This window comes from Nicotiana tabacum, chromosome 19 (genome assembly GCF_000715075.1).
Source record: "Nicotiana tabacum cultivar K326 chromosome 19, ASM71507v2, whole genome shotgun sequence".
NCBI lineage: Eukaryota > Viridiplantae > Streptophyta > Magnoliopsida > Solanales > Solanaceae > Nicotiana > Nicotiana tabacum.
Window position 1 is genome coordinate 46,995,327 of NC_134098.1, and position 72,089 is coordinate 47,067,415.

Below are 72,089 nucleotides of genomic sequence, written 5' to 3' on the forward strand. Positions count from 1 at the left end.
CAATCAAAATAAATAAATAAAATTAATTCGAAATAAATTACTAATTAAAAAAACATACGAGCTGTAGGAACTGGGCATGTTGTTGGGCCAACAGGAGGTTTCGCCAAAAATGAAGCATCAAAATGTTGTCTTGCCTGTTTATTCCACAAAAAGGGAAGAAAACAATGAGTCAATTTAGAGGTTTTAATATAAGACAATTAAGAAAAAACAATCATTATAGGAGTCACAATTCAAATATTAATCCTAACGACACCTTGGTCACTCTTGATCAATTGAACATTTATATTCTTCTATTAACAATGTGAAGAAAAATAGATAAATTGTTAACTTACCAAAGAGACCTGAATGAGCCACATTGAAGCAATGAACAAGAGAAGCAAAGTAAATTGAGATGCCATACTTGAATTACTATACGAGATTTAAGTAGTTGTTTCTTCTTTTCTTGATGCAAGAGTGGTTCCAAGACACCTTCTTTTATACATGCATGGATAGAATCTTTCTTATTTCTAATTATATGCCATATGGTAAGTAGTTTTGATGAATCAAAATTCAATTTATTATATGGTAAGCACAAATTAATCATATTTAATATCAAGATTTTTTAAGGGAAGAAATTAATTATCAATAAATTCACATAGAGCCACATTTCAAAAGAGATAGCACATTATTGTTCTTATTATAAAATTTAGAATTGCAGAACAAATATTACAATCAAAGTATTAACACGTAAAATTTACTTTCTCCTCCAAATCTGAGATAGAATCAAATTTGCTTCGTATAATTAAATATTGATATTCTCCCAAAATATCTTAAGATTTTGTGATTGCTTGAAAATTCTAGAAATGCATACGACATATAATTTATCCATTAAGGTTATTAACCTCTCTTTATATAAAAATACTAAATGGTCAGTGCCTACGAATAGAACGGAAAAGCAGAGCCAAGATTTTCTATAAGAAGATTCAAAAGAGTCACATTTGACATTTGGACTTGTGACGTAGATCAGTTTCTGAACCTCCTTTTGCCACATTACTATATTTTTTTTTCATGTCGAATGGATTTAACAACTTATAAATAATTCAAAAAACTAATTTTTAACCTATTTAAAATGTGTTATTTTTCAGCGGAGGAATTCAATTAAACCCCCTTTCTCCAAGCCAGTTTCACGCTTGTGCACGGGCTTATGTCTGATAACGATATTTGTATCATTGTTACAACTACAAGATTACCGAAAAGGTTTAACACTGAGAATACAGTTTCATACTTGTTCTAAATATTTATTATGAATACTGAATGGAAGTCATATCGAGCTGATTAAGTATTAACAACATATTAACACTTTATATTTGTAATGACCCGACCAGTCATTTTGAGCTTTAATGTTCCATTCGGTGATTTGAGATTTTAAGTAGCTTGATATTATGTAGTATGACTTGCATGTAAGGTTGGTTTCGGTTTTCGAGCGGTTTGGGATTGATTTGGAAGAATGATTCTCGTTTTAGAAGCTTTAAATTGGAAGAGTTGACCAAGGTTTGATTTTTGGGTAAACGAACTCGGAATCTGATTTTGATTATTCCAATAAGTTTTTATGATTATTTTGGACATGTCCACAAAGTTTGATTAAATTGCGATGAGTTTTGGATAAGTTTGGGTTGTATGGTGATTGTTTTTGGTTTCGATAAATTTGAGCATAAATGTTATCATATTGAGCAAACGGCCTTTGATTCGTATTTCGACTAAACCATTACATCCGTATCGTAATTTTGTAACCATAGCAACTGAAATCATCAAGCTTCGGCATCGTATGAGATATTTATTGTCATTTTACTAAGCATAGAGTTGCCAGATTTTTCAAATTAATTATTAAATCGCTACTGAATTCGTATTTAAAAATCTGTACTATTTCCAAATATGCACAAGACACGAGGCAGAACAACTGGGCATTTTTCGTTATTAATGTTGTTGGAGTTTTTCTCATCTTGAAAGTTTGGGATTGGGAGAATTCAAGGATGTTATTCAAGTTTCTTCCATGGGGTAAGTGTTTTCTACTTGGTTTTGATTATATTCCATGATTTCATCTTCGTTTTTAGCATTTGACTGATGATTTCAAAAGAGAAATTGGGGATTTTTGTCTAAATTGTCCTAAAGTGAATTTTTGAGTTTTGAACATCGATTCAGAGTCGGAATTGAGTAAAATTAGTATGGTTGGACTCGTAATTGAATGGGTTTTCGGATTTTGTGAGTTTTGTCAGGTTTCGAGATGCGAGCCCAAATTTAACCTTTTAGTTGACTTTGGATAAATGTGTAAAGATTCGACCTTTATCAATTGGGTTTGCTTCCTATGGCATTATTTCATGATTTTGAGTTTCTTTTGGCTTGTTTCAAATCGTTCGGAGGATGATTTGAGCGGGATGACGCTTCTAGTATACCGATTGGGCTTGTTTGAGGTAAGTATCTTACCTAACTTTGTGTAAGGAAAACTACCCCTTAGGATTTAGGTTGATTGTGGCATTTGTGTTATGTGAAGGTCGTGTACGCAATATGACGAGTGGGTACTCCATCTATATGTAACGACCCGACCTGTCGTTTTACTTTCTAGATCCCCGCTCCCTTAAATAAGACTCTCTGTACGTGCTTTTACTATTTTATGACTTGCGGGGATGGTTGTGGACAAATTGTACATTCCCTATTGGAACAACTTGTTGATTTGAACTGTCACAACCCAAAATCCAACTAGTCGTGATGCCACCTAACCTAACCTATTAGGTAAGCCAATTAACAACTATCCAATTTAATGAGATTGATTAAGAGAAGAAATAATAATACAACTGCTTTATACAAGAATTTCTCAAGGATTGGTAATAAAAATCATGAGCTTCTAAGGTTTAGATTTTTACAAGACTGAACTGAAATAATTACAACATCTGTTTGAAATGTAAATGAACAGAATTTGAATCTAATGCTACCAAGGACAAGTGATAGCCATAACTGGAATGCATGTACATCTTAAGATCTAGCTCCCGCAGTACGCAGCAACATCAGCATCCAATATCTGCATGCAAGGTGCAGAAGTGTAGTATGAGTACAACCGACCCCTGTACTCAATAAGTAACAAACCTAACCTTAAGTTAAAAGTAGTGACGAGCTGGGACAAGGGTCAGAGTCCAACTCCAATAACCAGCAACAGTTCATAGTATAAGAAAAATAACCTAGAGGTATGATACTCAACTCGTTCACAGTTACGGGAAAATGGGCATGTTTTTCAAATAAAATACTAAAATCCAAATCTTTTACCGAAAATACCAAAATATGAGTAAGCTTGTAAAACCGTGATTTTCTTCCCAAAACCTTTAAATAGGAAAATGTTTCATTATCAAATGGCACGAGGAAAGTACATCTTTATGCCTACATGTCAATGTGTATGAGAAGTCATGAATGACGTGATACCGTACAACATAAGAAAAATGCATCTCTATGCATGCATGTCAAGTGTGCATGTCGAATGCAATACAACATAGTTAATAAACAATATGCATACTCTCAGAGTATCAATTCACTCAGTTCACCCAATCACTCAGTCCTCACAGTCACTCAGCCCTCCCAATAACTCAGTCCTCACAGTCATTCAGTCCTCCCAATCACTCGACACACGCACTCGCACTCAGTAGGTACCTACGCTCACTGTGGATGTGCAGACTACGGAAGGGCATGAATCATGGCATGAATAATCCAATCATGGAATGAATAAGCCAATCATGGCATGAATAAAATAAACATGTTGCGGCGTGCAACCCGATCCCATAAATATCCTCACAATCAAGCCCTCGGCCTCACTCAGTATCTCTTCAGTTTCTCCTACTCACAAGAATCATGATAATCAGACCAACCAGTGATGATATGATGTATGAATAAAGGACAACATAGACTTAGATATGATATGCAAATAACTAAGTATAAATTTCAAATTAAGCAATTAATTCAACATGTAACACGACCTCTATGGGTCCCAACAGTTCCAGCATGTGGCCTAAGCATGATTTCTAACATGGATAACATCTCAATTACTCTAGCACGTAAAGATTTCATGGTTATAGATGAGATTAGGTAACTATACAGTATCACAGAAAAATTGAGTCACAATTAGCATGGTGTACGCCCACACGCCCATCACCTAGCATGTGCGTCACCTCAACACAAAACACATATCACGCATATTCAGGGGTTCATACCCTCAACACCAAGTTTAGAAGTGTTACTTACCTCGAACAAGCCAAATCCAATAACGAGTAAGCCGAACAATGCTCCAAAGATACCATCTTGTACGTACCAACCTCCGAACGGCTCGAAACTAGCCAAAAGAAACTCAAATACATCAAATGAAACCCAAGGAAACAATTTCAAATGATAAAGGTCGAATCTTTAATCAAAATCCCAAAGTCAACCAAAAAGTCAAACCCGGGCCCGCACTTTGGAACCCAAACAAATTGACAAAAATCCGACAACTCATTCATTTACAAGTCCAACCATACTAGTTTCACTCAAATTCGACTCCGAATCGATGGTCAAAACTCAAGAATTCGCTTTATGAAACTTTAGTCAAAAACCCCCAACTTTCTCTTTAGAAATCATCAACCAAATGCTAAAAATGAAGATAGATTCATGAAATATAAATAAAACCGAGTAAAGAACACTTACCCCAATCCAAATGGTAAAAATCGCATAAAATTCGTTTCAATGAGAGCTCTATAGCTCCAAATATGCAAAAATGGCCGAAACCTCCGAAATAGAGCACTTTAGAATCACTGGGCGAATTAATGAATCACGATCGCGGAAATAACATCGTGATCGCGAAGAAGGAAAAGAACTACCCTAGAAAATACCGTATGCAATCGCGTCCAATGGTCCGCTAACGCGAAGAACAAACCACACTACCTCCAACAAATCCTTTACGTGATCGTGAATTGAACCATGCGAATGCGAAGCACACAGATTCCCACCCTTCGCGAATGCGTCGCCTCTTACGCAAACGCGTAGAAGAAATTCCATCTCCCAGTTGCCCATTCTTAGCACCATCCGAACGCTGCCTACACCATGCGAACACAGACAGTAACCATCTCTAAGGTAAGCGATCCTTTTCCTCCAATCGCGACCGCGATTAAGAATCTGCCAGCTCCAAGGATTCCTCTACACAATCACATCACATACTTCGCGATCGCAAAGACCAATTGAGGCACCAGAAACCGGCATTGAAAACATGAAGAAAAATAGTCTGAAATCAATCTGAAACATGCTCGAGCCCCTCAGGACCATGTCTGAACATTCCAAAAAGTCCCATAACATAACACGGACCTACTCGAGGCCTCAAATCACACATAACAACATCGAAACAACGAATCACACCTCAATTCAAAATTAAATGAACTTTAAACTTTCAACTCCCAAAACTCGTGCCGAAACATATCAAATCAACCCAGAATGAACTCAAATTTTGCACACAAGTCCCAAATGACATAACGAATCTATTCTAATTTGCAGAACCACAATCCGAATCAGATATCATCAAAGTCAACTTCCGGTCAAATATATGAACTTTCCAAACCTTCAAATTTTTAACTTTTGCCAATTCGCGTTGAAACCTTCTAGAAATATCCAAATGTAAATCCGAGCATATGTCCGAGTCCAAAATCACCATCTGGACCTAACGGAACCATCAAAACACCATTACGGGCTCAAATACATAAAAGTCAGACTTGGTTAACTCTTCCAACTTAAAGCTTCAAACATGACATTCATTCTTCCAAATCAATTTTGAATAACCTGAAAACCTAAACTGACGATTCACACAAGTCATAATACATCATACGGAGCTACTCATGCCCTCAAACTACCGAGTGAGGTACAAATTCTCAAAACAAACGGTCGGGTCATTATATTCTCCTCACTTAAACATATGTTCATCCTCGAACGTGCCAAGAGTTGTTCCAAAGCCGTCAATCACTGTGTAACCTTACCATGCACATACCTAGGGGTGATCCTACATCACCCTAATTCATATAAGCCCAACGACACAACCAAACTGAAGATCCTTAATCCAACCTTAGCCCATAATCTTTGGAATCCAATTTCCAACATCCAGAATTCCCTACAAGATCCGAATCTCGCATCCCTACAATGTATAAGTCTGAAAAGGCTGTATCAAGCCATAACCATAGCCCAAGACACAGTCATATGATATACCACATATCTCAAATATTCAGAGCAATAATTTTTGACCATAATAATTGCTCAAAACAAACCCGATACCGGTAATAAACCTTATATTAAGCAAGTCCTCGTTCTAAAACCTTCTTACACTGCCGATGATGAAAGAAACACGCAGAAACTCATAACCACTTATCATATCCACAAGTCATGGAGGTCTCTCTTCTTCGACAAGAACTATAGCCAATTTCTAAGCCGATCAGCGACACTATCTTTCCAAATATACCACAAACAAATTCGATAGCACCCATCTTAGGTCCAATGACCTTACTTTATCAAGCCCAACTATCCTATTGACATGCCATACCAATACTACCTAGAATCACAACCTGTGCAATCCGTGCCCCGATAAGAAACAACTCAAATTTACTCAAACATGGAAAAAATAACTCAAATGAGGACCGTCCTGCGAGCTCGGCAAGTACTAGCACAACGCAATGCTAAGAATCCATCACACACCATAGGACCATAACACACGAATCTAACATAAAGGATCTTATCCCGACATAACCCAGCTGCAATGCGTGACCCCATCCAAACACTGGTCCATATGAAACACCTCAAGCCACCATGCTCAAAATCAACAACCATAAGCAATTCGACGCCAAGTACACAAGTGCATGACCATAACCATGGAGAAGCGAATAACACAATACCACAGTCCGGAAAGAACATAACCAATGCACAAATCAATCATTCAACATCTTTATACCCATTTCGCTCAAATTTTGCTATAAGGCCCAAATAGAACCGCACTATGTGTGCATATAACTAATGAATCACAACCCCTTGTAGCATAGAGGAGTAACTCATAGAATATATCAGAACACAAATAAGCGTAACTATAACCGAATGGCACATCCCTCAACAATAGTAGTACGGAGTCAACCAATCCGACCCGATGTAGAATACGAATCCTCATTGGGCCTACCAATGGGCCCCAAATCAATTTTGGTCCTCAACAAATAGATAAATAACCCTCCCAAAATTCCATAATGATCTAACTATAACACGTACCACCATCTAGCTAACTTTGTCCGCATTTTCACAGTTCCCAACCCTGAAATAGTCTGGTTCTGAGAACTCCCAGTCTCCCACTCTATAAAACATCTGAATTACCATAGCTGATCCCAACTATATTACTCGAATGACTAACACATCCCTCGTACATAATCATTCCCATGAGAAATACTTCTATAATTATCTCATGCCACATAGCAAGATCTGAATATCAGCAGTCGATCAATCGGACGAGTACTGCAATACCAATAAAGCATCCGTAAGTTAGAACACAATGCACCTTCTGAAATGCGCACCCTTTACAGGAAATATCAAGTAGTAATAGCATTCATCTATACATCTGAACTATCCATGTTGCCTAAGAATTCATGACCTTCCCTTCAAAACTGAATCGTGGCCGTGCACATGCAAATCTCAATCCCACACAACACACCATATCTATCATGCCATCATATAAAAAGTATGAGAATCTCATAATCAACTCTGAGTCACCAGCATAATACATATTCGATCAGCCAAAAACCTTCCATTTGATCCCATCCAGGAGAAAATCACAAAACACAACATGCTCCTCACGCTGGTAGGAAATATCCATCTCAAACCGTGGTAAAAATCATCGAGAACTCTTTGAAACCCATTTGCACATAACCAAGACATTAGAACTAAATATCTCCAACTCAACCAAGCCACGCAGGTCACCAAGCCCAAGATTATTGCCACAACACACCTGTAGAGACTCACCAAATCATAGGTACCCAAGGAATCGATCATACCCATTACCGTGTTGATCCAACCTACTACTAAGTTGTCCTATTTTCTCCAAGTTCCTTCCAAATTACCCTCAAGTTGACACTCCTCCTCCCTATAATACCATGATCCTCAACCAAAATTTACCCCACAAAATCCTTGAATAAAACCACACCGCTCTAAGGCCCATAAGTTGGTGTATTCCCTCTTAAGAACCCTAAAAGTACCACAACAGATACACCCACTCTGAAGAGACCTTTTGTGAATCTAAAGTTGTTTCCTTCGCCTTCCTGATGCTAAAATGTAGAATCCATAATGTTATAGGAATGCTACAAGTCTTGACACCATCCAACTTAAATCTCAGATTCTAGCCATATGCAAATCCGCAAAATTCTCAATTGCTACATATAAATATTAAGTCCATTAGAACCTTCTCGAAAGTCATCCATTCTGCTCAAATCTCAATTGCACCGACCAAACGGGCCGAATGACCTGTGCCCCATTAGCACGACAACACCGAAAAATGTAATCTACACCTTTAAGCAACCGAGCAATTTCCTACTCCATGCGCACTATATCTTTTACGAATAATAACTCAATCATCCCATGATTCCCATATACTCATAAAGTGTAACATAACCCATATCCAAAAATTCTTTACCTCGAGTCATCCTCGATCTCAACCTCCGCAAGTCACATTTGATTCATAAGTATGCCTCAAACCGAAACCAAAACAACACATAACCATGCAATCAAATCGGTGATAACAAACTCCCCCATTTGGTTCAAAGCTATTGTCACGACCCAAAAACCTAATCTGTCGTGATGGTGCCTATTGTGGAACTAGGTAAGCCGATCATTTACAAACAAACCGATATTTTCCTTTCAAAGATAATTTCAATACTATTTAACATAAAACCTTCATTTAAGGAGTTCAAATCAAAGAAAAAAAATAGAAGTGCGGAAAAGAAAAGCCCGACATCGGGGTGTCACTAGTCATGAGCATCTACTACAAACTGTCTAACAATATCAAGGCTAACTCAGCCTGGAAAGTAACTAAATACAACTACAGGAAGATAAGAGGGAGAAGAGCAGGGGTTGCGATCGCCAAACAGCTACCTTGCTATCTCCAAGAAAATCGACAACCAGAACACTCAATAACCGCTACCGTGTCCAACTACACCTGAATCTGCACACAAGGTGTAGGGAATAATGTGAGTACGCCAACTCAGTAACTAATAACAATAAATAAAGACTGAGCAGTAGTGGCGAGCAATAAAGCATATAACGTCCATATCGTGAAATCTCAGTAAAGTACAACATGCTTTAAAAATCAGTGTTTGAATCAAATCATCTCGTTTAAACCCGGTTCCAGTAAAAATCATTTAAAGATATTTTTCCAATAGTTTTTCAAACAAAGGCTCAATGCAAAGGTGAGCAAAAATGATGAAATCATAAACAGCCCCTTGGGCAAAACATCACTCATATACAGCCCCTCGGGCAAATCTCACAGTCACTCGCGCCACTCGGGCATACCTCACAATCACTCTTGCCACTCAGGCATACCTCACAATCACTCATGCCTCCCAGTCACTCAGCACTCGGCACTCGCACTTAGTAGGTACCTGCGCTCACTGGGGTGTGTACAGACTCCGGAGGGGCTCCTTCAGCCCAAGCGCTATAATCTGCACGGACAACTCACGTGCTGCACGGATAACTCACGTGCCATAATAATAAAGTATGCTGCAGGCAGGCAGCCCCGATCCATACTCATCCTCACAAATCAGGCCCTCGGCCTCACTCAGTCATAAACCTCTCAAGCCACTCGGGTATTTCAGTAAAACAGGGCATTCGGCCCAAAATATTTATATGCATCAAAATAGAATCATAAGACTGAGTTATGCGGTAAACAAGTATAAACATGACTGAGTATAGATTTTCAATCGAAAACAATGAGAGGATGGTAAGAAACAGCCCATAAGGGTCCAAACAGCATTGGCACAAGGTCCAGACATGGCATTCAACCCAATTTATAGAAATTCTTTCTAAAACATATAAGTATCATATGGTTTCAACAAAGTATGCAACTTTACAGTTGCTACGGGACGGACCAAGTCAAAAATCCCCAACAGTGCACGTCCACACGCCCGTCACCTAGCATGTGCGTCACTAAAAATAGTAGAATGATACAAAATCTGGGGTTTCATACCCTCATAACTAGATTTACAATCGTTACTTACCTCAAGCCGTGAAATTCTTATTCTGCAGTGTCCTTTCCTCGTGATTTAGTCTCCAAACGCCTCAAATCTGGTCATAAATAATTTGTTTCAGTCAATAAAATTCATTGGAATTAATCCCATAAGAAAATAATAATTTTCCATAAAAATCCGAAAATTAGCTCAAACATTGCCCATGGGGACCATGCCTCGGAACTCGACAAAAGTTACAAAATTCGGAAGCCCATTCAACCACAAGTCAATCCATACCAGTTTTACCGAAATCCGACCCAACTCGACCCTCAAATCATCAATTTAAACCAAGAGGGTTTTCAAATTTTCCCAACTATATTCACCAATTAAATGATAAAAACAATAATGGATTCTGGTAATTTAACCAATATTGAGTTAAGAACACTTACCCCGTTGTTTCCTCTGAAAATCACCTAAAATCGCCTCAAATCCGAGCTCCAAATCGTCAAAAACTGAAGTCCCATTTTCAGAACTTAAACTCACTGCCTAGACTTTCCTTCTTTGCGAACGCGGTCAGTGCCTCGCGTTCGCGAAGCACAAAATAACTCCCGTCCAAATTCCTCTTTCGCGAACGCGACATCACCCTCGCGTTCGCGAAGCACAAAATGCCTGTGCCTCAATGCCTTCTACGTGAACGCGTTCAACCCATCGCGAACGCGATGCTTCATTCCCTCTCACTACGCGAACGCGACACCCCCTACATGAACGCGTAGACCAATTGCCTGGGGTCTTCGGCTGCTTCCTCTTTTCTTCGCGAATGCGTACACCTCTAGCGTTCGCGATGCACACCCAATCCACTCTTCGTGAACGCATGTTTCTCTTCGCGAACGCGAAGAGAAAATATTGCCAGCCTCTCAGTTCCTCTTCGCGAATGCGAGGCTCCACTCGTGAATGCGAGGCTCCACTCGTGAACGCGATGAAGGAAACCAGATGGTGTATCAGAAAGATTTCAGCAGAGTTCCAAGTTTAAAATCCAACCCGTTAACCATCTAAAACTCACCCGAGCCCCTCGGGACCTCAACCAAATATACCAACAAGTCCTAAAAGATCATACGGACGTAGTTAAACCCTCAAATCACCTCAAACAATGCTAAAACCCTGAATTACACCCCAATTCAAGCCTAATGAACTTTGAAATTTCTAATTTCTACAAATGACTCCGGAACCTACAAATCACGTCCGATTGATCTCAAATTTTGCACACAAGTCATAACTGACATAACAGAGGTATTCCCAATTTTCAGAATTAGATTCCAACCCCGATATTAAAAAGTCAACCCCCCGATCAAACTTCTTAAAAATAAAAATTTTGGCATTTCAAGCCTAATTCCTCTACGGACCTTTAAATAATATTCTAGACACGCTCCTAAGCCCAAAAAACCATACGGAGCTATTGAAATTATCATAATTCGAATCCGAGATCGTTTACATATAGGTCCATATCCGGTCCACTTTTCTAACTCAATTTTTCAATTATAAGACTAAGTGTCTCATTTCACTCCGAGTTCCTCCCGGACCTGAACCAACTAACCCGATATAACATAATATAGCTGAATAACTCAAAAAGAAGTATAAATGGGGAAAGCGGGGCTATAACTCTCGAAACGACCGGCCGGGTCGTTACATCCTCCCCCTCTTAAACATCCGTTCGTCCTCGAACAGGTCTAAAAATTGTAACGACCCGGCCAGTCATTTTGAGTATTACAACCCCATTTCCCCATTTACTTCTCAATTTGGGCTTTACAGTTGTTGTGTGACTTGCCGGGGCAATTGGTTCGGGTCCGATGAGGTTTTATAATGAATTGGAACACTTAGTTTCAAGGTTTAAAGTTTAAGTTAAAATAGTGACCGGATGTCGACATATGTGTAAACGACCTCGGAATTTAATTCTGATGATTCCAATAGCTCCGTATGGTAATTTTGGACTTATGAGTGTGTCCGGAAAATTATTTGGAGGTCCGTAGTGGAATTAGGCTTAAAATGTCGAAAGTTAAATTTTTGGAAAGTTTGACCGAGGGGTTGACTTTTTGATATCGAGGTCGGAATCTGATTCTTGAAATTGGAATAGCTTCGTTATGTCATTTATGACTTGTGTACAAAATTTGAAGTAATTCCGGATTGATTTGATGTATTTCAGCACAAGATATAGAATTTGAAAGTTCAAAGTTCATTAGGCTTGAATTCGGGCATGATTCATAGTTTTAGCATTGTTTGATGTGATTCGAGGCTTCGACTAAGTTCGTATGATGTTTTAGGACTTGTTGGTATATTCGGTTGAGGTCCCGAGGGGCTCGGGTGAGTTTCGGGATGGTTTCGGACCATTTCTAGGCCATTCTTAGTTGCTGGTTTTTGGCCACAGAGGTATGCATCGCGATTGCGGACAAACGGTCGCGATCGCAAAGAGCAATTTTGCGGTTTGGGCATTGTGACTCGTGATCGCGGAAGCCTTTTCGCGATCGCATAGAGGAAACTTCTGCTGCACTGACCCGACTTTGGAAGCTTATATCTCGCAATCTATAAGGAATTTGGAGATAATCCAAAAATGAAAGTTGTAGCCGGTGATGTCTAGTTTTCAGAAATGTAAACCATTTGTCATTTGAAGTTTATTACAAAAAGGTATGATAGATATACTATAGGCTATCCTGGAAGCATTTGGACATCTCCGTTGCACAGGGCTGACTTTGGAAGCTTATATCTAGAAATTTGTAAGGAATTGGGATATGAGAAACAAATAAAAGTTATATACCTTAGTGTCTAGTTTTCGGAAAGTTAAACCATTTGCAATTTAGAGTTTTGTACAAAACGTTATGACCATTATACTAGAGGCTGTCTGGAAATGCTGGGAATTTGTTCTTCGTGATCGCGAAAGGCAAAATTTGGGCTGAAATTTTTTGTGCTTCACGATCGCGAAGCATTTTCCGCGATCGTGAAGAGTAAATGCCTGGACATAAGATATATTTTGAGGTTTTGGCCATTTTAATACATTTGGAGCTATGGAGCTCGGATTGAAGCGTATTTTGAGGCGATTTTCACCATATGGATTGGGGTAAGTGATTCTAACTCTATTTTGGTTAAATTACATGAATCTATTATTGTTTTTATCAACAAATTAGTGTTTTGGGTTGAAAATAGTAGAAATATTCATAGACTTTAATTGAGGATTTGAAGGCCGAGTTGTGGTCGGATTTGAGTAATTTTGGTATGGTTGGACTCGTGGTTGAATGGGGGTTTGGATTTTGTGAGTTTTATCGGATTCCGAGACATGGGCCCCACGGGTGATTTTTGGGGCGTAATTTTTGATTTTTGGAAAATATTAGTATTTTGATATGGAATTAATTCCTATAATTTTTGCGAGCTGAATCAAATTAATTGTGACTAGATTCGAGCTGTTTGGAAGTTATACGCGCAGAATGGAATTTCTGGAGCATTGCTTAGCTTGTTCGACATTGGATTTGGCATGTTCGAGGTAAGTAACTCTTCTAATCTTGGAGTTGAGGGTATGAACCATGAATATATGTATTTTGTGAATTGTTGAGAGGTGACGCACATTCTAGGTGACGGACGTGTGGGCGTGCACTATCGAAATTGTGATATAATTATTTCTGTGGAATTCTATAGTTAAATAATCTTGCCATTTTCCATGCGGTTTTATGTGTTAAAGAAATTGAGCTGAAAAGCATATTAAAAATCACGTTGAGGCTATGTGCTAGTATTATTGGGACCCACAGAAGTCATATTGCTGTGAATTATTTGTTTTAAATTGAAAATTCATACTCGGTCATTTTCATTTCATTGCATATCATAACTCAGTTTTATGACTCTATTTTGATGCATATAAATGTTTTGGGCCGAATGTCCTGTTTTACTGAAATGCCCGAGTGGCTTGAGAGGTTTATGACTGAATGAGGCCGAGGGACTGATTTGTAAGGATGAGAGTGGATCGGGGCTGCCCGCCTGCAGCATACTTTATTATTATAGCACGTGAGTTGTCCTTGCAGCACGTGAGTTGTCCGTACAGATTATAGCTCCTAGGCTGAAGGAGCCCCTCCGGAGTCTGTACACACCCCCAGTGAGCGCAGGTACCTACTGAGTACGAGTGCCGAGTGCTGAGTGACTGGGAGTCATGAGTAATTGTGAGGTATGCTCGAGTGGCAAGAGTGATTGTGAGGTATGCCCGAGTGGCACGAGTGACTGTGAGGTTTGCCCGAGGGGCTGTATATGAGTGATGTTCTACCCGAGGGGCTGTTTATGATTTTTATCATTCAGTTGCATCGCATTGGCATGCACACATGACATACAGGCATAGAGATGTATTTCTTTTTCCTCATGCTGTGCTGCATCACATCATTCATGATTTTTACACATTTTTGACAGATGGGCATAGTGATGCATTTGTTTTTACACGGGTTATCCGAAAGGAAAATAAAACATCTTATTTATTTTTGACAAGATTTTGGGAGGAATTTAATGTTTTCAAACTATTCACATTTTTGGCAACTCTAGCAAAAGATTTGAGTTTTCACTGATGGATTTGAAAGGAAGAACTATTATTTTGAAATCATGATTTGGCTGAGCATTTTATCTTTGAGTTACTTCTGGTATTATTTGCTTATTGTTGTTATGGATTGTTGTGGACTATTGGTTTTGGACCCGACCTTGGTGGAAGCTCGTCACTACTTTTAACCTACGGCTAGGTTTGTTACTTACTCAGTACATGGGGTCAGTTGTACTGATACTACACTTCTGCACATTGCGTGTAGATGCTGGCTGTTGTTGTTGCTGTGCTCGATGGTTGCGGGACTTGAAGATGTACATGCGTTCCTGTTGTAGCTGCCTTTTGTTCAGGGTAGCCTTAGATTTATAAAAGCTCTGTTTATATATTATTGAAATAGACTATGTATTTATTTCATTTCCACTTTGTATACTCTATTCTTAGAAACTCATGATTTGTACTACCAGTTCTTGGGGGATGTATAAGATTAAGATGTTTATTCACTTAAATTACTTTAATAATTATTATTGGAATTAGATAATTGAAAGTTGTCTTACCTAGTGGGTTGGGTTACGTGCCATCACGACTAGTTGGATTTTGGGACGGTTCTAGAAACATACCTGGAGTCTCGAATAGGCGTGGATATCTTCTCCGCATCTCCCGCTCGGTCTCCCAAGTGGCCTCCTCCACAGGCTGACCTCTCCACTGCACCTTCACTGAAGCTATATCCTTTAATCTCAACCTTCGAACCTGCCGATCCAAAATAGCCACCAGCTCCACATCATAAGTCATATCACCCTCCAACTGAACCGTGCTAAAATCCAAAACATGGGACGGATCTCCAATATACTTCCGGAGCATGGAAACATGAAACACTGGATGCACACTTGCTAAGCTGGGTGGCAAGGCAAGCTTATAAGACACCTCCCCAATCCTCTGAAGCACCTCCCCTTCATGGGTGATGCCTTTAGCAAAACTTTCTCCCCAACCATAAAAGACACATCACGAACCTTCCTATCCAAATAACCATTTAGAATAATAAGGCACCGAGTGAGATAATGAGTACTATCTTAAGAGGCACAAAGAATAAAGCATGTTAATAATTCTTTTATTTAAACCATTATGTTACCAACAACTCAACATAATATGATATAGTGACTCCACGCAATTAAATTCACATTGGCAATCAATTCACCAAGTTATAACGGAGGCACAGATTGGCATGTTAAAGAAACACAACAAATTACATAGAATACATGACTCATATAAGAAATCATAATCGTTCCAACACCAAGATAACAACGAATAATTAAACACAATTAAAATGCGGATGAATGATTGAAGGAAGAACAATGAGTGTTCATGTAACGACCCGACTGGTCGTTTTGAGAATTTGCACTTTGCTCAGTAGATTGAGGGCGTGAGTAGCTTCGTATGATGTATTATGACTTGTTTGAATTGTCGATTTTGGTTTTCAGGTTATTCGAAAGTGATTTGGAAGAATGAATGTCATGTTTAAAGCTTTAAGTTAGAAGAGATGACCAAGTCTGACTTTTGTGTATTTGACCCCGAAACGGAGTTTTGATGGTTCTGTTAGGTCCATATGGTGATTTTGGACTTGGGCATATGCCAGGATTTGCATTTGGATATTTCTAGAAGGTTTCAGCGCGAATTGGCAAAAGTTAAAAATTTGAAGGTTTGGAAGTTCATAAGTTTTACTGGGAGTTGACTTAGATGATATCGAATTCGGATTGTGGTTCCAGAAATTGGAATAGCTTTTTTATGTCATTTGGGACATGTGTGCAATATTTGAGTTCATTCTGGGTTGATTTGATATATTTCGGTGCGAGTTTTGGGAGTTGAAAGTTCACAGTTCATTTAAGTTCGAATTGAGGTGCGATTCATTATTTCGATGTTGTTATGTGTGATTTGAGGCCTCGAGTAGGTCCGTGTTATGTTATGGGACTTGTTGGAATATTTGGATGTGGTCCCGAGGGGTTCGGGCATGCTTCAGATTGATTTCGAACCATGTTTATTGATGTATTCAATGCTCGTATGTTCTGGTTTCTGGTGCCTTAATTGGTCTTCGCGATCGCGAAATATGTGATGCGATCGCATGGAGGAAAATTTGGAGCTGACATATTCTTAATTGCGGTCACAATTGAAGGAAAGCGATCGCGCACCTTAGAGCAGGTTACTGTCCGCGTTCGTATGGTGTAGGCAGCGTTCTCATAGAGTTAAGAATGGGCAGCTAGGAACTGGAATTTCTCCTACGTGTTCGCGTAAGAGGTGACACGTTCGCGAAGGGTGGGAGTCTATGTGCTTCGCGTTCGCATGGTTCAATTCGCAATCGCGTAAAGAATTTGTTGGAGGCAGTATGGTTTGCTCTTCGCGTTAGCGGACCTTTGTAAGAGATTGCATAAGGTATTTTCTAGGGCAGTGCTTTTCCTTCTTCGCGATCGCGATTCACTAATTCGCCCAGTGATTATAAAGTACTCTATTTAAGAGGTTTCGGCCATTTTTGCATAATTGGAGCTATGAAGCTTCGATTGAAGCGATTTTAAGGCGATTTTCACCATATGGATTGGGGTAAGTGTTCTCTACTCGGTTTTATTTATATTTCATGAATATATCTTTATTTTTAGCATTTGGTTGATGATTTCAAAAGAGAAAGTTGGGGGGATTTTTTACTAAAGTTTCATAGAGCGAATTCTTGAGTTTTGAACATCGATTCGGAGTCAGATTTGAGTGAAACTAGTATGGTTGGACTCATAATTGAATGGGTTGTCAGATTTTGTGAGTTTTTTAGGGTTTCGAGGTGAGAGCCCGAGTTTGACGTTTTGGTTGACTTTGGGCTTTTGATTAAAGATTCGACCTTTATCATTTGGAATTATTTCCTTGGGCTTCATTTGATGTATTTGAGTTGCTTTTGGCTAGTTTCGAACCGTTCGGAGGTCGGTAAGTGCGAGATGGAATTTTTGGAGGATCGTTCAGCTTGTTCAGTATTGGATTTGGCTTGTTCGAGGTAAGTAATACTTCTGAACTTGTTGCTGAGAGTATGAACTCCTGAATATGCGTGATGTGTGTTTTATGTTGAGGTGACGCATATGCTAGGTGGCGGGCGTGTGGCCGTACACCGCGTGAATTGTGACTCAGCTTTTCTGTGGTAACTGTGTAGTTACCTAATCTTATCTGTAACCATGAAATTTCTACGTGCTAGAGTAATTGAGCTATGATCCATGTTAGAAATCATGCTCAGGCCGTATGCTGACACTATTGGGACCCACAGAGGTCGTGTTACATGTTGAATTAATTGCTTAATTTGAAATTTATGCTTAGTCATAACTATTATTTGCATATCATACCTCAGTCTTTGTTGTTATTTATTTATACATCATATCATCACTCTTTGGGCTGATTATCATGATTCTTGTGAGCCCGAGAGACTGAAGAGATTGATGAATGAGTGAGGTCGATTGCCTGATTGTGAGGATATTTATGGGATCGGGATGCACACCGCAATATATTTATTTGATTCATGCCATGATTAGCTTATTATTACGCTTGGGATGCAATTTTCCCTCCGGAGTAAGCACTTCCACAATGAGTGCAGGTACCAATTGAGTGCGAGTGCGAGTGCCGAGAGCGAGTACCAAGTGATTGGAAGGACTGAGTGACTGCGAGGTCTGAGTGACTGTGAGAACTGAGTGACTTGGAGTATTGAGTGAATTCATATTTTGATTGTATGCATATGGTTTATTCACTATGTTGTATTGCATTCGACATGCACACTTGCCATACAGGCATAAAGATGCATTTTCCTCATGTTGTGCAGTATCACGTCATTCATGAATTCTCATACAAATTGACATGTAGGCATATAGATGTACTTTCCTCATGAAATTTGATAATGAAACATTTACCTGTTGAAAGGTTTTGGGAATAAAATCACGGTTTTACAAACTTACTCATATTTTGGTATTTTCAGTAAAAGATTTGGGTTTTAGTGTTTTATTTGAAAAACATGCCTATTTCCCCATAATTATGAATGAGTTGAGCATCATAACTCTGGGATATTTTTCTTGTACTATTTTTATTATGACTATTATGAACTGTTGTTGGTTATTAGAGTCGGACTCTAACCCTTGTCCCAGCTCATCACTACTTTCAACCTAAGGTTAGGTTTGTTACTTATTGAGTACATGTGGTCAGTTGTACTCATACTACACTTCTGCACCTTGGTGTAGATGTTGGATGTTGTTGTTGTTGCGTAGGATGGGAGCTGGATCTGAAGATGTACCTATGTTCCAGTTATGGCTATCATTTGTCCTTGGTAGCATTGGATTTGAATACTGTTCATTTACATTTCAAACAGATATTGTAATTATTCAGTTCAATATTGTAAAAAGCTAAACCTTAGAAGTTCATGATTTGTAGTACAAGTCATTGGGAAATCCTTGTATAAAGCAGTTGTATTATCATTTCTTCTCTTAATCAATCTCATTAAATTGGATAGTTGTTAATTGGCTTACCTAATGGGTTGGGTTAGGTACTATCACGACTAGTTGGATTTTGGGTCGTGACAAGTTGGTATCAGAGCCCTAGGTTCACAGGTTCTATGAGTCATGAGCAAGTATCTCGTAGAGTCTTGCGGATCGGTATGATAATGTCCATACCTATCTTTGAGAGGCTACAAGTCATTTAGGATAAATTTCCCGTCCTTCCACACATTTGTGTGCGTATGTGAGCGCTCGGTATCAGTTGTGCATCGACGGCTTATAATTCCATGGATGAGGTGCTAGATGTGATTTTGGTCTACTGATGATAGGCCAGTCTGGAGGACTTGAGGCCTGGTTTTGAATGTAGCTTGATCACGGGAATTTTAGTTGTGTGAGCACGTGCTTTTGGACTTATAAGTTCGGTAGTGTCCCTATTAGTGGAATTTATGGCTCGGTGAGGGTTGGATGACCATATGATGAGTATGATGTGATTGTGGGGTGTGTTCAGATGATTTAAATGTGACAGGAAGAGTTTGCGTGGGATGTGAAAAGGACTATTGGGTGGTTGACTTCTGTCTTGATGTGACGTATAGTCTCGAGTTATGAGTGTGTTGAAAGATTTTTCATTTTTTTTAATTTATGGAACGAAGTAGATTTTCATGTCTTATTGTGAGTTCAGACTTAGGAAGATTAAGTGATGGTGTAGTAGTTGTGGCTGAAAGGTTATAGAGAGATGTCAGGTTGAAGCTAAGTAGGTGGGTTATCACCTGTGGGGTAATCTACAGATGTGTGATCCTTATGATGTTGTGTGGAGGCTTTCTTCTCTACCAGTGGGTTATATTTGTGCGATTTGAGTTTGGATCGGTTATAATAATTTACCTGACCATCACGTGGATGTATGCGAGCTTAGTAGATGATTTGAGGTACTATATGGTTTGTGTTATGTGAGCTTATGAAGGATTTAGTTGAATCTCCCTACGGTATTACGGTAGTAATAGAGCATGGGTATTGCGAGTTATTGAGTGTTTTGATCTATGGTTGTAACCACCTGGTCGGTCGTTTCGAGAGTTATAGCCCCGTTTTCCCCATTTTTACTTCTTTTTATGTTATTTAACTATATTATGTTATATGGGGTTAGTTGGTTTGGGTTTGGGAGGAACTCGGAGTGAAATGAGACACTTAGTCTCATAATTAAAAAATTGAGTTAGAAAAGTGGATCAGGTATGGACCTATGTGTAAACGATCTCGGATTCGAATTCTGATAATTCTAATAGCTCCGTATGGTATTTTTGGGCTTAGGTGCGTGTACGGAATATTATTTGGAGGTCCGTAGAGGAATTAGGCTTGAAATGCCAAAAGTTTAATTTTTGAGAAGTTTGACCGGGGGGTTGACTTTTTGATATCGGGGTCGGAATCCGATTCTGAAAACTGGAATACCTCTGTTATGTCATTTAGGACTTGTGTGAAGTATTTGAGGTCAATCGGACGTGATTTGATAGGTTACGGAGTCATTTGTACAAATTAGAAATTTCAAAGTTCATTAGGCTTGAATTGGGGTGTAATTCATTGTAATTAGCGTTGTTTGAGGTGATTTGAGGGTTCCACTAAGTCCGTATGATATTTTAGGACTTGTTGGTATATTTGGTTGAGGTCCGGAGGGGCTCGAGTGACTTTCGGATGGTTAACGGGTTGGAATTTGGACTTGGAACTCTGCTGGAATTTTTCTGATACACCATCTGGTTTCCTTCATCGCGTTCGCGAGTGGAGCCTCGCGTTCGCGAAGAGGAACTGAGAGGCTGGCAATATTTGCTCTTCGAAGCATGCGTTCGTGAAGCGTGGACTGGGTGTGCATCGCGAACGAGAGAGGTGTTACGCATTCGCGAAGAAGAGACGAAGCAGGCGAAGACCCCAGGCAATTGGTCTACGCGTTCGCGTAGGGGGGTTTCGCGTTCGCGTAGTGAGAGGGAACGAAGCATTGCGTTCACGATGGGTTTAACGCGTTCGCATAGAAGGCATTGAGGCAGAGGCATTTTGTGCTTCGTGAACGCGAGGGTGATGTCGTGTTCGCGAAAGAGGAATTTCGACGGGAGTTATTTTGTGGTTCGCGAAGAAGAAAAGTCTGGGCAGTGAGTTTAAGTTCTGAAAATGGTTGGAGCTCGAATTTGAGGCAATTTTGGGTGATTTTCAGAGAAAACAACGGGGTAAGTATTCTTAGCTCAATATTGGTTAAATTACCTGAATCCATAGTTGTTTTTATCATTTAATTGGTGAATTGAGTTGAGAAAATTTGAAAACCCTCTTGGTTTAAATTAAAGATTTTAGGGTCGAGTTGGGGTCGGATTTTGGTAAAAGTGGTATGGTTAGACTCGTGGTTGAATGGGCTTCCAGATTTTGTAACTTTTCTCGAGTTTCGAGGCATGGGCCCCACGGGCAATTTTTGAGCTAATTTTTGGATTTTTATGGAAAATCATTATTTTCTTATGGGATTAATTCCAATGAATTTTATTGACTGAAACGAATTATTTATGACCAGATTCGAGGCATTTGGAGACCACTTCACGAGGAAAGGACATTGCAGAATAAGAATTTCATAGCTTGTGGTAAGTAACAATTGTAAATCTAGTCCCGAGGGTATGAAACCCCGGATTTTGTATCATTATACTATTTTTAGTGATGCACATGCTAGGTGACGGGCGTGTGGGCGTGCACTGTTGGGGATTTGTGACTTGGTCCGTCCCGTAGCAACTGTAAAGTTGCATACTTTGTTGAAACCATATGATACTTATATGTTTTAGGAAGAATTTATGTAAATTGGGTTGAATGCCATGTTTGGGCCTTGCGCTCATGCTGTTTGGACCCTTAGGGGCTGTTTCTTACCATCCTCTCATTGTTTTCGATTGAAAATCTATACTCAGTCATGTTTATACTTGTTTACCGCATAACTCAGTTTTATGACTCTATTTTGATGCATATAAATGTTTTGGTCCGAATGCCCTGTTTTACTAAAATGCCCGAGTGGCTTGAGAGGTTTATGACTGAGTGAGGCCGAGGGCCTGATTTGTGAGGATGAGTGTGGATCAGGGCTGCTCGCTTGTAGCATACTTTATTATTATGGCACGTGAGTTGTCCGTGCAGATTATAGCACTTGGGCTGAAGGAGCCCCTACGGAGTCTTTACACATTCCTAGTGAGCGCAGGTACGTACTGAGTGCGAGTGTCGAGTGCTAAGTAACTGGGAGGCATGAGTGATTGTGAGGTATGCCCGAGTGGCAAGAATAATTGTGAGGTATGCCCGAGTGGCACGAGTGATTGTGAGATTTGCCTGAGGGGCTGTATATGAATGATGTTTTGCCCGAGGGGCTGTTCATGAATTTATCATTTTTGCTCACCTTTGCATTTAGCCTTTGTTTGAAAAACTGCTGGAAAAATATCTTTAAATGATTTTTACTGGAACCGGGTTTAAACGAGATGATTTGATTCAAACACTGATTTTTAAAGCATGTTGTACTTTAATGAGATTTCACGATATGGACGTTATATGCTTTATTGCTCGTCACTACTGCTCAATCTTTATTTATTGTTGTTACTTACTGAGTTGGCGTACTCACGTTACTCCATACACCTTGTGTGCAGATTCAGGTGTAGCTGGACACGGTAGTGGTTATTGAGTGTTCTGGTTGCAGATTTTCTTGGAGATAGCAAGGTAGCTGTTTGGCGATCGCAACCTCTGCTCTTCTCCCTCTTATCTTCCTCTAGTAGTATTTAGTTACTTTCCAAGCTGAGTTAGCCTTGATATTGTTAGACAGTTTGTAGTAGATTCTCATGACTAGTGACACCCCGATGTCGGGCTTTTCTTTTCCGCACTTCTATTTTTTTTTCTTTGATTTGAACTCCTTAAATGAAGGTTTTATGTTAAATAGTATTGAAATTATCTTTGAAAAGAAAATATCGGTTTGTTTGGAAATGAGTTGGCTTGCCTAGTTCCACGATAGGTGCCATCATGACAGATTAGGTTTTTGGGTCATGACAGTTTGGTATCAGAGCCTAGGTTACATAGGTCTCACGAGTCATGAGCGGGTTTAGTAGAGTCTTGCAGATCGGTACGGAGACGTCTGCACTTATCTTTGAGAGGCTGCAAAACCTTTAGGAAACTCCACATTCTTAAATTCTCTTCGTGCGAATCTATTGATTTTAGTAACTAAACATTTGTTGTTTCATTCTCTCACAGATGGTGAGGACTTGTGCTACCGGTCAGGAGGGCCAGCTACCAGTACCACCAGCCAGGGCCACGAGAGGACGAGGCCGCGGTAGGGGCCGTGGTAGGGGCAGAGGTGCAGCTCGTACAGTAGCTGGGGCAGTACCTGTAGATCCACCGGTTGTCTCAAATCAGGACCAGGTTGCAGTTGTTGATGCACCAGCTTAGGCACCACCTGTTCCTATTGTGATTCTAGGCCTTCAAGAGGCCCTATCTCAGATTCTGACAGCGTGTACCGGCCTTGCTCAGTCGGTCTATATTTCGACGGCCGCAGCCACTTCTCAGGCCAGGGGAAGCACTCAGACTTCCATCGCTCGCACACCCGAGCAGGTTATTCAGGGACTTCAGACACAAGAGGCACCACCAGCCCAGCCGGTTGCTGTTGCTCAGGATTATGTGGTTCTTGCTATGCCTGAGGATGATCAGCATAGGTTGGAGAGGTTTGGGAGACTCCAGCCACCACCTTTCAGTGGCACAAAGAGAGAGGATGCTCAGGACGTTTTGGACAGGTGTCAGAGGATACTCCATACTGCTGGTATTTTGGAGACTTGTGGGGTCTCATTCACTACCTTTCAGTTTTTTAGGGCTGCAATCAGATGACGGGAGACTTACGAGAGGCGTAGGCCTATTGGCACAGCACCCCTTACTTGGCAGCAGTTCTCCGTGGTCTTTTTGGAGAAGTTCATGCCTCGATCCCGCAGAGAGGAGCTGCGTAGACAATTTGAGTGGCTCCGCCAGGGTGATATGTCTATGACATAGTATGAGATGCGGTTCTTCGAGTTGGCCCATCATGCTATCTGCTTGGTTCCCACAGACAGAGAGAGGATCATGAGGTTTATTGATGGCCTCACTTATTAGCTACAGTTGCTCATGACCAGGGAGCGGGTTTCGGGTGCTACCTTTGATGAGGTTGTCGATATTGCTCGGCAGATTGAGATAGTTCGCGGTCAGGAGAGGGTTGAGAGGGAGGCCAAGAGGCCTCGTGGTCAGGGTGGATTCAGTGGTGCTCTTTTTGGGGGTCAGTTCCAGTACGATAGAGGTCATCATTTCAGACAGGCTCAGTCAGCTTGGCCATTTCACCGTGGTGCATCATCTGGCCATAGTTCTCACAGTTCTCATCAAGGCCACTCGTCACTTAGTGCCCTTCCAGCTCAGAGTCTGTCCCGTGCTCCACCTGTTCAGGGATTTTCCATGCCAGGTTCTTCTACCAGTTATCCCGGTGTTAGGGGTCCGCCGCCAGCACCAGGGAGTTGTTTTGGGTGTGGGGAGCTTGGGCATATATGGAGATAGTGTCCTCGTCATCATGGAGGTATATCTTAGCAGAGGAGTTAGCCTCCGACTACAGCACCAGTTACCTCACCACCCGCCCAATTATCTCAGGGTGGAGGTCAGTCAGCTAGGGGTTGCCCTAGAGGGGGAGGCAGATCAGGGGCTGGTCAAGCCCGTTTCTATGCTCTCCCTGCCAGACCAGACGCTATTGCTTCAGATGCTGTGATTATAGGTATTGTCTCAGTTTGTCACCGAGATGTCTCAGTATTATTTGACCCTGGTTCCACGTATTCATATGTTTCCTCGTATTTCGCCCATTTTCTGGATATGCCCCGTGAGTCTCTAGTTTCTTATGTTCATGTATCTACTCCTGTGGGCGATACTATTATTGTGGACCGCGTATATCGGTCATGTGTGGTGACTATTGGGGGTCTGGAGACCCAAGTGTACCTTTTGTTGCTCAGCATAGTCGACTTTGACGTGATATTGGGTATGGATTTGTTATCTCCATGTCATGTTGTTCTAGATTGTCATGCTAAGATGGTGACATTGACTATGCCAGGAATTCCGAAGGTTGAGTGGAGCGGTTCTGTAGATTATGTACCAAGTAGGGTGATTTCATATTTGAAGGCTCAGCGCATGGTTGAGAAGGGTTGCCTATCTTATTTGGATTTTGTGAGGGATGTTAGTGCAGAGACTCCTGTCATTGATTCTGTTCCGGTGGTACGTGAATTTCTGGATGTGTTTCCTGTAGACCTACCGGGCATGCCGCCTGACAGGGATATTGACTTTGGTATTGATTTGGTGCCGAGCACTCAGCCCATTTCTATTCCACCGTATCGTATGGCACCGACAGAGTTAAAGGAATTGAAAGAACAGCTTCAGGAACTCCTTGATAAGTGTATATTCGGCCTAGTGTGTCACCTTGGGGTGCACCTGTTCTATTTGTGAAAAAGAAAGATGGTTCCATAAGAATGTGTATTGATTACAGGCAGTTGAACAAGGTTACAGTCAAAAACAAGTATCCTTTGCCTCGTATTGATGATTTATTCGACCAGCTTCAGGGTGCGAGGGTGTTCTCCAAGATTGATTTAAGGTCCGGTTATCACCAGCTGAAGATTCGGGATTCAGATATTCTCAAGACAGCTTTCAGGACCCGATATGGCCACTATGAGTTCTTGGTGATGTCTTTTGAGCTGACCAATGCCCCAGCAGCGTTCATGCATTTGATGAATAGTCTATTCCAGCCCTATTTGGACTCATTCATCGTTGTATTCATTGACGACATCCTGGTGTACTCTCGTAGCCAGGAGGAGCACGCTCAGTATTTGAGGGTTGTATTACAGAGATTGGTGGAGGAGAAGCTTAATGCAAAGTTCTCCAAATGTGAGTTTTGGCTCAGTTTAGTAGCATTCTTGGGGCACGTGGTGTCCAGTGAGGGAATTCAGGTGGATTCGAAGAAGATAGAGGTGGTGTAGAGTTGGCCCAGACCGTCCTCAACCACGAATATTAGGAGCTTTCTTGGTTTGGCGGGTTACTACCGTCGCTTTGTGGAGGGATTTTCATCTATTGCATCGCCATTGACCAAATTGACCCAAAAGGGTGCTCCATTCAGGTGGTCGGATGAGTGTGAGGAGAGCTTTTAGAAGCTCAAGGCTACTTTGATCATAGCTTCAGTGTTAGTTCTACCATCAGCTTTAGGTTCTTACACTGTGTATTGTGATGCCTCGAGGATAGGCATTGGTTGTGTTTTGATGCAGGAGGGTAGGGTGATTGCCTATGCCTCGCGCCAGTTGAAGACCTATGAGAAGAACTATCCTGTCCATGATCTTGAGTTAGCAGCCATTGTTCACGCCTTGAAGATTTGGCGTCATTATTTGTATGGGGTTCATTGTGAGATCTATACTGATCACCGGAGTCTGCAGTATCTGTTAAAGCAGAAGGATCTTAATTTGCGTTAGCGGAGATGGTTGGAGCTTCTTAAGGACTATGATATCACTATTTTGTACCATCCGGGGAAGGCCAATGTGGTGGTCGATGCTTTGAGTCACCGGGCAGAGAGTTTGGGGAGTTTAGCATATCTTTCAGAAGCAGAGAGACCTTTGGCATTGGATGTTCAGTCATTAGCGGGCCATCTTGTCAGATTGAATATTTCGGAGCCTAGTCGGGTATTGGCTTGAGTGGTCTCCAGGTCTTCTCTTTATGACTATATCAGGGAGCGTCAGTATGATGACCCCCACTTGCTCATTCTTCAGAACAGGGTTCGGAGAGGTGATGCTAGGGATATGACTATTGGTGATGACGGCGTGCTGAGAATGTAGGGCCGGATATGTGTGCCTAATGTAGATGGGCTTCGAGAGTTGATTCTTGAGGAGGACCACAGCTCACGGTATTCCATCCATCCGGGTGCCACGAAGATGTACCAGGATTTGAGTCAGCACTATTGGTGGAGACAGATGAAGAAGGATATAGTTAGGTTTGTGGCTCGGTGTCTTAACTGTCAGTAGGTTAAGTATGAGCATCAGAGATTGGGTGACTTGCTTTAGAGATTAGAGATCCCAAAGTGAAAGTGGGAGCGGATCACCATGGACTTTGTAGTCAGGCTCCCACGGACTTTGAGGAAGTTCGATGCTATTTGGGTTATTGTGGATCGGCTGACCAAGTCTGCGCACTTCATTCCAGATGGTACTACTTACTCTTCAGAGCGGTTGGCTGAGATTTACATCCGAAAGATCGTTCGCCTGCATGGTGTCCCAGTTTCCATCATTTTAGATAGGGGTGCTCAGTTCACATCGTAGTTTTGAAGGGCCGTGCAGCGAGAGTTGGGTACTCAGGTTGAGTTGAGCATAACTTTTCACCCTCAGACGGACGGGCAGTCCGAGCGCACTCAATTATTGGAAGACATGTTGCGTGCTTGTGGCATTGACTTTGGGGGTTCATGGGACCAGTTTCTGCCACTCGCGGAGTTTGCATATTACAACAGTTATCAGTCGAGTATTCAGATGGGTCCGTACGAGGCTTTATATGGGAGGATGTGTAGATCTCCGGTTGTATGGTTTGAGCCGGGTGAGGCTAGGCTCTTAGGTACAGACTTGGTCCAGGATGCATTAGATAAGGTGAAATTGATTCAGGAGCGGCTTCGCACGACACAGTCTAGGCAGAAACTATAATTGGGTTCTCAAATTATACTCATCACCCTGTTAGATGGTTACCTTACTTAAAATTGTTATCATATTTTTCCTTAACAAATTCTATATTTAATTCGTTAATTTAACTTATGTTTTGCTTTGCTTAAAAATGATACTTTTACTCAATTTTATTGATTTATAAACTAAACCCATCTTACACTCTATTTCATACAAATTGTATATTATTTCAATTCACTTGATTTATAGAATAAACTCATTATTTCATTTGACACCTTACTTTATTCAAGATTGTTATTCTGTTTTATGGTGTCTAAATATATCTTTCATTCATCTAATATTTATCACGGTTGCAAAGTACATGGTAGCATGTGATTTTTGTCGTGCGAAGGTGATTGTTATTGTGGGCACGAGGTGCCATATGTGTAAGATTTAAAAAATATGGTCCATGACTTATGGTTTATGAGGTATGGTGTCTCGGGGTAATTCTTATTGTAAGTCCATGCGTTGGGAGCGATTTGATTATTTGAGTTGTCATCCATTTTTATTTATTTGAGTTTATTTACATCTCATCGGTGTTCTGATTATGTTGTTTCTTTATTACTCATTTACTACTTGTTGTCATTTATGATTTTACTACTTCATTGTTGGTTGTAAATCAATAATTTTTCCGCCGTTGGTCTTAATTGATGTTCTTTACATTGTTAGCTTATGTATATCTTGATCAGGTTTCTATGTCTAGTAGGTGTCTTAACCTGGCCTCGCCACTACTTTACCAAGGTTAGGCTTGATTATAACGATCTGACCGATTGTTTTGAGCATTTACACCACTTTCAACTATTTGAAGTCTTGAATAGCTTCATATGATGCATTATGATGTGTATGAATCGTCAGTTTTGTTTTCAGGTATTTTGAAATATGTTCGACATAATGAATTCCATGTTGGAAGCCTTAAGTTGTAAGAGATGACCAAATTTGACTTTTTAGTATTCGACCTCGGATAGGAGTTTTGATTATTCCGTTAGGTCCAGATGGTGATTTTGAACTTGGGCGTATGACCGGAATTTGATTTGGATATTTCTAGAATGTTTTGACATCGTTTCTTCAAGCATAAGTGGTATCACATTACGTAAATGAGCTCTAAATTCAGCTTTTATTAAATCATTAGATTTGTATTGAAATTACGGAGCCATATGAGAAAGAATCCTCAAATTCGGACATCGTATGAGAGAGTTATGCCCATTTTCATGTAGGGAAAGATTGCTGTTTTTCTGGGGCAGAGGCAAATCGCATGTATCAAATGCGATTTATAAGTCTCAGGTGACAAATGCGACTTGCCTGGACAGATTCTAAAACAGGGGTTTCGGCTATTTTTAACACATTTGGAGCTATGGAGCTTGGATTGAAATGATTTTCACCATATGGATTGGGGTAAGTGATTCTAACTCGATTTTGGTTAAATTACACGAATCTATTGTTGTTTTTATCAATAGATTAGTGTTTTGGATTGAAAATGGTAGAAAACTTCGTAGACATTAATTGAGGATTTGAAGGCTGAGTTGTGGTCGAATTTGAGTAATTTTGGTATGGTTGGACTCATGGTTTAATGTGGGTTTGGATTTTATAATTTTTGTCGGATTCCGAGACGTGGGCCCCACCATTGACTTTTGGTTAACTTTTCGAGCGGAGTTGGAAATTTTTATAAATTGTTAAATTGTAAGCATCGGAGAATATTTTGATTAATTTGCACGTTTTTTGACTAGTTTCGTATCGTTTGGCTTGGAAATGAGGAGATAGGAAGGTGTTCGGAGGTTGATACGCGCGGAATAGATTTTTCGGAGTATTGTTTAGCTTGCTTGGATTTGATTCGGCTTGTTCGGGGTTAGTAATATTTCTAAACTTGGAGTTGAGGGTATAAACCCCGAAAATAAGTGTTATGTGATTTGTTTTGAGATGGCGCACATGCTAGCCGACGGGCGTGTACCGTAGAAACTGTGACTTAATTGATTCCGTAGAATTGTGTAGTCAAATAATCTTGGCATTGTCAATGTACTTTCATGTGTTAAATAAATTGAGCTGAGAATCATGTTAAAAATCATGTTGAGGTTATATGTCGATATTATTGAGACTCACATAAGTCATGTTGCTGTTGAATTATTTGTTTAAATTGTAATTTCATACTCAATCGTGTTCATTCATTTTATATTACATCTCAGTCTCTGTTGCTATTTATTGATACATCATATTATCATTTTTGGGTTGATTTTCACGACATGTTTAGCCTGAGAGACTAGAGAGATTGATGACTGAGTGAGGCCGAGGGCCTGATTGTGAGGATATTTATGGGATCGTGCTGTACGCCGCAGCAGGCCATATTGGCTTTATTTATTTTATTATTATAGGATCAGACTGCACGCCGCAGCATGTTTTTTTATTTATGCCTGGATCTGACTTTTATATATATATATATATATATGGGATGGATCTTCCATGCGCTGGATTTGCCATATATAGTACTGAGTAACTGTGCGCGAGTTGTCATTTATATTTGGGCTATATCTGCCTTGTATAGTGCCGAGTGATTGAATGTGCTGAATATTGAGTGTGATGAGTGAAAATGAGAGACAGTGAGATTGAGTACTCTGAGAGTGTGAGTATATGAGTTTATCACTATGCTACATTGCATTAGACATGCATAATTGATATGTAGACATAGAGAAGTATTTTTCCTCATGCTATCTGATAATGAGATTTCTTAGCTGTCGTTAAAGTTTTTGAGAAATATCACAGAATTCAGACTTGCTCATATTTTCGGTGATTTTCGGCAAAAGATTTTGAGTTTTACTATTGTAACACCCTGGAAAATTTCGAAGTGTTTTAAGACCATTAAGAAAATTAGCGGGTGCTAATAATATTAATTCGGGTATGAACAAGACTGATAATTTGAATGATATCAATTGATCATGATAATATATGTATGGGGTGCATTAATAATGGTTTATGGTCTAAGAAGAGCCCTAAGGCTAAGTCAAGTTGAAAATTATATGATGGGATAAAGTTTCAAGTGAATTCGCACAAGACCTAACTTCCAACAAGCATAACTCTCAATTTATCAAGCGTTATATAGTGTATCCCTTTAAGTCTAGTTTCTAACGCATCAAACCGTTCATCATTTGGATATGTATACCGAAAGTTATGGCAATTTTACTGGACATGTGTCACATGTGTGCCCAGATGCGCGGCTGCACATATTTGAGAGTTTCTGCCTCAGGTGCGCGGCCAGATGTGCGGCCACTTGACCAGGTGTGTGGCCGCGCACGTAGGAGCCCATTAAATAACCCCAAGGATGGGTAGAGAGAGTGTGATGACCCAAAATGTCATCTTTAAATTTAATAAGTAATTATAATACCTCAAAAAGCACCATTTATCCTTCCTCGACTTGCGTGCACAATCCGTAAAATTTTCTGGAAAGTTTTCATGTGAAAAATGAATTAAAATGTGAAATAGGGCTTTAAAATTCAAGTGAGTTGACTTTGGTCAACAGTTTTAGCAAACAGACCCGGATCAGTATTTTGATAGTTCCGGTAGCTCCGTATCGTGATTTGGGACTTGGACGTATGCTCGGAATTTAATTTGGAGGTCCCTAGCTTAAGTTATGACCATTTAACGGAACTAGCAATTTAAAGGCTAAAGATTTCCAAGTTTGACCACAGGGTTGACTTTTGATATCGGTGTCGGAATCTAATTCGAAAAATTAGAATAGCTCCGTTATGTCATTTATGACTTGTGTGCCAAATTTAAAGTCATTCCGGATTCATTTAACATGTTTTGGCACAGGATTTGTAAATTGAAAAGTTTGGAAACTCAAAAGATTGAATCGAGGTGTGAATTGTAATTTTAGCATTGTTTGACATGATATGAGACCTCGAGTAAGTCCGTATAATGTTTTAGGATTTATTGGTATATTTGGTTGTGATCCCGAGGGTCTCGGGTGGATTTCGAGTGGTCAACGGAATTTAATTTGGGCATTTCAAGAACGTTTGACGTCGTTTCTTCAAGAATAAGTGGTATCCCATTAAGAAAATGAATTCCAAATTCAGTTTTGATGGAAGCATTAGATCCGTATTGAAATTTTGGAGCCATAGCAAAAAAGAATCGTCGAATTCGGACATCGTATGAGAGAGTTATGTCCATTTTCGTGTCGGAAAAGATTTTTCATAGCCGCCAGAGCCCAGGGTAGCGTGGGGCGCTAGCCCTGGCGCTGGGAATTTTTGGTGTTCTGGAAAGTGCGCCACAGGCAGCGCCCCACGCTACCTGTGGCGCTCGAAAATGCCAGAAACCCCATAAAACGGGGAGTTTAGCCATTTTACTCATTTTTGAGTTTGGGGAGCTCGATTTAGGCGATATTTGGGCGATTTTCACGGGGAAAAAATGGGGTAAGTGTTCCTTATCCTATATTGATTATATTTCATGATTCCATACTCATTTACATCATGAATCCATGAATTTATGAAAGAAAAATCAGATTTTTACAAAACCTTCCAAAAATGTAAAACGAAGATTCGAAGGTCAATCCGATGTCGGAATTTGATAATTTTTGTATGGTTGGACTCGTCTCGGAATGGGTGCTCGGATTTCTTACGTTTTTCCGAGATTTGAGATGTGGGCCCCACTGTCAATTTTTAAAGTGAATTTTGGATTTTTATCCAGAAAATTAGTAAATTCATATAGAATTAATTCCTACGCTTTGTATTGAGTATATCGAATTATTTGTGAATAGATTTGAAGCTTTTGGAGACAAATTTAAAAGGAAAAGCTGTGGTCGAGTAATTTATTGGAATTTGCATAGCGAGGTAAGTGTCGTGGTTAACCTTGACTTGAGGGAATAGAACACTTAAATTATTTGTTATGTGAAATACATGTGAACGACGTATAGGCGAGGTGACGAGTGTCTATACGTCGTCAAATTAATTATTTGCATAATTATTTGAAAATCATAAATTGTTCTAAGACACGAATTAATTGTTATAATAATTATTTCTTTCCTATTCCTTGACAAATATTAATTCTTGAATTCCTGCAATAATTGTTACATGCTATTTGATCTATGTGTATTAATTGCTACTTGACATTTAGCATATTAAATATTAAACTGTCTATTTTCTCCCCGATTTTCATAATAAATTGCTAATTGTCATTGCTTGTTTCATAATTAAATCATAACTATTGAATGCTTGTTGTTTTAAAATTTTATATTAATTGTTGCATTTATTTGGGCAATTTATTCTATAAGAATTGGTAAATGAATATATTGGAGGAGCGGGTTGGGCGCCGCAATAGAGTTGATTGAAATGAATATATTGGAGGATCGGGTTGCACGCCGCAACAAACTTGTTTAAAAGTCCATATTGGAGGATCGGGTTGCACGCCGCAACAGACTTGTTTAAAAGTCTATATATATACTTGATTGAAATAAATATATGACATACTTGATTAAAAGGAAAATATTGGGAGAGCGGGTTGCACGCTGCAACAGAATTGAATATGAATATATTGTGAGAGCAGGTTACACGCTGCAACAGAATTTATGGAAATGATAATTGGTTATATCTGCTGAGTTGGCTTCAACCATTATAAATGAGTTACCTGATTTATTTCTATTATTGATGTTATTACTAATATTGCGTACAGGTTCATGTAAGTGAACCGCCTTAGCCTCGTCACTACTTCGTCGAGGTTAGGCTCAGCACTTACCAGTACATGGGGTCGGTTGTACTGATACTATATTCTGCACTTCTTGTGCAGATTTCGGAGTTGGTCCCAGCGGCGTACCATAGACTTGCTCGGATTTCAGCTACTCAGAGGAGACTTGAGGTACAACTACACGGCGTTCGCAGTTCTGAAGTCCCCGTCTACTGTACCTTAGCTGTGTGTTTATTTCCAGACAGCTTTATTTTATTCAGACCTTTATTTTTATTATTTTAGAAGCTCATGCACTTGTGACACTAATTCTGGGATGGTATTTAGACGCCGTTATTTTTATGGATTATTCACTATATTTCAGACCTTACTTTCGCATTTGTTTCTTTATTATTAATAAATTTAAAAATTGTTTTAAAATGGCTAATATTATTTTAACGTTGGCTTGCCTAGCAAGTGAAATGTTAGGCGCCATCACGGTTCGAAGGTGGGAATTTCGGGTCATGACAGTTGGTATCAGAGCACTAGGTTACATAGGTCTCACAAGTCAAGAGCAAGCTTAGTAGAGTCTGAAGGATCGGTACAGAGACGTCTGTACTTATCTCTCAGAGGCTATGAAGTTTAGGAACAATATCACCTCTTTCATTCCTTATCGTGCGACATTGATCTTGCTTGAAACATATATCTCATATTCCTTTGTATCTACTCATGTATGACATTGCGCTCTTGGTATCAGTTGTGCGTCGACGGTTCGTGATGCCGCAGATGAACTACGAGAGAGCCAGAGATGCTCAAATATTGCCTCAACATGTTTTTCCGACTGAAGATGCAGACGTATAAGGAGATCACCCAGTGAATAATGTGGCGGGTGCAACGTACCTTGGCATCTGTTTGATTTATGCGAGTTGTGAAGGTTAATATTGTGGACCATCGAACGAGGTGAACTATGACTTCGCGCCGAGTGGGGAAGTCCACTATCAATGAATGGATTGCGAGTCGTGTGTTGCATCAGTTTTGGCCTGAAATGTATATATGTGGTACTAAAAGGTTCTCCCAAAATTTACATGTGTTTAAGGCCCAAGATCTTGTAGAAAATAAGGTTGGGACTTGCGGTATGTCCGCCTCTGAAATAATCTTATACTTCAGTACTAAAGGAGTTAGAGAAACAATATTAAATTTATAGAAGGCCTACTCGGCATGGACATCACGGTTGCGGATTTTGGGGTGCTTTGGAGGAAGTACAGTGGTTGACGAGATTCTTGACTAAGAATTGTCTGTATGAAGCTCTACTTTTGTGATCATTGTATATAAATAAGGGTAAAGTCTATCCCAAAGAAGAATCGAAGAGTATGTTAAGAAATGGGTCAGCTCAACAGTGTTGAGTCAGCATAACAAAAGAAGAAATTGGCCTTGGGAGAGATAATTCTCCACAGGTGTCTGTGGCAAGCCTATGAAGAGGGCAGACCAGCCAATACAACACCGCCCACTTGGCTCGGTTCTCAGGAATACTTTTGAAAGAGTTTGTTTCCCGGACTCTCCGTAATACATGGCGCATAGGGTTTGAACGATTGCGTCAGGTCACCATGGCAGTGTCATAATATGCCATCAGGTTCAATAAGTTAGCCTGTCATATTCCTAATTTACTTCCTACAGCCAGAGAGCGAGTCCACATAATCATTAAAGGACTCAATTATGATCGTAAAATTTTGTATGAATCGGGAGCTACAGGCTGATATTTCATTTCCACTAGTGGTAGAAATTGCCAAGATATTAGAACGTGTTCGGGGTGAGGAAAAAGGAAACTAAGGAGACCAAGACGTCTCGAGGTTCTGGGGGATTCAGTGGATTCTACTCTGCGAGTATAAATCATTATGGCGGGGCTCGGGCAGTCGGCTAGCCCAGTTCGCACATAGGATTAATTGAGGTGCTCTAGTAAGTTCTTTTAAAGCACCACTGACATAAGTGTCCTACAATGGTTATTCCTGTTATTTGGCACAGACTCAGTATGAGCAGCCAAACTCGCAAATGGGTTGTTATGAATGCGGTGATACTAGGCACATCATGAGAAAATTGTCCCAAACTTGGGAGAGACATATTTCATCAAAGCACTCAGGCTACGTGCCCCATTGCAGTTACTACACCACCCACACGACCAGTTAGGGGTGGAGGACAGGCGGGTAGAAGGCGTCCTAGAGGTGGAGACCCAGTAATTGTTACAATTGTTTTATGATATGGTGGAGGTCGATACATCAGATGGTGTTGTTACAGGCATGACCTCGATTTAATATAAAGGAATAATTTCCTTAACTTGATTTAGTTCTGAGTATCGAGACGAGTCCTCCTATTGTGTCCCACTTATGAGTGGGCTTCGTAATTCTATAATCTACTTATGTGTCTACTTCTGTTAGGAGGTTTTATGGAGATAACTACACCTATCATTCCATGATGGACTCTAACAAGATCTGTGAGGATAAAGGTGCCTTTCTGGTACTTATTTCGGTATGTTCTGATGTATTTTTTGATAATTAATTACAAATTGTGAATTATATGCCCTACCGGTATGGGGTTCATTATGTGTTGTGATTTTGTTTAACGAAAGTTATTTAAAAGGAGAAAATTGAAAATTTTGATTGGCACGATGTGCATATTACTTGTGATTCAAAACTGAGAACGAGATCCTCACATTATAATATAAAATGATATGTTTAAACCGGGCTACGAGCTGTGGTAGAAGTTATACAAGGACGAGATCCTTGTGATAAAAACCCTTGTGTTTAAATCCTCCCTTGTGAAATTAAATTTGTACTATAGTACTAATAGGGAGTCATGCCTGCTAGTCTTATTTTAAAATATTTGTATGAAATTCTCTGTGCATACTTGCCAAATTCGTGTAATATTGAGTTGTAATCTACGAGGTAGGTGCCCGCCCAGGTGGCGTTAAATGTGACTCGTTAATTTGGGTAAATAATTATGAGGTCTTCATGCCTCGTATCTCATTATTAGTATTGTGAAGGTTTGAAATGATATTTTTGTTAACATGAAGTTAATTGACGATTCTGTAATTGATTATGAACAACTATTAAGACCAGATTAACCCAGAAAGGTGTCCCATTCAGATGGTCAGAGGAGTGTAAGTTGAGTTTTCAAAAGCTCAAGACCGCTTTGACTACGGCGCCAGTGTCGGTATTACCCACAGGTTCAGGATCGTATACGGTATATTGTGACGCATCTCACATTGGGCTTGGTGCAGTATTAATGCAAGATGGCAAGGTAATTGCATATGCGACGCAGCAGTTGAAAGTTCATAAGAAGAATTATCCTGTCCATGACTTAGAATTGGCAGCCATTGTTCATGCGCTAAAGATTTTGAGGCATTACCTCTACGGTGTCTCATGTGAGGTATTTACTGATCATCGCAGCCTTCATTATCTGTTCAAACAAAAAGATCTTAATTGGAGGCAGAGGAGATGGTTGGAGTTATTGAAAGACTATGATATCACCATTTTTATCACCCCAGAAAGGCCAATGTAGTGGCTGATGCTTTGAGTAGAAAGGCTGTGAGTATGGGCAGTCTTGCGTATATTCCGGTTGGTGAGAGGCCATCAGCTATAGATGTTCAGACTTTGGCTAATCAGTTCGTGAGGTTAGATGTTTCAGAACCCAGTCGGGTTCTAGCTTGTACAGTCGCTCGGTCTTATTTATATGAGCGCATCAGAGAGAGGCAGTATGATGATCCTCACTTACTTGTCCTTAAGGACACGGTGCGACACGGTGATGCCAAACGGGTTGCTGTGGGGGAAGGTGGAACTCTGCGAATGTCAGGCCGTATTTGTGTGCCTAATGTGGATGGGCTTTGGAATTAATTCTTGAAGAGGCACACAGTTCCAGGTATTCTATTCATCAAGGTGCCGCAAAAATGTATCAAGATTTGTGGCAACATTATTGGTGGAGGAGAATGAAAAAGGAAATAGTTACACATGTAACTCGGTGTCTGAATTGTCAGCAAGTTAAGTACGAGCATCAGAGACCTGGTGGTTTGTTTTAGAAGTTAGAAATTCCTGAGTGGAAGTTGGAGCGTATCACAATGGATTTTGTTGTTGGGCTCTCACGAACTGAGAGAAAATTTGACACAGTTTGGGTAATTGTGGACAGGTTGACCAAGTCAGCCCATTTCATTCCAGTGGCAGTTACCTATTCTTCAGAGAGGTTAGCTAAAATTTACATTCGTGAGATTATCCGCCTTTACGGTGTTCCCGTGTCTATTATTTCAGATTGAGGTACGTAGTTTACCTCACATTTCTGGAGGACTGTACAGCATGAGTTAGGCACGCGGGTGGAGTTGAGTATATCATTTCATCCACAGACTGACGGACAGTCAGAGCGCACTATTCAGATATTGGAAGATATGCTTTGCGCTTGTGTTATAGACTTTGGAGGTTCTTGGGATCATTTCTTGTCACTTACGAAGTTTTTTTATAATAATAGCTACCAGTCGAGCATTCAGATGGCTCCATATGAGGCATTATATGGAAGGCGATGCCGATCGCCAGTTGGTTGGTTTGAACCGGGAGAGGCTCGGTTGTTGTGTACCGATTTGGTACAGGATGCCTTGGATAAGGTCAAGATTATTCAGGATCGACTTCGCACAGTTCAATCTAGGCAAAAGAGTTATGCCGACCGTAAAGTTCGTGATATTGCATTCATGGTTGGAGAACGAATATTGCTCCGGGATTCACCTATGAAAGGTGTAATGAGGTTCGGAAAGAAGGGCAAGTTGAGCCCTAGGTATATTGGACCCTTTGAAATTCTTGAAAGGGTGGGTGAAGTAGCCTACAGGCTTGCATTACCACTTACTTTATCAACGGTTCATCCGGTGTTCCAGGTGTCTATGCTCCGAAAATATCATGGTGATCCGTCCCATGTGTTATATTTTAGCTCAGTCCAAATGGACAAAGATTTGACTTACGAGGAGGAGCCGGTGGCTATTCTAGCCCGGCAGGTCCGATAGTTGATGTCTAAGAGTTATCCTTCAATTCGGGTGCAATGGAGAGATCAGTCGGTAGAGGCATCTACCTGGGAGTCCGAGTCGGACATGCGGAGTAAATATCCACATCTTTTCTCCAACTCGGGTACTTTTTTTTTCTAACTCCGTTCGAGGACGAACGTTTGTTTTAGAGGTGGAGAATGTGATGACCCAAAATGTCATCTTTAAATTTAATAAGTAACTATCTGTTCTAATACCTCGAAAAACACCATTTATCCTTTCTCGACTTGCGTGCACATTCCGTAAAATTTTCTGGAAAGTTTTCATGTGAAAAATGAATTAAAATGTGAAATAAGGCTTTAAAATTTAAGTGAGTTGACTTTGGTCAACATTTTTAGCAAACGGACCCGGATCAGTATTTTGATAGTTCCGGTAGCTCCGTATCGTGATTTGGGACTTGGGCGTATACCCGAAATTTAATTTGGAGGTCCCTAGCTTACGTTATGACCATTTAACGGAACTAGCAATTTAAAGGCTAAAGATTTTCAAGTTTGAGCACGGGGTTGACTTTTTGATATCGGTATCGGAATCCGATTTGGAAAATTAGAATAGCTCCGTTAGGTCATTTATGACTAGTGTGCCAAATTTAAAGTCATTCCGGATTCATTTAACATGTTTTGGCACAAGATTTGTAAATTAAAAAGTTTGGAAACTCAAAAGATTGAATCGAGGTGTGAATTATAATTTCAGCATCGTTTGACATGATATGAGACTCCGAGTAAGTCCGTATAATATTTTAGGACTTGTTGGTATATTTGGTTGAGATCCCGAGGGTCTCGGGTGGATTTCGGGTGGTCAACGGAATTTAATTTTGGCATTTCAAGAACGTTCGATGTCATTTCTTCAAGAATAAGTGGAATCCCATTAAGCAAATGAATTCCAAATTCAGTTTTGATGGAAGCATTAGATCCGTATTGAAATTTTGGAGCCATAGCAAAAAGAATCGTCGAATTCGGACATCGTATGAGAGAGTTAGGTCCATTTTCGTGTTAGGAAAGATTATTCGTAGCCGCCAGAGTCCAGGGTAGTGTGGGGCGCTAGCCCTGGCGCTGGGAATTTTTGGTGTTCTGGAAAGTGCGCCACAGGCAGCGCCCCACGCTACCTGTGGCGCTCGAAAACGCCAGAAACCCCATAAAACGGGGAGTTTAGCCATTTTACTCATTTTTGAGTTTGGGGAGCTCGATTTAGGCGATATTTGGGCGATTTTCACGGGGAAAAAATGGGGTAAGTGTTCCTTATCCTATATTGATTATATTTCATGATTCCATACTCATTTACATCATGAATCCATGAATTTATGAAAGAAAAATCAGATTTTTACAAAACCTTCCAAAAATGTAAAACGAAGATTCGAAGGTCAATCCGATGTCGGAATTTGATAATTTTTGTATGGTTGGACTCGTCTCGGAATGGGTGCTCGGATTTCTTACGTTTTTCCGAGATTTGAGATGTGGGCCCCACTGTCAATTTTTAAAGTGAATTTCGGATTTTTATCCGAAAAATTAGTAAATTCATATGGTATTAATTCCTACGATTTGTATTGAGTATATCGAATTATTTGGGAATAGATTTGAAGCTTTTGGAGACAAATTTAAAAGAAAAAGCTGTGGTCGAGTAATTTATTGGAATATGTATAGCGAGGTAAGTGTCGTGGTTAACCTTGATTTGAGGGAATAGAACACTTAAATTATTTGTTATGTAAAATGCATGTGAACGACGTATAGGCGAGGTGACGAGTGTCTATACGTCGTCAAATTAATTATTTGCATAATTATTTGAAAATCATAAATTGTTCTAAGACACGAATTAATTGTTATAATAATTATTTCTTTCCTATTCCTTGACAAATATTAATTCTTGAATTCCTGCAATAATTGTTACATGCTATTTAATTTATGTGTATTAATTGCTACTTGACATTTAGCATATTAAATATTAAACTGTCTATTTTCTCTCCGATTTTCATAATAAATTGCTAATTGTCATTGCTTGTTTCATAATTAAATCATAACTATTGAATGCTTGTTGTTTTAAAATTTTATATTAATTGTTGCATTTATTTGGGCAATTTATTCTATAAGAATTGGTAAATGAATATATTGGAGGAGCGGGTTGCGCGTCGCAATAGAGTTGATTGAAATGAATATATTGGACGATCGGGTTGCACGCCGCAACAGACTTGTTTAAAAGTCCATATTGGAGGATCGGGTTGCACGCCGCAACAGACTTGTTTAAAAGTCTATATATATACTTGATTGAAATAAATATATGACATACTTGATTAAAAGGAAAATATTGGGAGAGCGGGTTGCACGCTGCAACAGAATTGAATGTGAATATATTGTGAGAGCGGGTTGCACGCTGCAACAGAATTTATGGAAATGATAATTGGTTATAATTGCTGAGTTGGCTTCAACCATTATAAATGAGTTACCTGATTTATTTCTATTATTGATGTTGTTACTAATATTGCGTACAGGTTCATGTAAGTGAACCGCCTTAGCCTCGTCACTACTTCGTCGAGGTTAGGCTCAGCACTTACCAGTACATGGGGTCGGTTGTACTGATACTACACTCTACACTTCTTGTGAAGATTTCGGAGTTGGTCCCAACGGCGTACCATAGACTTGCTCGGATTTCAGCTACTCAGAGGAGACTTGAGGTATAACTGCATGGCGTTCGCAATTCTGAAGTCCCCGTCTACTGTGCCTTAGCTGTGTGTTTATTTCCAGAAAGCTTTATTTTATTCAGACTTTTATTTTTATTATTTTAGAAGCTCGTGCACTTGTGACACCAATTCTGGGATGGTATTTAGATGCTGTTATTTTTATGGATTATTCACTATATTTCAGACCTTACTTCCGCATTTGTTTCTTTATTATTAATAAATTTAAAAATTGTTTAAAAATGGCTAATATTATTTTAACGTTGGCTTGCCTAGCAAGTGAAATGTTAGGCGTCATCACGGTCCGAAGGTGGGAATTTCGGGTCGTGACAGAGAGGGTCTAAGTCATTTCTTCAATACTAGGGCTTTCTCTCCATCACCCATCCGGCCAAGGCTTCCAATACACACCTAAGGTGAGTTTTTAAGTGTGTTTTTATGATGATTTCACTTCTCAACCACTAGTTATAACAAGGTTTTGATTGGATTCCATAGGATTTCTTCAAAATCTCAAGAACACCCCAAAAGTTGTCTTTCAAGATTTGGTCTACAATAGGTATGTCTACTACCTCTAACTAATTCATTGTGATTATTTATATACGAAATATGTGTTAGGACTTATGGGATGGTGATTGGACGCAATAAGTATCCAACCTAGGTGTGTTGATATTGTAGAGATTGTAAAATAAATTAATTGAATAGATTTGTCGGTTGGAAGTGAATTGTTGGGCATGCATGTGCTAAGGGAAGTTGTGGATGACCTAGAGACGATTGTGAGATCAATCATTTGTGTGGAAGGTGATTGTTAGGTGAAGAAATTCCATTGAAGGAGGTTGTAGAAAAATATGCACATTAGATATTTGATAAAATGTCTAAATGGCTTAAAGTATAGAAATCTTACTAATATTGGCGCAATTGTGTTGCATTGTTGTAGATTGAAATTTGTTTAGTGTGGTGGTCCATCGTAGTATTATGAAGGGGCGAATTTCATATTTGAGCCGTCCGGAGGTGGCTTCACTCGCGAAGATCATTTAAAGTATCGGTTTAGTTTCGTCGAGGTAAGTATCTTGCTTAACCTTGTATGCGAGGTGACGAGTACGTACTTGGTTTAGATGTGCAAATTATATCGGTTGAAATTCGTAGACGCCCTTATGTATTAAATTGAAAAAATTATTGGAACTTAGTAAATCCTTGATTTGTCATGCCTCATTCCTTGTTTGTCGAGTTTGTATTTTATATGAAAATTTGGTGTATTGCCACTTGGATGTTTATGAGAATTTCGTGTGTTTGTTGATTTGACATTTCTTGTAAATAATCACATTATGAATTTTTCATTTGCAAATAATTAATTAAATATATTTAAATTGAGGCGTTTATATATTTATCTAAAATTTAGATTAAGGAAGGCGTTGTCCTATGCTGAATTGTTTTCCCATCCTTGTTGTTATTTTTGAGATTTTATATACATTGTGTGGAGACGTGGACTACCTGTTGTGCAATTAATTATCTTTGTTGTACCTTTGGAAAGGTTGTGGCCTACAGAAAATTTGTAAATACGAATTGATGATGACGTGATGTTGTGATAATATTCTATGTGAATTGTTATGTGATTTGGGTTACTGTTATGCGGCCTATAAGGATGGCATTCCATTATTGACATTATGCAGGCATAAGGGTGGCACTTTACTATTGTTATGTGTGTTGGGATATTATCTTGGCGGAGTGATAAGGGAGGCTATTAAACAGAGTGATAAGGGAGGCTATTATAGAAGCGATAAGCGTGGCTATAGGAGCGATAAGGTTGGTTATAGGAGCAATAAGGATGGATATTGATATTGTCAAGGCGGAGGGATGAGGGAGGATATTATAGGAGTGATAAGGGTGGCTATAGGAGAGATAAGGGTGGCTATTGTCAGGGATGATATGTAATGATGCGGGGTTATTGTGTTGGTAATTTTTATGTAATGATGTGGGGTTATTGCGTTGGTAATTTTCATGTGATTTTTCTTGTGTTTAGTTTTATATCTTGTGCAACTTGTCTTGTTATTTCGGTAAACTTGATAATAGTCTGATCTATGTTAAAATTATGAGCGTATGGCTATTGTCGAGCGGATTATATTATTGGTACGTGAACTGTCCGTGCAGATGTGATATGAAATGTAGGCACGAGGTGCCAGAGAAATATAATGATTATGTTTTTGACACGTGAACTGTCCGTGCAGATGTGATATGAAATAAGGGCACGAGGTACCAGGGAAATATAATGATTATGTTATTGGCACGTGAACTGTCCATGCGGTTTTGATAGAAATATGGATACGGGGTGCCACAAAAATATAAAAATGGGATGAGACCCGTGTTTAAGGATTATGAAATGAGGTGTCACGGGGTGACTTTTATTTGAAAGAATTTTATATTGGAAAGATATTTATTTGAAAAGAAATATATTCGGAAGGTATTTATTCAAAAGAATTATATGTGAAAGATTCATATTTGAAGGACATATTTAATTGGTCGTACTTATGTTCCTTATTCGTTTGAGTAATAGTTATGGTGTTCTTGTTGCCTAGTTGATTTTGTAGCTATTATTGCTAGTTGTTTTCCAGTACTATTGTATACTGCTATATTGCACTGGTTATTTGACTAGTGAGTTTCTTGACTGTATCTCGTCACTACTCCACCGAGGTAAGTCTTGATACTAACTAGGTACCGACCGTGATGTACTCATACTATATTTCTGTATATTTTTGTGCAGAGCCAGGTATTGAAGATATCAGACCGGGGCAGAGTTAGTGTGTTGATTGCAAGGATTCAAGGTAGAGCTGCTTGGTCGTCGCAATCCCTTGGAGTCTTTCTATTTTATTGTATTGTCAACTCTTATTCGAACAGTATTATATATTCGATCCTTGAGATCATTACATGTATCCAGTCAGAGTTTGTGACTCAGTATTACCAGTCTTGGGAAGTTGTTATATTTGTTTCTGTTGTTGGTTTCGAATATCCAAAAAAATTGGCTTGAAATGAAATTGAAATCGGCATACATAGTCTTAGAGACTAGGTTCTATCACGATGCCTGAGGTGGGATTTTGGATCGTGACAACTGTTATACTTGAAAAGAAAATATTTATTTTTCAGAATTGTATACGAGTTGAGCATTTTATTATTGAGTTATTACTTGTACTGCTTTAAATTGTATTGTTATGAGATGTTATCGGTTATTGGTGCGGACTCTAACCTTGGCATAAGCTTGTCACTACTTTCAACCTAACGTTAGCTTTGTTACTTCTTGAGTACAGGGGGTCGGTTGTACCCATACTACACTTTTGCACCTTGAGTGCAGATTTTGAATGTTGATATTGCTGTACATGGCGAGAGCTAGCATTGTAGATGTACCTGCGATCCAGTCATAGCCGCCGCTTGTTCTAGGTTGCCTTAGAATTTTTAAATCTGTTCATATATATTTCAAACAGATGACATATTTTTATTTCACACCATCTTTGTAAATTCTAATATTAGAAGCTCATGAGTTGTACTACCAGTCCTTGGGGAGTGTATTAGAGTCAGTTAAATATTAATTGTATCGGATTTTTGTTATTTGGCTTACCTAGTGGGTGAGGTTAGGTGCCATCATGGCTAGTTGGATTTTAAGTCGTGACATAGATACTTACTAGGTACCATTGTGGTGTACTCATGCTACTCTTATGCAAATTTTTGTGCAGATCCAGATATTCTGACTGTATTGTTGAGAGTTGCGTCTGCGCAGCGGGAGACTTCAAAGTATACCTTCTTTACGTTTGCAGGCCTCAGAGTCACCATCTTACTTTATTATGCTACTATTAAATTGTAATTCAAAACAGTATTGTGTTTAAAAATTCTAGTGTGTTACAGTGGTGTTATGACTCCATACTACTGGTTTTGGGAAATATAGAACTATTGGTTGCTTGCGGCTATGTATGTCATTTGATGGTTTATGATAAATGATTAAATAGTTCAATTCTGTTATTAAATCAGCATGTGTTAGGCTTACCTAGTCTTAGAGACCAGGTGCCATCACGATATCCTAATGTGGGAAATTGGGGTCGTGACAATACTATGTACATCCATTTGAGGAATAAAATTGTACACGATATGAAATATATATTTGCAAACATAGTACATTCTTCAGCTTTAATTTCATACTGGACAAAAGAAGATGCATCCCGTGTAACAGTCCATTTCATAGACCTTTATTCTTATACGCTTTCTTTTCTCAACCATTTGTGCAATAATAAGTATGTTAAACAAGATGATATATGAATGAATTCTGATAATGAGATTAAAAGTTTTCAAGAATGTCACGTAGGGATTCGAAGTGGCAGTTTAAAGCAATTATTGAACTACTTTTGTCACTACACCAAAAGTAAAATCTTTCTTTATGTCCAGGAGATTTAGCAATATATATTCAAAGTTTTTTCGTCCTATTTATATAACGTAATTTTCCAACCAAAAGAATTCAATCGAACTCTTTTATTACATGTAGCTCTGCCCCTAAATGAGATTAATTTGACTACCAAAGAGTATAAAACAACAGGTTTAGTAAAGTTTAAAAGACGTAGATAAAAATTAGAATATTAAATGTTCATTAAAACATAAACTTATATGAAGTTAGATGCTATGGCAGAAGTAAATGTCGAATTAGACAAAAATCTATTTATATCTACATTATATTAAAAGAAAAAAACTCTAAATTAAAAAGTTAAATTACTTTATTACCGTTCTATCTTAAAAACCTAATTACCGGACTTATTGAAAAAGAATAAAGCTCGCGGCGAAGAAAATCTTGGATACAATCGAGATCGAAGTTTACAGAGAACATATATACATATTTTTATGCTCACATAAAGAAAGTTGGTAAAGTTAAAGATAATAAGTTATTCAGATACCGACTTTGCTAGATGTCAATATAGTATACCCGGTTGATGAGCTATATCAGGAAGAGTACTAAACGAATACCCATAACTCATTTCACCATGACAATTGAGTTTACAGAGCAATATGAGGCATCTAGTTATGGAGTGTGACTATTAAATTTGGTCGCTTGGCTGAAAGTTTTGGATGGAATTGAAAAACCACTTCATTCATTTTGTGACAATAAGTCAACAGTCATGTATTCCAATAACAACATGAGTTTAGATATGTAATGCATCAGATGAAAGATTAGCGCATATATTCTTCAAATGTCCTTACTCTATGACTATTTGGTACAAGCTACTATGCTGGAAAGGTGTACAAAGGCAAGTGATAGAGTAGCGGGAGGAGCTAGAGTGGGCAGTGAAGCTAGAAAATAACAAAAATGGTCAAGATCAAATATACAAGATGGTCCTGGCTTGCGGTATCTACAACATTTGGCAGGAGAAAAATAATAGAATCTTGCAAAGAGCTATGAGGAATGAAGCATCACTTATCTGATTGATTACGCAGGATATTCATTCTCGAGGTGCTTGCAACACATAAATAGCTGGAGAAGTGAGGAAGCTCAATTATAATCCATAGGAATCTAGTATAATTGTAATTGATATTAATAGGAATCTAGTATGATTATAACTGGGAAAGGAGTTAGAATGTCAGGTGCTTAATCTTGATTATAGTTTGTTACAGAAGTTGGGGTGGTCTAACTTCATGGGTTTTTTGAATTTCTTGTACATATTTTTCCTTGGTAAATAAAGCTCTTTAATTATCAAAAATAATTAACAATATGAGTTGGGTAAAGTCAAAGCACATTAATATAAAGTTCCTAGTTGTTAAAGAAAGAGTTTAGAGTGATTAGGTGTCTACAGAACAAATCGCATGTATAAAATGATCATGAAGAAAGTTATTCCAGAAAAATTCAAGGGCACTATTGTTTACCCTTAAATAAGATAATAATTAAATTTGTATGTGGTTGGATACGTGATTTGATTCAACACAAACAATTAAGTATATTAGTTAAATGAATTAAAGACGAATTAAACAATCAAACTAATTGCGATGTTGTGGCCAAGTCTGAACTCAGATCAACTAATAACCTCGTCCTCGACCGGATCCTTGGTTCGAGCCCGGTTGCGAATGTAGAACAGACCAATGAAATAAGAACTTTAACAGTAGCTAGAAAGCAGAAAAATAGACTTGAATTGCTTTGAGTTGCATCTTACAATGTGTGTTACAAAAGAAAAACTCCCCCTTTATATAGTAGTAGAGTTTTATCCTTAGTACAAGTCCAAAAAAGCTAAAAATCTTCCTTTCTCGTTCATTACTGATCTGTAACCAACATTGAATGAGATCTGCGCTGTGATATCCGGTTAGATGCGATTATCACGGCCCTCTATTCGTGGTGTGTAATCGTTTACCATATTTTCTGAGGTCTTAGAACTCGTTCTGGGTCCGGGGAGTGTCGCTTTATCATGCCCGATGATAAACACATCGTTCACCTTTCATGGATCTCGATACGAAGGGCTCTCAGCCTCGATTTCAATCTCGTGCATCCATGCCCTTCTTCCGTTGTCTTCACCGAAAAATTGGGGTATGCATTAACCCTGATTTTACCCGTATACAGATATTCCCCTTGTTTTCCGAATAGTAGATTTTCCGAAACGATGGAAAACAATATATGAAACCCGGTTCCATCCTTCGTACGTTACAACTGAGATGATGGGTAATCAAAACGTCCCATCAGTCACGTCATTCTGACTTCATACACGTGTCAGTTACCGGTTGGCTGCCTTCGAATGCGAGACATCGCGCATTGATTGTTTTCCCTTATAAAAGCTTCGACCTTTTTCACTACTTCTACTTTTCGATTCTAGATTTTACCTTCAAACTCTCTAACGGGTTTTAACTTCTCCAAATCTTCATACATTGTTCTTTGAGCCTTCATATCTTCATCATCAATCCTCATACATGTTCTTTGAACCATCAACCTAGACCTTCATACCATCTTCAAATCTTCATATTTTTCTTCAAACCATCATATTTTTCTTCGGACCATCATATTTCCCAGATGACAATGGCAAAAACCTCCGAGTCAGTGTCTCAATAAGCTGCTCCTTCATCTTTCCACCCGACCATAGATGCCGAGGTGGCCATTCCTGAAGTGGCGCAGGAGCCCCCATAAAGAGATCCATACCCGGGGGCTGCTCTATGGGGAACGATTTCAATGTCGAGAAGGCCTCACATCAACAAGACGAGGGGGCATAGAGATACATATGTTCCATCACTGAAGAAACCCTACCCATAGTCCGAGCAGACCATAAATGGGAGGGTAAGGACGTGGTCGTCCCCGAGCCCAATAATGATATTACTACTCACGTGAATGGGTATTTGAGTGTTTACACTTACCCCTTCACGCTTGCCTCGGTGGACCCCATAGTCCTTACCTTTTGCAAAGGATATGAGGTGTGCCTTGGGCAAAGGCACCCATCCTTCTGGAGGATCATGATCCTCTTACGCCATTTTGTGAACTATACTGAAGCCCCTCGGTTCACCCTCGACCATCTACTCCACCTATATAGTCCCCGAATCATCCGAGGGGGACTGATCAAGATCATTCGCTGGGCAAGCAAGGCTCCTTTCTCGAGCATCGACGAGGACCGAGACCGAGGCTGGCAGGGGAGGTTCGTTCGGGTGAAAACTGAAGACCTGATCCCTCCTACGTTTCTGCCGTTCCATGAGGAGTGGAATGCATACCGCAAGTATTGTCTTTCTTCAGTATTCATTTCTTTTTTTATTATTTCTCTCATTGCGTGTGTTTGTGGTCGTGCAGCTGTTGCCCAAGTTCCCAATACCATTCCCCGATTCAAGTTGAGGTTCTTTCCTAAATACTTATCATCGTGCTCTTAACTTACATAGTGCAAACCCTTTCTTTTTTCTTACGGGTTTGCCTAAGACCACCAAACTTAGGCCGTTGGATGAGGACGAGGATCCGTCCTCGCTTGCCGAGCCCTCCATTTCGTGGTTTCCCGGGGCTGCCGCGAAGGTGGAAAAGAAGAAAAAGAAGAGAAAGCCTCGGGTTCCCTGGACGCCAAGGCGAAGAAGAAGAAGGTGACCATCCGGGTCCAGAAGCCCAAAAAGAGCACCAAGTCTAGGGTACCGTACCCCGATTCTCTCTTTCGGTTCAGGGACAAACCGAAGATGACGACCTTTTCATTGGTCACGAGTCGACCCGTAATGATAAAGAGCAGGCGACGACTGAGAATAAGGACCATGAGGTTGATCCCCCTCTAACTCGGGAACCAGAGGAAGAGACAGAGGTTGCGGCCTCCCAGGAAGCCGCTCCTATTCCGAAGGAGTCAACCGGTATCATTGACATCGTAAAGACACCCTCCTATGCTGAGTCCATGCTCGAAGAGGTCCAAGCGGTCAAAGAGAAGTCAAGCGAGGTGGCATAAGGCCCAAACGACGCCCTCAACATGTTCTTCGACGGCATGGATATGGTCACACTGGAGGACGTTTTTGAACTTGGGCACCTGGAGGTCCCGAAGAAGGATGTGCCCTCGGGAGTGAGTGGGCCGAGTTCAAACCCAAAACTAGTGAAGTAATTTCCTTCTTTGGGCATGGACCCCAAGCGCAAAAGAACGGTCGTTCTTATAATCCCGGAGGATGCCTCAGTCCTATCTTCTTCGGTGGGCATATCCAGCTACTTTGGATGCCTGGTGACCGAGGAGGACAAGGCAAAGATGAACGAAGTAGGCATGTAGAGCCTCTTCAACGAGGCGCAACAGGCGTCAACCCTTTGTACCCCTTTGTGAATCTCACTTTGGTTTTTGATGTGCTCTACTAACTTCATTATTTTTCAAGCTTTAGTGCTTCACCATGAAAGCTTCCTCTGGTACCGCTTAAAGATTAGCGAGCTTGAGTTCGATCTCAAAGAACAGGTCTGGAAGAAGGACATGTACAAGGCTCTTAGTGAGCAATAGGATGATGCCCTCAAAGACCTCCTGATTCTCCAGGCTGAGCTGGAAAAATCTCAGAAGGAGGCCTCGACCCTGAAGTGGTATCACGCCGACCTGCTTGAGAAGGTAAATATCTTTGAGGCTATAAACGATCAGCTAGTTGTGGTGACTAATAACACAAATTTTTAGTTCCAACAGAAGATAGACCTGATCGACCAGCTTCGGGCTGAGATGCATGAGGCCAAGGCCACTACCGAAGTGTGGAAGGCAAGATGGACCTGCTGGCTTAGGTGAAAGAAAATGCAAATGTGGAGCTGGCATCGGTCGAGAACCAACTACAGGAGGTGAAGGACAAAGCCGATAATTGGTCTCGGCTGAATGATGATCTTCGGGCATAGCTAAGCTCGGCCGTCACGTAACAGGATGCTCTCGGACAAGAATACGCCGCACTGAGGTCCAAATTGGATGCAACCTGTGCTGATGCCTAGGAAATGGTGGCCCAGTATAAGGCCAATGTGGAGGTAGCTGAGACCCGCTTAAAGACGAAGACTGAGTCCATAAAGCGGCTATCCCAGAGAGTCCCTCAAAGAGATCCATGCTCGAGGTTTTGACATATCGGCCGAGATTAAAGAAGCTAAGAGGCTCAAGGCCGAGGTAAAGGAGCTCTACGAGCATGAGGGTACCGAAGGCTCCGAGGGCTCTGACGGTTCTGGAGATGAGTCGGACCCCAGTGAAGACCAGGCGTAGATGCCTTAGTATTTTTCCAATTTTTCCTTAAGTACTTTTTTGTTTATTTTGAGGTCGTTCTATCGGGCCTTTGTAAATATATTTTGGAGTATATAAAACTTTTCCCTTTCTGGCAATGCCGTGTCTTTACTTTTCCAGCATCTACTTGCAATTTCTATTTGCGTATTGTTTTTTATACCTTAGCATAAAATCAAATGTGGCTCTGGAGCATCCATTTTTCATAGGTTCGAACGGAGCACGACTTCAATGCAACTTTGGTTTACTTGTGGCTTCGAATCCTCGGTGAAATCGAAGATTTTTAAGATGCTTAAGTATTTTTAGTCGATGTTTTTGCCTAGGGTAACCTTTTTGTAGGTTTCGAATTTTCGTAAGGGACTTACTTTCTAGTTACGGACTTCGAATGTCTCTGAGCCGTTTTTAGGGTCGCCGTAGCCTTTTATATTTGGGCACCACCTAGTGGGCTTGGCGCCTCCAGGATTTGTGGTTTGATTCAACACAAACAATTAAGTATACTAGATAAATGAATAAAAGATGAATTAAATGATCAAACCAATTGTGATGCTGTGGACAAGCCTGGACTTGGATCAAACAACGACCTCGTCCTCGACCGGATCCTTGGTTCAAGCCCAGTTGCGAACGAAGAACGGACCAATGAAATAAATCCCCCTTTATATAGTAGGAGAGTTTCATCCCAAGTACAAGTCTAAAAAAGGTAAAAATCTTCCTTTCTGGTTAATTACCGATCTGTAACCGACATCGAGCAAGATCTGCACCGTGATACCCGATTAGGTACGAATATCAGAGCCTTTTATCCGCCATGTGTAACCATTTACCGTGTTTCCCGAGGTCTTAGAACTCGTTCTAGGTCCGGGGAGCGTCGCTTTTTCATGCCCAATGATGAACACATCGTTCACCTTTCATGGATCTAGAGAAGAAGGGCTCCCAGCCTCGATTTCAATCTTGTGCATCCATGCCCTTCTTCTATTTTCTTCACCGGTAAATGGGGTATGTATTATCCCTTATTTTGCCCGTATACAGATAGTCCCCTCATTTTTCGGAGAGTAGGTTTGCCGAAATGATAGGAAACAATAGATGAACCCTGATTCCTTCCTTCGTACGTTACAACTGAGATGACGGGTAATCGAAACGTCCCATCAGCCACGTCGGTCTACCTTCGGACACGTGTCAGTTAACGGCTGGCTGCCTTCGAATGTGAAACGTCATGCATTAATTGTTTTTCCCCTATAAAAGCTTCAACCTTTCACTCCTTCTGCTTTCCGATTGTAGATTTTACCCTCGAACTCTCTAACAACTTTTAACTTCTCCAAATTTTCATGCATTGTTCTTTGAGCCTTCATATCTTCATCCTCAATCCTCTTACATTTTCTTTGAACCTTCAACCCAGACCTTCATACCATCTTCAAATCGTCTTATTTTTCTTCAAACCTTCATACTTTTCTTCCAACCTTCATATTTCCCAGATTATAATGGCAAAAACCTCCAAGTCAGTGCCTCAGCAGGCTGCTCCTTCATCTCCCCACTCGGCCGCAGATGCCGAGGTGGCCATTCCCAAAGTGGATTAGGAGCCCCCCATGAAGAGCTTCATACCCGAGGGATGCTCTATTGGGAATGAATTCAATGTCGAGAAGGCCTCCAGTCAACAAGATCGAGGAGAGGGGGCATGGAGATACATATGCTCCATCACTGAAGAAACCTTACCTATAGTCTGAGTGGACTGTAAATAGGAGGGTAAGGACGTGGTCGTCCCCGAGCCCAATGACGATATTACTACTCACGTGAATGGGTATTTGTGTATTTACACTTACACCTTCACGCTTGCCCTCGTGGACACCATAGTTCTTACTTTCTGCAAAAGGTACGAGGTGTGCCTTGGGCAAATCTACCCGTCCTTCAGGAGGATTGTGATCCTCTTAAGATATTTCGTGATCAATACTAACGCCCATCGGTTCACCCTTGACCATCTACTCCGCTTATACAGTCCCCTAATCTTCCAAGGGGGACTGATCAAGCTCGTTTGCTGGGCAAGCAAGGCTTCTTTCTCGAGCATCGACAAGGACCAAGACTGAGACTGACAGGGGAGGTTCGTTTGGGTGAAAACTGAAGACCTGATACCTCCTAAGTTTTTTTCGTTCCCTGAGGAGTGGAACGCATCCCGTAAGTATTGTCTTTCTTGAGTATTCATTTCCTTTTATTCTTTCTCATTGCCTGTGTTTGTGGTCGTGCAGCTGTTGCACAAGTTCCTAATGCAATTACCAGATGTCGTACTCCGAGCGCGCGTGGTGCAAACTTTCGAAGGGCAAGTGGGAGACTCGTTCTCGTAGTGAGGTTCTTTCCTAAATAATTATCATCACGATATTAACTTACACAGTGCTAACCCTTTCTCTTTTCTTACGTGTTTGCCTAAGACCACCGAACTTAGGCTGTTGGATGAGGATGAGGATCCGTTCTCGCTTGCCAAGCCCTCTATTTCGGGGCAATCCGGGGATGCCGTAAAGGAGGAGAAGAAGAGAAAGTCCTCAGGTGCCCCGGACGCCGAGGTAAACAAGAAAAGGTGACCACACAGGTCTGGAAGCCTAAAAATAGCACCAAGTCCAGGTTACCGGACCCTGATTCTCTCTACTAGATCAGGGATGAGCCCGAACATGACAGCATTTTCATCTCTCACGGGTCGACCCTTAATGAGGGGAAGTAGGCGACAACCGAGAAGGAGGACCATGAGGTCGATCGCTCTCTAACTTGGGAACCAGAGGAAGAGACAGATGATGCGGCATCCTAGGAAGCCACTCTTATTCCGAAGGAGGCAATCAGTTTCGTTGACATCGTGGAGACACCCTCCTATACCGATTCCATGCTTGAAGAGGCCCAAGCGGGCAAAGAGAAGTCAAGCGAGGTGACGCTGAGCCAAGACAATGCCCTCAACACATTCTTCGACGGCATGGATATAGCCACACTGGAGCATTTTTTCGGGCTTGGTCCACTAGAGGTCCCAAATAAGGATGTGCCCTCGGGAGCGGGAGGGTCAAGTTTGAGCGCAAAACTAGTGAAGCAATTTCCTGCTCCGAGCGTGGACCAAGAGCGTAAGAGAACGGTCGTTCTTACATTCACGGAGGATACCCGGGTCCCGTCTGCTCCGGTGGGCTTAGCTATCTACCTTCAATGCCTGATGACTGAGGAGGACCATGCAAAGATGAATGAAGTAGGCACATAGTGCTTGTTTAACTAGGCGTAACAGTCATTGAACCGGGTAAGCATCAACCCTTTGTTCCCTTTTGTGAATCTCACTTTGGTTTTTGATGTGGTCTACTAACTTCATTGTTTTTCAGGTTTCAGTGCCTCACCATGAAACCTTCTTCTGGTATAGCTTGGAGATTAGCTAGATTCTAGCTCAAAGAGTAGGTCCGAAGCAAGACATGTACAGGGCTCTTAGTGATCAGCACGACAAGGCCCTCGAAGACCTTTCGATTCTCCAGGCATAGCTGGAAAAAGCTTAGAAGGAGGACTTGGCCCTAAAGTGGGAACATGCCGACCTGGTTGAGAAGGTAAAGATCTTTGAGGATAAAAATGAGTAGCTAGTCGTGGTGACTAACAACACAACTTCACAGGTCTAACAGAAGATAGACCTGACCGACTAGCTTCGGGCTGAGATGGATGAGGTCAAGGCCACTACCGAAGTGTGGAAGGGCAAGATGGACCTGCTGGCTTCGGAGATGGAAGCTCGGAAAGCAGAGCTGGCATCAGTTGAGAACCAACTCTGGGTGGTGAAGGACAAAGCCGATAAGTGGTCTCGGCAGATATAATGATCTCGAGGCACCACTGAGCTCGACCGTCACGGAACGGGATACTATCAAACCAGAATACGCTGCATTGAGGTCTAAATTGGATGCAACCTCTGCTGATGCTGAGGAAATGGTGGCCCAGTATAATGCTGATATGGAGGTGGCCGAGACCCACTTTAAGACGAAGATTGAGTACAAAAAGAAGCTATCCAGGAGAAAGACCCTCGAAGAGATCCATGCCCGAGGTTTTGACCTATCGGCTAAGATTGAAAAAGCTAGGAGGCTCGAGGCCGAGGCAAAGGAGCTTTGCAAGCCTGAGTGTCCCGAATGCTCTGAGGGTTCTGAGGGCTCCGAGGGCACCGACGGTTCTAGCGACGAGTCAGGCCTCGGTGAAAACCAGGTGTAGATGTCTTAGTATTTTTTCAGCTTTTCCTTATGTATTTTTTTTGTTTATTTTGAGGTCGTTCTATCGGGCCTTTGTAAATATATTTTGGAGTATTTAAAAAATTTCCCTTTCTGGCAATACCGTGTCTTTACTTTTCTAGCATCTACTTGCAATTTCTATTTGTGTATTGTTTTTGATGACTTAGCATAAAATCATATGTGGTTCATGAGCATCCATTTTTCGGAGGTCCAAATGAAGCCCAACTTCAATGCAACTTTGGTTTACTTGTGGCTTCGAATCCTCGATGAGACCGAAGGTTTTTAAGATGCTTAAGCATTTTTAAGATGATGTTTTTACCGAGGGTAACCTTTTAGTAGGTTTGGAATTTTCGTAAGGGCCTTCCTTTCTGGTTACTGACTTCGAATGTCTCTGAGTCATTTTTAGGGTGGCCGTATCCTTTTATATTTGGGCAGCGCCTAGTAGGTTTAGTACCTCTAGGATTCGGTAGGCCACGTCGTCCTAATTTTTATCGGCCGACAGTCACCGAGTATGGGTAGCCCGTGGGATTGACAATCCCCGAGCAGGGGTAGCCCATAGGCTTTAGGATCCAGGATAAAAGAAGAAAAATGCACAGTTACTAAAGTGTTAGGGAAATAGAAATTTCTTTCATTGCTTAGTATGCAAGGTACATGATGGAAGGCGCATAAAAACTTGTGTCATGTCTAGAGTGGACTATGTGGGCACAATTCATACGAACGTTTGACCCTTACAATGAATCTTAACCACCAAGCCTTAGCTTTTAGCACATAAAATTTTCTTTTTCCCTTGCTAAAGATCTTAATCCGAGGGTAATGGCCCCCAGTATTCGAGGTCAAACTCGTGAGGACTCGGATACTGTTGACCTGAAGCAAACGATCAATGATTCTGATTTGAAACCGGTCTTCAAATCAAAGGTAGCACGTTTTACTATTGCCTCGTTAAAAATATTTCCGAAAAACCAAGTTCGGGACAAAACCGATTCAAGGAAAAAAGAGTGTAACACGTGCTTTCAGACCTAATAGCCACATCCGTCCTTGGCTGATTACCTGCATATGTTAGTCCGATTTATAACATGATTAAAAAGTAATTTAGTTCGCACCTTAGTAGTAGTACCGCTTTAAGTAAATCACTGTAAGGCCCCGTAAATTTTGCAAAAGAAAAAAAAAATAGTGTTAATAATGTTTCGTGGTGCCAAATTGGTTTTACATGTTGTGTATTATAGAAATTCATCACGGCGGGATTGCGAGCCATGGTTTGGACTTTATAGGCTGAACAATGTATCGGAAAGTAAAGAAAAATATTTGGCAGTGTTATGCATTTCTGCGGTCCATTATGTGACCGCAGAATCACTGTGCAGACCGCATAATGGTCGCAGAGTAATGCAGTTATTAGGCTAGTTTTGATGAGATTTTGCGGTCGACTATGCAACCGCATAACTCTTCTGCGGTTCCTTATGCGACCACAGAACAGGTATGCAGGCCGCATAGTGACCGCAAACACGAACAGGTGTTTGGCTATTTTGGTCACCGATTATGCGACCGATATGCGGTCCACATCTCGGTTATGCAATCATATATGTGATCGCAGACCTTGTTCCGGTGCTTTATTTTTGGGGGTTTTAAACCCGACCCTATTTCGTTAAAACACACCCTATGGACCATTTTTATCATATTTTCTGATATTTTTAGAGTGAGAGAGAGTGTCCTTATGGGAAAAGTGATCTTCATCACATTCCTCTCCAATTTTCACTTAGAATCTTGAAGATTATCAAGAGAGGCATCTAGGTGTTCTTCCTAAGAGGTAAGATTCTATCACCCAAACTCTCAATTTCAAAATGTAACTAGAATGGGCCATTAGTAAGGTAATTCATGGGGATGTGAGTGCTTACCTTGCATGCATGTATCCTTGTAGTATATGGGAAGATTGTGAGCTAATAATGGTAGAGAGTGGGTTGGAAAATTATGGAATCTTCCACAAAAGAGCCTTAAAATATTGATGCACACCTAGTGTTTGATAGTATGCTCAAATAAGCTAAAACCATGTTCATCTTCCTAATTTTGGTTCAATTTTGTCATATTGATAAAATAGATTGAAGTTGCTAATAGTCCGGAGCATCTTAGAGTTGAAGGAACTAAAGGAACAGTTGAAAGACTTGTTGGAGAAGGGTTTTATCCGACCGAGTGTGTCGCCATGGGGCGCACTAGTTCTTTTTGTGAGGAAGAAAGATGTATCACTGAGGATGTATATTGACCACCAGCAGCTCAACAAAGTCACAATCAAAAATAAATACCCACTAACAAGAATAGCTGATTTGTTTGATCAGTTACAGGGTGCTAAATACTTCTCCAAAATTGATTTATGATCCGGGTATCACCAATTAAAAATCAGGGAGCAGGATATTCCGAAAATAGCTTTTAGGACCCGGTATGGGCATTTTGTATTTCTGGTGATGTCTTTCGGGCTAACAAATGCCCCAGCAACTTTCATGGATCTTATTAATCGGGTTTTCAAGCCTTTCCTCGACTCCTTTGTGATAGTATTCATAGACGATATTCTTGTGTATTCACGAGGTCGGGAGGACCATGCCAATTATCTAAGGGCAGTGTTGCAAACTCTTCATCAGCACCAATTGTATGCAAAATTTTCAATGTGTGAATTTTGGCTCGAATCTGTCTCACTCTTGGGTCATGTTGTCTCTAGGGAAGGAATCAAGGTTGATCCTCAAAAGATTTCAACAGTAAAGAATAGGCCTAAACCTACAATGCCCACTGAGATTCGCAGTTTCTTGGGCTTAGCAGGGTATTACAGGAAGTTTGTGGAGGGGTTCTCAACTCTTGCCTCTCCGTTGACTAGATTGACTTAGAAAACTATTAAGTTCCAATGTTCCGATGCCTGTGAAAGGAGCTTCCAGGAGTTGAAATCGAGATTGACTACAACGCCGGTGTTGACCTTGCCAGAGGGTACAGATGAATTTGTGGTATATTGTGATGCTTCAAGAATTGGGTTTGGGTGTGTGTTAATGCAACACGGCAAAGTTATAGCATATGCTTCTAGGCAACTCAAGAATTATGAAAAGAATTATCCAACACATGTCTTAGAACTTACGGCGGTGGTTTTTGCATTGAAAATTTGGCGTCACTATTTGTATGGGGTCTATGTGAATGTATTCACGGACCACAAGAGTCTTCAATATATTTTCAAACAAAAGGAGCTGAATCTGAGGCAGAGAAGATGGCTTGAGTTACTCAAGGATTACGACATCGATATTCTATATCACCCGGGGAAGGCCAATGTTGTGGCGGATGCTCTTAGCCGGAAATATATGGGTAGTTTAGCACACTTGGAAGTATATCAAAGGCCATTGGCCAAGGAAGTCTATTGATTAGCTAGTTTGGGAGTTCGTCTTATTGACTCTAATGAAGGAGGGGTAATTGTCCAAAATAGGGATGAATCATCACTTGTTGTGGAAGTCAAATAGAAGCAATACAATGATCCAGTTTTGATGCAATTAAAGGAGAGGATTCAAAAATATAAGACTATGGCTTTTGCTCTTAGCATGGATGATGGTACACTAAGGTATCAAGGGCGACTATGTGTTCCAAATGTAGATGGTCTCCTAGAAAGAATCATGACTGAAGCTCACGCTTCTAGGTATTCCGTGCATCCAGGTTTTACGAAGATGTATCACGGCCTCAAGGAAGTCTATTGGTGGAATGGCATGAAAAGGAATGTGGAGGACTTTGTGGCAAGGTATCCGAACTATCATCAAGTGAAGGCCGAACATCAACGGCCTGATGGGTTGGTACAGAACATAGAAATTCCAATGTAGAGGTGAGAGATGATTAATACGGATTTTGTGGTAGGATTACCACGCACTCCGTGCAAGTTTGACTTAATTTGGGTGATCGTGGACCGACTCACAAAATCAGCACACTCCTTGCCAGTTATATCTACCGACACAGCGGAACAATATGCTCGGTTGTATATCAAGGAAATAGTTAGGCTACATGGCACTCCAATTTCTATCATTTCTAATCGCGCGGCTCAGTTCACGGCCAATTTGTGGAGGAAATTTCAGCAAGGTTTAGGTACTCAGGTAAATCTTAGTACAACTTTCCATCCACAGACCGACGGGCAAGCAGAGTAGACTATTCAGACGCTTGAGGACATGTTGTGTGCTTGTGTTCTTGATTTCAAGGGTAGCTGGGATGATCATTTGCCACTCATAGAGTATTCTTATAACAACAGCTTTCATGCAAGTATCCTGATGGCACCGTTTGAGGTATTATATGGTAGGAGATGTAGATCTCCCCTAGGGTGGTTCGAGATTGGGGAAGCAGAGTTGATAGGGCCAAACCTTGTACATCAGGCTATGGAAAAAGTTAAGATCATAAGGGAGCGATTGAAAACTGCTCGGAGTCGTCAGAAATCCTATTCGGATGTTCGTCGCAGAGACATAGAGTTCAAAGAAAATGATTGGGTATTCTTGAAGGTTTCCCCCATGAAGGGTATTATGCGGTTTGGGAAAAAGGGTAAATTGAGTCTGAGGTATGTCGGGTCGTACAAAATCATTCAGAGAATCGGTGAGGTAGCATACAAGCTTGAGCTATCACTTGAGATATCATTAGCATACCCGGTGTTCCATGTGTCTATGTTGAAGAAAGTAGTTGGAGATCCTTTCACTCATTGTTTCGGTTGAGACCATTGAGGTTAATGAAGAATTGTCATATGAAAAGATTCCAGTTGCCATTCTTGATAAGCAAATCCAAAAGTTGATGAATAAAGAAATTGCCTCCGTGAAAGTGTTATGGTGAAACCAGCAGGTTGAAGAGGCCACGTGGGAGGCCGAGGAAGAGATGAACAAGAAGTATCCTCACTTTGTGTAATCCTTTCTTTTATGAACCTGTCGCCTAAGGATTTTGTATCACTTGTTCAGTTAATGTAAAGATGCTCCTTTTGATTATATATTGTTTACATGAGGCCACAGTTGGTGTGGTTATGAGTTATGCTAGGCCGTTGGGTTCTATACATGTTTGTAAGATGTTTTCTGGGGCTCTCTAACAGGTGGATGGGCCTAGTTACAAACGAAACTCTGGCGAAAGTTTTGAAAATTAAGGGAGTTAGTCAAATTTGAGGTTGGTGGTGTGTGCTATGAAAAATGAGTTGCATAAGATGCTAATAACAGATTTTTACCCTCATTCAAGGACGAATGATCCTAAGTGGGGGAGAATGTAAGGCCCCGTAAAATTTTGCAATAGAAAAAAAATAATGTTAATAATGTTTCGTGGTGCCAAATTGGTTTTACGTGTTATGTATTATAGAAATTCTTCGCGGCAGGCTTGCGAGCCGCGGTTCGGACTTTTTGGGTTGAATAATGCATCGGAAAGTAAAGGAAAATGTTTGGCAATGTTATGCATTTCTGCGGTCCATTATGCGACCGCAGAATCACTCTGCGGACCGCATAATGGTCGCAGAGTGAGGCAGTTATTGGGCCAGTTTGGATGAGATTTTTCGGTCGATTATGCGACCGCATAACTCTTCTGCGGTTCATTATGCGACCGCAGAACAGGTATGCAGGCCGCATAGTGACCGCAAACACGAACAGGTTTTTGGCTATTTTGGTAACCGATTATGCGACCGACATGCGGTCCGTATATCGGTTATGCAATCGCAGACCTTGTTCCGGGGCTTCATTTTTGGGGTTTTTAAACCCGACCCTATTTCGTTAAAACACACCCTATGGACCAGTTTTATCATATTTTCTGATATTTTTAGAGTGAGAGAGAGTGTCCTTGTGGGAAAAGTGATCTTCATCACATTCCTCTCCAATTTTCACTTAGAATATTGAAGATTATCAAGAGAGGCATCTAGGTGTTCTTCCTAAGAGGTAATATTCTATCACCCAAACTCTCAATTTCAAAATGTAACTAGAATCGGCCATTAGTAAGGTAATTCATGGGGATGGGAGTGCTTACCTTACATGCATGTATCCTTGTAGTATGTTGGAAGATTGTGAGCTAATAATATGGGTTGAGAAATGATGGAATCTTCCACAAAAGAGACTTAAAATATTGATACACACCTAGTGTTTGATAGTATGCTCAAATGAGCTAAAACCATATTCATCTTCCTAATTTTGGTTCAGTTTTGTTATATTGCTAAAATAGATTGAAGTTTCTAATAGTCCAGAACATCTTAGAGTTTTAAGGAGCTCAATTGAGGTATGTTGGCTAAACCCCCTTCTCCTTAGAATCGAACCCCACAGTGTTCATGTAATTGGAGTAAGCCCTTGATCATTATAGAATTGGCAATTTCTAACGTATTTGTGTTGAAGGATGTAAGTTCAATATTTATTCTAAATGCTTCATCATGTTATCTTGTCATTGAGGAGGTGTTTAAAAATGTGGAATATGTGTTAGAAATGTTAAAACTTCATGTCAAGATCGAAATAAAGGTTGTTATGCCAAATTGTATGAAAAGCCTCTATGTGCCTAAGATTCCCAAATTGCTCATATGTGAATTTACTGACTTCAATGGGGAGCCTTATTGATTTTGATAATGATATTGAGTGTGGAAAAGGGGTCTGGAACTATGAAATACGGCCAAGTGCCAAGAATGACTTTGTAATCGTAATCACTTGTGTCAATGAATCAAAAGTACATGAAAGAAGTATGATGTGAGATGATTTACTGAAAAGGGTAATGTCTCAAATGAGATGGCCTAGCCGATCGGGCCGAGATCGGACTCCGTGTAAGAACACAGTGGTATTGTGAATGAAATTGTGGTAATGTCTCTAATGAGATGGCCTAGCCGATCAGGCCATGATCGGACGCCATGCCGCACACATGGTGGTACTGTGCTGGGAAGTTATAATGAAATTGTGTTAATGCCTCAAATGAGGCGGCCTAGCCGATCAGGCCGAGATCGGACTCCGTGTAAGACTATGAGGGTACTGTGAATTGTGGGCTAGTGGTGCTAAAGGTCACCCAACCTAGTAATATGGAAATTGTCTTGAAAATGTATATGATCCTTAACTTGTTGTTTTACTATTATTTGAAGCCCTTATTGAATTCTTGACTGTTCTTCTTGTATTATTATTCATTCTATTTAGTTGGTGTTTAACTATACATACTAGTGCTATTCGACGATACTAACGTCCCTTTTGCCGGGGGCGCTGCATCTTTAAATGGATGCAGGTGATTACATAGCAGACAGTGCGGATCTCAGATAGTGCTGCATCCTCTTCTCAGCGGATTCGGTGAGCCCTATTTCATTCCGGGGTTATGTATTGTACCTTTTGTTTATATTATGGTCACTTTTTGAGGTATAGCCGGGGCCTTGTTGCCGGCACCATCTTTACTCTCTTTTGTATCTTTAGAGGCTCCGTAGACACTATATGGGTTGTATATGGGTGTTAGAAAGGTCAAAAGATCATGTTGTGTTTTGGTCTCTTGTTCCACTTGAACTATAAGAAATGTGTATTCTGAGGCTTAAAGGTGCAATGACTAATGAAATGATTTAGGATTATATGAATATGATTCCTACTGTATAATTAATGAAATCACGTCTTTTCTTGATCATGGGTTAATTGGGTATAAATTATCTAACATGCTTGCTCGGCCGGGTCACTCGGTTGAGTGCCAGACGCGCTTCCCGAGGATAAGGCATGACAATCACATTCTAGTTATTTGGTAGTTGTAGGTCGTTTCCCGCTTCGCAGTTATATGAGCCTTTGCCGGTTATTCCGACGACTCAATATGGTCCTTCCCAATTCGGCCCCAGTTTCCCTTCGTTCGAGTTCCTGGTATGTAGTGTCACCTTTCTCAACACTAAGTCCCCGACTTGAAAGTATCAGAGGCTGGCTCTTCGGTTGGAATACCTTTCTATTAGCTGCTTTTGGGCGGCCAACCAGACCAGGGCGGCCAACCGCCTTTCATCCAATAATTCCAGGCTCATGATCATGGCTTCGATGTTTGGCTCTTCGGTCTCATACTGGAACTTGAGGCTTGGTTCTCCCACCTCGACTGGTATTAGCTTTGGCTCCGTAGACCAAAGAAAATAGGGTGGCCCCAGTGCTCAATTTCGAAGTCGTACGGTATGCCCACAAGACTTCGGGCAGGAACTCCTTCCATTTCCCTTTCGAACCGGTCAAACTCTTTTTCAGGTTTTGAAGTATAGTCTTGTTCATTGATTTCGCTTGTCCGTTCCTACTAGGATGATAAGGCATCAATAGTATCTTCTTGATCTTATGGTCTTCGAAAAACTTACTCAACTTGTTGCCGATGAATTATTTTCTGTTGTCGCAAACAATCTCGGTTGGTATCCCAAACCGACTTATTATGTGGTCCCAGATGAATTTAATGACTTCGTTCTCTCGGACCTTTTCAAATGCTTGTGCCTCAACCCATTTGAAAAAATAATCGGTCATGAATAGTATTAATTGAGCTTTACTGGGTGCCCATGGCAGGGGATCGACGATGTCCATTTCACACTTTATAAATGGCCACGTGAACAGTACCGAGTGGAGAATTTCTCCCAGATGGATCATAGAGGTGTGTCTTTGGCACTCATCGCATTTTTGTATGAAGTCCTTTACATCATTCTCCATTTCGGTCCAGTAGTAGTAGTCGGCCCTAATCAGTTTTCGAACCAAGGATTCTGCCCCCAAATGGTTCCCGCAAGTGCCTTCGTGAACTTCTCTCATGGCGTATTCTATCTCTGCTGGTCCTAAGCATCTGGCTAGTGGGCCAAAGAACGTCCTCCTAAAGAATGCCCTTTTGACCAAGCTAAATTTGGCGACTTTGGTGCGCATGGCTCTCGATTCTTCGGGATCCGAAGAAAATTTTCCTGTCTTCAAGTAGTCTATGTATTTGTTTGTCTAATCCCAAATTAAACTTGTTGAGTTCACTTCGGCATGTCCCTATTCTATCACCGAGTTCATTAGCTGCACCACAGCTCCCGAACTGAATTCATCAGAATCGACCGACGACCCTAAGTTAGCCAGTGCATCGGCCTCACTATTTTGATCTTGGGGTACATGATGCAGGGTCCATTCCCTGAATTGGTATAGGGTTATCTGTAATTTTTCCAAGTAACTTGGCATCCGTTCTTCTTTTACTTCGAACGTCTTAACTTGATTTACCACGAGGAGGGAGTCGCACCTAGCTTCGATCACCTCGGCCCAAATGCTTTTAGCCAATTCGAAACCTGCAATCATGGCCTCATACTCGGCTTCATTGTTAGTCAATTTCATAGTTCTAATAGATTGCCTAGTTACGTTACATGTAGATAGTTTTAATACGATACCGAGCCTGAACCCCTTCGCGTTCGAGGCACCGTCCTTGACAAGGGTCCATATTCCCGAAGTTGTCCCTGAGGTTAGTAGTAATTCCCTTTCAACTTCGGGTATTAAGGGCCGTGTAAAGTTGGCCACAAAGTCTGCCCAAATCTGAGATTTTATGGCGGTTCAGGGTCAATACTCGATATCGTACCCGCTAATTTCCATGGCCTATTTGGCTAGTCGGCCCGAGAGCTTAGGCTTGTGCATGATATTCCTTAGTGGGTAAGAGGTCACGACACATCTGAGGTGGCATTGAAAGTACGACTTTAGCTTACTATAGGCGCTTAGCAAAGCGAGCACCAATTTTTCCAGGTGAGGATACCTTGATTCGGCCTTTCCGAGAGTTATACTGACATAGTAGATAGGAAATTGCGTACGTTCTTCCTCCAGGACTAAGACTCCACTTACCGTCACCTCAAAAATCACGAAGTAGAGGTATAGTTGATCATCTACCTTCGAAGTGCGCAACAAGGGTGGACTCGATAGGTACCATTTGAGTTCTTCCAAATCTTGCTGGCATTTTGAGGTCCAGGAAAAGTTATTCTTCTTCTTTAGCAATGAGAAGAATCGATGGCTTTTGTCCGAAGACCTCGAGATGCACCGGCCCAAGGCGGCTATACACCCGGTCAGTCTTTTAACGACCTTGACGTTGTCCACCACGGTGATGTCCTCTATGGTCTTTATTTTGTCGGGGTTGATCTCGATTCCCCTATTGGATACCATGAACTGGAGGAATTTGCCTGATCCGACCCCGAATACGCACTTCTCCAGGTTCAGGTTCATGTTGTATTTCTTTAGTATGCCGAAGGTCTCTTGCAAATATTTCAAATGGTCCTCTTCTCGCAGGGACTTGACCAACATATCTTCAATATAAAATTCCATTGATTTTCCTATCTGTTCTTCGAACATCCGATTTACTAGGCATTGATAGGTGGCACCGGTGTTCTTTAATCCAAACGGTATTACATTATAACGGTAGGTGCCGAATTTAGTGATGAAAGAAGTCTTTTCTTGATCGTCCAGGTACATACGAATTTGATTGTACCCGGAATAGGCATCGAGAAAGTTGAGTATCTCATGCCCGGACATCGCGTTGATCATCTGATCGATGTTAGGCAAAGGGAAGGAATCCTTAGGACATGCTTTGTTTAGATCTTTGTAATCTACACACATTCTTAGCTTATTCCCTTTTCTGCTTAACCGTATGGAACTTCGGGTCCAAACTCCGCTTATGAGTGGTTACCTCCGGTCGAATCCTTGTCATGTAAAGATGGGACCAAGCATAATAATCTATGTTAACTTTAAGAAAATCAATAAGTTTTTTCTTGAGCTCGGGGGGTTAACCCCGTGCCCAGGTATACCTTTCGATCCGGTAGGTGTTCGATTAATATGACTTGCTCCAACTCTTCGACCGTCGATTTGGTGGCGTCAATATATTTAGGAGCTATGAACGTTCTCGAGACTCTGTAATCATCCTCCTTGTCTACTCCCTGTTTCTCCAGTTCGGCCAAGGCCAACATCAGTGATTGCTATTTAATTTCTTCCTTTCTGGTCAGCTCCGCATTCCTTTATGTCGAAACCATGGGTACCGGGATTACCTCGTCGACTACGAACATCTCTTTTACAGCCGACTTCTCTCCGTAGACCATCTTGACTCCTCCCGGTGTAGGGAATTTCAATGCCCGGTGCAAGGTCGAGGGTACTGCCCTCATGTTGTAAACCCACAGCCTTCCGAATGGAGCGTTATACCTCATGTCCCATTCGATCACGTAGAACTTTGTCTCTTGGATTGCCCCGGTGGTGTTCACTGGTATGGTTATCTCCCCTTTAATGATTTCACATGCCATGTTAAATCTGTTCAACACCCGGACTGCTGGCACTATTTGGTCCTGTAACCCCAATTGTTGTACGACCCTTGAACTGATGATGTTGGCCGAGCTACCTAGATCAATCAACACATGTTTAACTCAAGATTTATAGCTAAGAGCAGATATTACTAGTTCATCATTGTGAGGTTGCACGATGTCCTCGGCATCCTCGTCACTGCACGAAATGGTTCCCTCCGGGACATACTCTCAGGTGCGTTTTTCTCTTGTGATACATAATTTAGTGCACTTTATCAATGGTCCTTGGGGGACATCGACCCCTCTGATAATCATGTTGATGACGTGCTGAGGCTCCTCTTGTTCGATCTGTTTGTTGGTGTCCCTATTCCTGAAGTGGTTTTTGGCTCGATCACTCATAAATTCTCGGAGGTGCCCGTTGTTGAATAACCGAGCAACTTCTTCTCTCAACTGTCGGCAATCCTCAGTCATGTGACCATGAGTGTCGTGATACTTACATATTAAGTTAGGATATCTTTTAGTATGGTCGGACTGCAATGGTCGGGGCCACTTGGTCTCCTTCGATGTGCCTGATAGCTGACACGATGCTGGCAGCAACAACATTGAAGTTATACTATGACAATCTCGGTGCTTCCCTACTCCCGAGAAAACTGTCAAAACAATTTTTGCTCATCAGATCTCGGCTACTGGGCCCTCGATCAACTCTCTTTTCATTCCTAGTAGGATGACGCCCGTACCCATTTCCCCTTAGGTCCGCGTTATATGGTTGATACCGATCCCGGACTGGCCTTGGCCCCATGATAAATGGCTCTCTTAGATCTGTCGTTGGCCCTACAACAACAACAACAACAACAACCACAAAAGCAACCACAACAACAATAACAACAATAACAACATCATACCCAGTCTTATCCCACAATGTGGGGTCTGAGGAGGGTAGTGTGTACGTAGACCTTACCCCTACCTTGTGAGGATAGAGAGGCTGTTTCCAATAGATCAATATGTCGTTGGCCCTGATAGGATAAAAAGACCCATAAAGAGCTCCGAGTTGGTCATCCTCGACCCTGATCTTTGACTGGTACCTGTTGTGGACGTCAGCCCAGGTCATCGCCGGGTACTCTACCAAATTTTGTTGCAGCTGTTGAGAGGCCAAGGATCTTTGGGGGTTAAGCCCCAGAGTGAATGCTTGAACAACCCAATCATCTGCAATCGGAGGCAGGTCCATCTTTCCATCTGGTCTCAACCTTGATGGCCCCGACATGAGCTTTCAGGAAAGCATCTGCAAGCATAGCAAATGATTCAGTGGAATTTGGGGGTAAGTTGTGATACCATATCATTGCTCCTTTGGACAAAGTCTCCCGAAACTATTTCAGTAAGACCGACTCGATTTTATCGTCTTCCAAGTTGTTCACCTTGATTGCGCATGTATAGGAGGTCACATGCATGTTTGGATCCGTGGTTCCGTTATATTTGAGGATATCGGGCATCCGAAACCTCTTCGGGGTCGGCTTCAGTGCCACGCTCGGAAGAAAAGGATTTTGGATAAATTTCTTGAAATATGACCCCTTCAATATCGGGGATGCTCACGGGATTAAATCGACCCTGGAATTATATGTTTCCAACTTCTTGTCATTATCCTCAATTTCCTTCTCACCTGACTCTACCCGCTTTGTTAATGCTTCAAGCATTTTTATTATCTCGGGATTAACCCCGGTCTCAGCTTCACCCAGTGTCTCGGGGATTTGTTCATTTCTTCGGGTCCTTTCCCGGGATTGTTCAGGTTCGACCCAGTGTCTCGGGGATTTGTTCATTTCTTCGGGGACCTCCGCGAACGTTTTTTCAAGATCACTTGGCAAATTGACGTCGATGGCCACCTGTGAGTTAACATCGACCAGATCAGCAACTGGGACACCATTGGGATCAGCAAGGAGCAACTTGTTGCTAGGCACCAAATTATTATTTTCTCCATGATGGCCAAATTGAGCATCAATGTTCAAGTGGGCAGATTCAGAATTTGACATTTTTGGGCTGACCTGAAATTAAGACTTTAAAGAACAAGCGTAAAATAGGGTGTGTTATGGAGAATCATATCAAATCACTAGTATTATCTGTAGCCCCACAGTGAGCGCCAAACGATTTACCCTTAAATCGGACAACAATTAAATTTGAATGCGATTTTAAGGATATATGGTTCGATTCAACACAAACAATTAAGTATCTTAGATAAACAAATTAAAGACGAATTAAACAATCAAACCAATTGCGGCATTGTGGCCAAGCTTGAATTTGGATAAAATAATGACCTCATCCTTGACCGGATCCTTGGTTTGAGCCGGGTTGCGAACGAAGAACAGAACAATGAAATAAGAACTTTAACAGTAGCTAGAAACTAGAAAAATGGACATGAATCGCTTTGATTTACGTGTTACAAAAGAAAAACTTCCCCTTTATATAGTAGGAGAGTTTCATCCCTAGTACAAGTCTAAAAAAGGTAAAAATCTTCCTTTCTCGTTAATTACTGATATGTAACCGATATCGAGAGAGATATGCGCCGTGATATCCGGTTAGGTACGAATATCACGGCCCTCTATTCGTAGTGTGTAAAAGTTTACCGTATTTTTCGAGGTCTTAGAGCTCGTTCTGGGTCCGAAGAGCGTCGCTTTATTATGCCCGGTGATGAACACATCGTTCACCTTTCATGGATCTCGATACGAAGGGCTCCCAGCCTTGATTTCAGTCTCGTGCGTCCATGCCCTTCTTCTATTTTCTTCACAGGAAAATGGGGATATGCATTATCCCCGATTTTAGCCGTATACAACAATGTCCGAAAATGTTAAGATGACTAAGAAATTTATGGCTAAAATTGAGAAAAGTATTCTCCAAGAGTGAAAAGGATGACATTTGTACACTCTTGATAAGTTTGATTTCAATGAAGTATCAAGGCAAAGGTAATATTAGGGAATACATCCTGCAAATGTCTTATCTTGCTTCTAAGGTGAAAGCACTTAAGTTGGACCTTTATGTGGACTTGCTAGTGCATTCGATTTTCATATCCTTTCCAACAGAGTTTAGCTAGTTTAAAGTAAGCTATAATTATTAGAAAGAGACTTGATATCTAAATGAGCTCGTCTCACTGTATTTAGGAAGAGGAATGATTGAAGCATAAAAAATATAAAATGTACTCACTTTGCCGATGTCCCGAAGGACAAAAGGAAAGACGAGAAGAGAAAGAATAAGGAAGCAGCGGATATAGCAACATAAACGAAACAACATCAGGAACCAAGTACAAATTGTTGTTTCTGTTATAAAACTGCAGGTCATAGACCTTTATTTTTATAAGTTTTCTTTTCTCAACCATTTGTACAATAATTAGTATGTTAAATAAGATGAATAGGAAAAAAGAAAGGGGAGATATGAATGAATTCTGATAATGAGATTAAATATTTTCAAGAATGACTCGTAGGGATTCGAAGTGGCAATTTAAAGCAATTATTGAACTATTTTTGTCACTACACCAAAAAGTAAAAGCTTTCTTTATGTCGAGAAGATTTAGCAATATATATTCAAAAAACAAATTTGTCCTATTTATATAACATAATTTTCCAACCAAAATAATTCAATCGAACCCTTTTATTACATGTAGCTCTGCCCCTAAATGAGATTAATTAGACTACCAAAGAGTATAAAATAACAGGTTTAATAAAGTTTTAAAAACGTAGATAAGGATTAGAATATTAAATGTGTTATTATTCTGTATTGATATAATAAACAATTAAACTTTTTGAAAAAATAAAACAAAAAGTTAGTAATACTTGTTTAACGAAATAGATTCTGGAAAACAAGAAAACAGTATAGGAATAAATCGAGCCCACTGAATACACGGTGTGTCCTTAAGAAAATTATTCCCCTCAAGTACCCGAGGTGCTGGAATATATCCTCCCAGGATAGAACGATTTAACTCACCAGTGTATAGGTACCAAAACTCTGATGAACTGCGAACCACTCAATGGTCGTAAAACACACTGGAAAATATTGTGCAGAAGAAGAAGAAGAAGAAGAAGCTCAGAAAATTTCGTAAGGAAAGATTCTGGGAAAAAAGGTTGTTGAAAAGGGGTGTTTGAAATATTACGGAAAAAATATATTTAAAATAATCCGGGAAAGAAAACGGGCCTGATTGAACTGGGTCGCGGGTCATGGGTTATTCCGGATTGAATTTTTCGTTAATTAATTAATTAATTAATTAAATAATTGAAAGGAATTTTGTCCAAAAAGATTAATCAATCAATCGATCTTTGACCGAATCCGAATCCGAATCCGAAGCCGAAGCCGAAGCCGAAGCCGAAGCCGTAGCCGTAGCCATAGCCGTAGCCGTAGCCGTAGCCGTAGCCGTAGCTGAAGCCGAGCCGAGCGAGCGACGACGACGGCGCGAGGCTTGCCTTTTTCTTAACTCTTTAAGAGCTAGAAGAAGAGCAATTATATATATACCCATCAAAAACCTTTTCTTCCTCCGATATGGGACAATGTCCCATTTTCCAAGGGAAACTCAAATATTTCATTTTCCCTTCATTTCTCATTCACCCTCTTTAAGCTACACAAGCTTAAAATCCCAACAATCCCCCACATGAATGGGGAATGGCTATAAAATAAAGGAATGTACAGACGCATGTGTGTTTTACATGCAAGAATTAATTGCATCTGGATAAGTAGGTTTCCCTTTGAACTTTCCGTAGTGAACTTATATCAGATATACTCGATCAATCGGTAGATTTGATATCTTTGAACCTTCGAGCTTTATTGTGTACCTAGACAACATAAGTCACACAATCAATCCTTAACCATCTATGGTTCTCACGGTTGTGTTCGTTTTAGCCATAAACACCGCCTGGTTTCATGAGTGCTTAGAGAATGAGCCTTTACTTTCATTCCCCTTGAAGCGGCTTACACTTCACACTCACATAGGTGATTTCTAAACGTGTAATCCTATAGACACACTATCTGGTCATATCCTGCCAAACTTAGCAAATCATTAAAAAACCTTTAAGCTTTGTTGACTCATCAAAAAGCCTTAATGCTTTACCTCGATTTCTGAACATTGTCTTCATCACGAGAATGGGTTGAGTTATTTGACAATGTTGAACCGTCATTCATAACTTTGTTTGATCTCTTTGAACCTAGCTTGTGGGATCTCCAGTCTGCTAGGTAGAGTTACCGTCATGATGACTTGTCCTAGACCTTAACCCCATTCCCTTTGATTATCTTTCAACTGCCTCTCTAGATAGTCCTTTTGTAAGTGGATCCGACACGTTATCTCTTGACTTTATGTAGTCAATTGTGATAACACCACTAGAGAGTAGTTATCTAATGGTATTGTGTCTCCGTCGTATATGACGAGATTTTTCGTTATACATAACGCTCCCTGCCCTGCCTATTGCCGCTTGACTATCACAATGTATACAAATAGGTGCCAAAGGTTTGGGCCAAAATGGAATATCTTCCAAGAAATTCAGGAGCCATTCAACTTCTTCACCGGCCTTATCTAAAGCTATGAATTCAGATTCCATTGTAGAACGGGCGATGCACGTTTGTTTGGATAATTTTCAAGACACTGCTCCACCCCTAATTGTGAAAACATATCCACTCGTGGATTTAACTTCAGATGATCCAGTGATCCAATTTGCATCACTATAT